We start from the raw sequence: 63,598 nt of genomic DNA, 5'->3' as shown, positions 1-63,598 counted from the left end.
TCTGAACCTGTTACAATCAGTCTATCTAAATGTCTTTGAGATACCACCTGAAGTGTTTTTCAGCAAAAGGAGGTAAAAACGAAACAAGCAGGTTTACAGAACCACAGCATGACTGAAGTGGGAAGGAACTCGTGCAGCTCATCTGGTTCAGCTGCCCCCGCTCAAGCAGATCATCCAGAGCTGGTTGCCCAGGACCGTGACCAGACAACTTTTTAATATCTCCAAGGAGGTAGACTCTCTGGGAAACCAGTGCTAGTACGCTCAGTCACCCTGAGAGTAAAACAAAAAAGCTTTTCCTGATGTTGAGAGGGAAGCTTCTGTGTTTCAGTTTGCGTGCACTGCTTCTTGTCCTGTCACTGGGCACCACTGACCGGAAGCTGGCTCCATCTTCTTTATACCCTCCCTTCAGATATTTGTTTAGCTGGTGAGACCAATACAAGACCACTGACCAAACACCTCAAATACAACAGAAGAAATATTGATGAATACTGCTGTCACCTCACCTCTCCATTTCCAATACTATCTTCCCAGTCCACTATACTCAAGACCAATACACTTCTATCTTCTGCAGACTACCAATAATTAAGATATCATGGCTGATACCTATTACTACATTTCCTACCTGATGCAAAGCATATTCATCCCAGCAAAGCAGACAACATTCTTTCTCCTCAATCAATGATGCATAACTTCCCAATGCCAGTCCACCAACAGTAATTACAGAATATAGTTGATTGCATTTAAATCCCCACAGGGTGCAGAAAAGTGTTTGCTACTAAAGTCATTTTTTCAGTCTCATTAGAGAAAGAATGCTAAACAAAAGTTTAAAAAATATGTTTCTAACTGAAGCAGTGGTACTAGTAAGTGCTCATTTCACGTTTTCACCTTTTTTTTTTTTTACCTCTGTTCTTATTTCTGTTTAAGAAAACCTCTAACAATATGCAATGTTTTTAAAGGCTGCAATTTTTTTAACTATCACACCAATATGGAAGAGTTATTTCAAGGTTTTACTTAACATAGTAATGAATGTATTTAAATTGTTAAAAAACCCCAACACTGCAAAAGCATGGTTGCAAGTTATCAGATTGATACACAGAAGATGAGTTTCTGTTGAAAGGCATTTAACAAGTATTTGCACAAGACGCTCCAAGTCACTTTCACAGGAATATACCTCATTTGCTGCAATTACAAGAAATTGTCCCATTGGTAAAGTCAAGTTAAGACCCCAGATTCATCTGTCCCAGCCTTAAGGCATGTAACTGTGGCACACAACCCAGGATTTCAGTATTCCTTGACAGTACAGACAGCAGGGGAAAGTCATTACACTTCAGAAAAGTACCTCATCCTTCACATCTGGCCTCCTAAAACAGGTTGCCAATAGGCTTGGATTGGATTGATTGTACATGATCATTACTAGGAAGATAATGAGTCACAATATTCTTATCTTGCAGCATGTACAGCAATACACATCACCTCCTCCACAGCAGAGACTCTTTAACATGTTCTGTGTTTCCTACCACTTCATATATCAGTCTGCAACTGAAGTTCAGGGCTACTATAACAAATCAAAGAACAGAAATTCCACAGACTATGTAAAAAACAATGCACACAGAAGAGCAACAAAACAGCAATCCTACTTCCATTACTTGTTATCATATTTAAAGCCACGCTGATTGGCTAGGCTTATGAAAACAGAACAAAACAAACCCCACACAGCACACCATCAGGCACTAGGATCACACTTGGTATGGTTGTTTTTTTTTATGCCAAGCATCCACTTGAAAAACTCTCCCATTATGCATTCACCTGATACAGTAAGTATGATTCATTGAAGACTCATTCCTCATTATGATCATCATTCATTCGCTATGATTCATTGACACAGTGGAGCAACTGCTTAAAGACTTCGTAACAGCCACTACTTTTTCTCAACTCCCAGTTCCCTTAAAAATACAGACAAATTTGTATTAATTTTAAAAAAAGGAGAAAAAGAAGATTCGCACCCTGAGCTTTCTCCAGACCAAAATAAGGAACAATAAAGCCAAGGTAGACAATTGTGCACACAGGTGTTTGCAAGCATGCAGGTAAGAAGCCTTGTAAATGTCCTAGAGAGACTGTGCTTAACTGTGTGCCTCAGGCTTTAGCCTCCTTTCTCACTTCATGCAAAACCAAGGCTAGTATTTCCAGAAGAAGCACTAATACCTATACAATAGAACCACAGTGGAAAAGTGCAATTGTCAGACCTGGGTATTACTTGTAACTTGCATAATCCATTTTAAAAGTCATTATATCCTGTAAGAGCACTTTCTTCCCTCCTCCTAAAGACAATGGAAATTAATAGGTTTCTAAGCATTACAGATGTTATAATCAAATTCTCATCCAGTTCTTCACTTTTGTGTTTTCACTGAAGATTACAGATTGATCTGCTGTGCGTTTAATCACATCAGAAACGCTTTATCTTCACTGTGCCGAGACTCTTAGGATACAAAGTGATTTCCTAAGTCATGCAAAGATCATGAGACAGGTTCTTCTGTATGATAGTTTCGGGGTTTGTTTTCTCTTTACCAGTCAGGTTTAAACCGGGTTCTCTGAAATACAGAGAACAGCTACCTGGATCAGGAGTACTGCACTACAACCACGTGCCCTTTCTATTGCACTTTCAGACCAGGCTGCACTGCATTAGAAGACAGAGACAAAACCAGAAATGAAGGAAAACTTGGAAACAAACTCAAAAGTGACAATCATTGTTTCAGGCAAATCTCAGCATGTGCGCATAGCAGACTATTATGACTTATTTTGTACATAAATGCTTAACTAGTGAATGCTTAACCAGTAAATTCCTGAACTAGGAATTTCTAGTTTAGCTCTACCAGACTAATTCTAACTTTTCAAGCTGCCTAGGCTATGTAACGCCTCATTATCTATTAAAAAAAAAGAAACCTTTCAACTGTAACAGATTACTCTTCTAATGAATCAAGTACTAATTATGAGGCTGGATAAAGCAGTTAAAACACAAAAGTGAGGAAGGTACAACAGGGATACATTGGACATAGGGGACAGCATACCCAAACAGAACAATGATCTTTAAGATCACAATTGCTGTCTTCACCCTTTATAATAAAGGAGAATATAAGCCACCAGCTTTACAACAGACTTTGAAAACTGAAGTTGGAAAAACATGCAAGCAGTTTCTGTCCTTTCCTTCTAAGGGTCTTTATGAGAGAATCAGCATTTTCTTCAGTAATCTTACTGATAACGTTTTAAAACTAACACTCTGTTTTGGTTTTCAGTGACAAAAGTCTTCTGCCCTCAAGTCCATTTTCCATACAAAGTACCTAAGAGTTATTCTATTAATCAACAGTGTTTGGACTCCAGCCAAACAAAACTACCAATTTATCTAACAGTGCATAACAAGCACTGAACTGTATTTAAAAGCTCTTAAAATTTTAAAGAGCAGCAACATCAGTTTGAAAAAGATAATACTGTGCTGTTTGGGCTTTTCCTTTTACTTTTGACCTATGAAAATTAAAAATTGGGCTGATTCAGTTTTTCAGTTGCATAAGCATAAGCTGCTGTCTTGCAAATCAAGCTCTTACAGACACATACCTGAGGAGAAACTACTTTGCATGGTAGTTAAGCACTGAAATGCAACCATGTTATATGAAAGACAGAAAGAAAACACTAAATCAGGATCAAACTGTTCTGAAGACCTTACACTTAATAAAAAGCTCTACTGCTGCTGTTAACAGACCCTAACATAGGTCACAGACACCTTATGCCCAAAACAACCTTGTGCCTTTCCAAGGAGGTGAAAAGATCATCACAGACTTCAATTCTAATATAGTGGTGGGATTAGTTTTACTTCCTGATTGAAGTCTCATCTTTAAACAGTAAACTAAATACATGTGCCAACTTACACCTTGCAAGTATACTGGGAAATACCTGGGACTCCATTCCAGTGCTCTCTACCTTTTTCCATCTATCTATTGTCTACATAAGACCAAGGCAAATATGTGCAGCAATAAACGAGGCTAATCATCAAATCAGACTTCTGGCATAACTTCACTGAGGTCAACAGTTACTGCAGCAGGGATCTATCTGTACAGATGAAGTCATCATATCAAATGGGTTTAAGTGTCTGCCTTCAAGCTCAGCAACCATAATGAAGCCATAGCCCTGTATCAGCCTCCTGTAAATAACTGGCCATTCACTTAGGTGTTTAAACAATGATTCAGAAATCTGGTTACAACATTACGTCACAGGAAAATCCCTGGGACAAACTCAGATTAAAAGAAGTATGTAGATAACCTCAGAGTACATGTAGTAAATCCATATAATTCCACTTCATGTCCTGTTACTCATCATCTCAACATGCAAAAGGACAATTTTGTTTTCCTACTTCTTTCCCAGACCAGCAAGAATCCAGGTCTCCTTAAAATTTGCACAAGGAAAAACCCACGTGGAACAGCTTAATTACCAATATCAAACACTTCCCTGAAGCACTCCAAAAACTTTTTAAAAACCCATATATTCATGGCAGGTTTATGTGCACTACATAAGGCTAGACAGATATACCACGGAAATAAGAAAAAGTAAATTAAATCATAATTACATCTCAGCAAGAGTGGGGGGAAACTAGATGAGCATACATTAACTATTTCCAATGAGGTGGAAAGCACGAAAGCTGCAGAGCCCCTCTACGTAACCTATAGTTTTATTTATTTACTTCCAATCACATTTTACCATTTAGCTCACAATAGAGGAAGCAATTAATATTATTGACCATCTCCTTTTTTTCCTAGCAGCAGCTTTTTGTTCTGCTTTTGTCTGTAGAGTAGCTGTTTCTTAAACCAGACTAATACTGAGAAAATTGGTGGAGGTGGGAAGGGAGAACATATAAGGGCATACATGTCTGGAAAGTTACAGGCACAAAGAGGCACTATGATCAATGCCACATCCCCAAATGTCATACTAAATGCTTAAATACAGCAGAGAACAATTGGAGTCATGTATTCTGCCCACTGCATGGGAAACTTAGCTGGCAGCTCCTGCTCACAGCCACAGTTCTCAGTACCTCTAAGGACAAGACCAAAAAAGTCCCATCAGTGGTTCTGTGGAGTCACTGTTATGTTCCTCTGGCTGACCAGCTTAGAAACACGAATTCTTTTTTTCCCCGGGTAGATCACAGCCTTGTGCAAACCCACAGCACCTCTGGCAAGCAGGGAGATGAAGCACAAGGAGGAAGGAATGGGTGCACAGGGTACTTAAACGACCGTGTTACACAACCAATCACTGCAGCAGTCAGCACAAAGCCACCAACTTGAAAGACAAATGCAAGAGAAAAAGAACAAGTCTATAGGTGGTTCACAGATGAAGGAGAGTGAAATACTCATGTTTGGTCATGACCTCTGCTGTGAACTCAGCAAGGCAAGTCACCTGCAGCAGGATTTCTTCAACAGTAGCTACTGCTGATACATAGCTGATCAGACAGACAGACTGTGGCTCAAGCCTGTGATCTGGTTTCCCCAAATTGAAACACAGGTGCTACAGCCACATGACTTTGGTCTAGTGTAACTCCATAATACAAGTTCCCATCTGTCAAAAACATTCTGGACGGTTAACTTTGGTACCAGACAGCTTCACGACAAATCAAGCATTCCCTGCCTGCAATCAGAACAGAAACATAAAGCTAGCATAAGCACTGTGTCATGTGCTTCAGCTGTTTTGATGGAAATGTGATGGTGTACCCCCACCTGATCTGAACAGATGCTATGCTGCAGGGTGACAACACAGAAATTCATAATGTCCATGACTGGACAGCAGATGCAGCACTTCTGAAAACTGGTTATCTTTGCGGTCCTCAGCAATGAGACAAGGAAAAGGCTTGCTCATGTCTCCACTTGTCATTATTACTGGTCTTTCCCCCTGAAGACTCAACATGGTCTAGTGGGTGCCCAGATCTATCAGAATTGGATCCCAATCTCCTTTGCAACCTCTGCAGAGTACACTAGTATCAGTACACTAGAAAAAATGTACTGCAATTTACTAACAGAGCCCTTGTTTGTTTGGTTTTTTTTAAAATATGGAATTTAGCTGCAGTAAAATTGTTATTTTAAAATTAAAATATAAATCTAATAGTGTATTTCTGTTCAAGGAGAAGTTATATGCTTACTTTTTTTTTTTCCAGTTCCACTTACGTTAAGACTCAGTTTCTGGTGTTTACTCCCTCCAACTTGAAGGTTCGTATCTGCATCCTGAAATACCTAGGTTACCAGTCTGCAAGGAATTCATACTTGGTAAGGCCTCTCCTTAAGGACAATGTGTCAAGACTACCAGGCCTACTACAAAGACACTTGGAAGTAGTGCATTAAAGCAAATTAAACAAATTAAAGTAGTGCATTAAAGAACATCCTTTCCTGGCTACAGGATTGGACTTCAACCTCACAATCACCACTGATCCACTGGATGACATTGGGCATATTTTTGCTTTCCCCTGTCCTTTACCTGTCCCATTCACTAAGTTCTGACTGAAGGGTTTCCTACAGAGTTGAGTCCAGTAGCCCCAAGGGTTAGTTGAATCCTGTCAATGTTGGAGTTAAAAAAAAAAAAAAAAAAAGTTACTTAGTCTTGTGCAGAATGACTGCTACCCACAGCCACCCCATTACTGCATTCCCATTCTTGGTTCAGCTTGGAAGGGTTGAGAAGGTGCATCACAGGGAGGCCCTGGTAACACTGAGACAAGAGAAATATGGTGATCTACTGACCCCACCTGGCATCAAAGTCATACATTTCAGTGGGAGGTAACAAAACTACTTTCTCAATGTTCACAAAGATAATGTGTCACCTGCAGGCTGCTCCTTTTAATGGAATTCACTCTCTCAGTAGCTGTGATGCTATAACCTTGGCAGAGGAGGAAAGGAATTAGCTGAGGAAGCTCACCAGCTATATGCAGAAAAGGCAACATGCAGAAGAGCTAGAGAAGCTGACTACAGACAGCTGGGCAATAGCAAGCTTGCCACCCACTGTCACAAAACAAGCCTGCAATTCTTCGAGCAGGCCTGCTGGTCTTAGAAAACTTCTGTGCCAGCAGCAATCACAGAACAGTTAGGCAAAAGCACGGCTGGGCAATGTTAACTCCCTTGACATGCCATTCCCCAAACTGATTTGAGTCAAGTTGGCCTTTGCCTTAATGATACACAAGGTAGAAAACAGAGCAAAACCTCACCAACAGATATTCTCCATTGTGCAGGTGAAGAAGGTCAAGAAGCAAGCTAAAACCCTCATAACCTTCTGGGAAGAGCCAACTGTACAAGCTGGTCCCATCAGACAGCTCTTGGAAAAGGTCTTTTTCCTATCTCAAAGCAAAATCTCATTTTCATGCCCTTCTACTGTCAAGGGATGTCAAGTATCATGCATGTGCCAGAAAAGGCAAAATGCCTTCCTTTTAATGAGTCATGCTGAGAGAAGTTTCCAAAGTCATCACCACATGCCTGAAAAAGCACGAAAGGAAGATAAAATACTTTGAACTCTTGTTTCTTACTCATTAGAATGGCAATGAAAAGAAAAATCAAACAGAAAACCAAACAATCAACCTCAACACATTCATAGTCATTGGCCAGTACAGTTTCTAACACAATGCTTATAAAAATGCTGTCTCCATAAAATGGAAAAGAATTACCTTGAAACAGCATGAAAACAAAAACATGAGCACCAGGAAATTAAAAGGGAAGACGTTCCAGGGAGCGTTTTTTTTCCTGTAACACTAACAGCAGCTTACAGCAGACTATTCCCCAGAAAATAAAACTGCTTTCCATGTTTTAAAACATGCAAAAAAGCACAAAGTATGGAGCAACTCCAGTTTTACTGTAACATCAAAGGCCTAATTCTCACAGAGAAAACGCCTCACTGCACCAAGAGTCATGAAATGAGTATAAAGATGTATCTGCAACAATCCTAAAGCCTTTTTTTTTTTTTTTTTTTTTGAGTAGCTTAATGTTCTCACTCTTGGTAACACAAGCATCCTGCCAGCTTCTGCTCTATAAAAAAGTGTGCTTATGCAGAGTAATTCGAGTGACAAATTTATTCCCGTATCTCTAGACAAGCAGATATCACTTCACATATGACAATGCTTTCTGCCTGTATAGTCCCTCTGGTTCATTAGTACTGTTACCAGGGCTCCTGGGCCAGGGTTTGCGTTAAGCCGACATTTTCATATCCAAGTTAAAGAAGCTTAAGCACTTGACCTATCTCGGTAATTAGGTCTAAGTTACCTTGACAAGACCATAAGATCTGAGCTGGAAGGCTCTCCTCAGCTTCCCTCAGTTCAGGTTGCCATCACACAGACATCAAAAGCAGGACTAGAACTTTGAAAGACAAAATCAAACTCAGGTAAAAACTGGAACTCAAAACACACACTGAACCTACTGTTCTGCTGCAACTAATTAATTCTTGATTCTCCACTCAGCTGGCACTGCTCAGCAAACGGGCTCTGGGGAGGAAAGAGGAGCAAATGAACTACAAAACTTACTGATTCTTTAAAAGGGAGCTCATGTTCCTGTCTTTTAGGGAAGGAAAAAGAATCCTAAAGAATTTAATTCCCTCTGAAGAGCATTTCCATAAGAGGTATTTGCCTAATATGTTTGTGACGTACTTTGGAGGCAGTCATCCAGCACACAAGATGTAATAAATACAAAAACGCATGAAAACAAGAAAACAAGAGCTAGGTGTTCTTGTTATCCTTTTCTTTCTTCGATACACAAAATTATTGGAAAATCTTGAGTGACAGCTGAGAACTCAAGGTGCAAGCAAAGCGGACTCTGTCAAGTCAATACATACACAATCAGCTACAGTGCCACCCAGAAAAGCCCACTGATATGGCACAAATTCACTGCCTTGGCTTAAAATTGATCCATACCTACAAATGATAAGCAATGTATGATGCCTGTGCAGCACCTGCTCATATTAATAACTGTTCTTTCCCATACATTTTTTACCACAACCTATCCAATTTACTTCAATTTTGCTCTCTTCTCCTGACCCCCAAGTTCTTTTTTTTCCTCTTTTGTTTTTCTCTTTTCCTTATGCTTTGGCAGTAGGGGAGAATATATTCCAATGTGTTCATTTTTATGCTTTTAGAGAGGTGGCTTTAGTTTTTCAAGGCAGGGAGAGACAACGAACAACTGCCTCCAAGCATGGCAATGTAAATTTTTTTTCTACAAAACAGTCTTGTTTCTTAGTAATAACCTTAAAATAAACCCAGCCAGCCAGCAAGAATGTGAATCTGAGGTACAGCAATGCGCTGCAACAACAAGCACATGCAGATTTCACATAATCTGTACAAGCCCCAAGTATAAAGACAAGTGAAAAAATGTACCTCAGTCCCTAATCAAAGCCCTTATAAAGATGCCTAAGCACTTAAGTACCCTTGAAGTCCTAACAAAGATCACTACTTAGATCATCAGCAGAGTCGCACAGCTCAGCCAGATTTCATGGTTAGCAACATGATGGGATGCAGAAGATAGCACAGTTATGCAGAGTGTCAGAATCAAAAGCTGTTCTCTACAGTTTTTTCTACTCTGCTGACGGTAGCAACTGTGCTAGGGACTCCTGCCCTTTATGCTCAACTGTCTAAGCTCTGATCCCAATGTCAAAGAGTTTATCTACATTTACACTAGAGAAAGCTATGAACTTGTATTGGGTTTATGTGCCAAGGTTTTCGTAGCTGAGGGTCTACTGGGGTGGCTTCTGTAAGAAGGGGCTGGAAGCTTCCTCAGTATCCAACAGAGCCAGCTCTAGCCCACTCCAAGGTGGACACAACGCTCCAAAATGCAATGTGCTAGGCAGAATATTCTCTTCAGCACTCTTCATTCTTATTCCTTCATTAAAGAACAACAAAAAAGGCAGACTTTGTTCAACTATCAGCTGGGACAGTTTCTACCTTTAGGCCCACTGACAGAGTGGGTGGGGACGGGAAAAAAAAAAAAAAAAAAGTAATTTCCCCTGCTTGATGTACTGGAGATGAACTGTTATACCATCAGCCAAGGTGTGCTGAACACAACAGTTGTAGGAACATAAGGCTGAAATGCACCTTCTATCAAGCATGCTCACATGGTACCACAATAGAAAATTTGTTTAACTTGCACAAGTTCTCTCATAAAAAGACACGAGGGACAGGATTGCCTCATCATTCTGATTGGAAGGCTCTTACAGCATGTTGTTACTCTGCCAATCCAGAACGTTTTCCTTATTTTCTGTCTTGATGCATTCCTGGCTGCTCTACAAACACTTGGTTTACAGTCAACATCAGTTTCAGTACCTTTTCTTTAGCACCCTGGCCACTCACCAACCTAATCCACAGCAATGAAATCAGGCTTTGATTTTGCTAGACAAAGCAAGCCATCTTCTTCCAATTTCCTCACAAAGGAGGACTCTTCCATGCCCTGTTCTACTGTGCCATCCCTTCCTGCACCCTTTCATGCTTTCTTTTAGGCCAGCAACTATCAGAGAATGGTCAAGCACCAGGCTAGAAAGGAGGACTATGCAGAGCTGAAAAAACAAAAGATGATGATGTCACAGTTCCCCATCTCCGATGCAGAAGCTGGAAGCTGAATGGAGAAGCTGCTCTGAAACTGTAGAAACCCTTGTAAGAGAACCTGATGTTTTTTTGGAAAGAACTCTGGATTGTTACAAGACTAAAAGAACTTACCTGAGGGACTGCTGGAAAACAATGCTTGACAGATGCAACTACTGTGGTAAGTATCTGACTGTACCTACTGTCAAGCCATATGCAAAAAATCAGCATCTGCAACTCAAGGAAAGCGACTGAAGATACTTTAGGAAAAAGAAGAAAATGCTCTGCTGGGAAGAGCACAGCAACAGTTTGCACCGACCATTATTAAAGATGCAGTAGATGCAATGCTGCCAATCCACATCCTGTTGGTCACACACTATCAAGCTCCCAAGTTTTAAGGGAACTAGCGTCTGCATGGCAAAGGCATCGAAGTCTTGACACCTGCCTACCGAGATTTTCATTAAAGACACAGTACAGATTTGAAAAAAAAAAAAAAAAGTTAAAAAGTTGTAGAATTCTAAAATCACTAAAACATGGGAAGAAACAAAGGTAGCAGTATTGAATCTCAGTGCCAGCACCACAGTGCTGCAAGGCACACGACCCACAGGTAAACAGCTATAAGGAGTTTCAGGACATTTGCTGCACCTATTGATTGTTCCCATTCTGGGCCGTTACAATATTCAAAGCTTCTCTTCAAATCTGTTAACTTTTAAATTTCACTAGTAATTTATGCTTACAAGCAGTAGTAAAACATGGAAAGCTGTTCACTTCCCAGATTTGCTCTTCCCTGGTGTTGGATGCAGTGGCTTCCAGGAACATTTCATACATCTAAGTAGGCCTCTGTCCAGAAGCAGAAATTGCCTTTTCTCTCAGCCATGGAGCCAATGCTGGCATGACAGCTTTAAGGCGTTCGCCTCAACCACAGCATGTTGCCCATGGAGAATGGAAGTAAATGCAAATGCATCTCTGACCAGGGAAAAGAATGCCAGTGGTTGCACTACCACTTCCAGTTGAAAACTCAAAAAACCATGAGTACTTCCCTAACCAATACCATCCAGTGTTACTTAATCTGGCCTGGCTGGAAATCAGAAAAGCACTGGCCCCACAAAGAAAGCTCATGCTTCCAGTGGCATTGGAGTTTGATGCACAATGCAAAGGGAGGGCAGGAAGAAGTGTCACAAATCTCCAGGCATAAATTCTGGCTGTAAGAAAAGCCCTTAGGAGCATCAGTTTTATTACATTGCACTAGAAATACTTCTAGATTTAGAAGAAGCTTAAACAAAGCCACAGTTAGCAGCACAAGTCTGCATAAACCCACTGCAGCAGTTCTTCACATCTACATCTATCTGCTGGTTGGACTGCACTGCATTGCCCTAATACATTATAATGTCTTACCGAGTCTGCTTCCTCCTGTGCCAACAGATTAGCATTAGCCACCTTAATAGGACTCTATTAACATTTCTTGATTGCATTAGACACTGGCATTGCCTGGCCTCACTGATTTGATTTACAGTGTAAACTGCTGTGTATTTTCATTTACTATTTTGTTTCAGAGAATGAAAGGACCAGCCCTACTTCAAAATACAGGCTAACTCTTTGGTAATGACACTTGATGCTTCTGTGTCAGCAAACTTTATTGTATTTGTTGACCGGTTCTTAGCCGGATTTCAGCATTTTTTTGCAAGCAGGGCAGTAACTTACATTTCATTTCAGTTATTCAGCATCACAATCTCTGAGGACAGAAAGGGAAACCAAGCAGAAATGCAATGCCTTTAACAGAAACCCACTACATCACTAATTTGCCAGTCACAATAGTTGAACTAGAAGCAAATGTAGTAGTTTCCATGGGCTGCTGAGGCAGCACGACAGACTGACAGTGGGATACAAGGGGAACAACTCCAAGTGGCAGGAGAGTTAACAGAAATGCATGGGTGCTTTTCTTCCAGAAGCAGAAGCAAGTTTTCCTACCTAAACTGTTCTCTTTTGTGTAGTACTGCAGGTTGCAACACTCACTTGTAACAGAGCAGGTGACTCAGGGCTTACCCTGAGCACACAGCCACAGCAACATCAAGGGGGAAGGCAAAAGCAGAGCCATCTTGCAGCACCATGCACAGAAGATGAATTCTCTAGTTAGGCTAGTACTAACTGTAATCAATTGTAATTAAGATCAATCATACAATCAGTGACTTTCTTCTGTAAAAAAGTCTTGCTTTTTTTGTTCAACAAAGAACAGCTAGAATTCCATTAGTACTTTGCTGCATCTGTGACCTGGTGACATGAGATGAGGTGATGTGATGCATGAGTAAAATGCAACATTGAAAAGCACTCTCTTGATTTTCCCTGCATTAAATCATTCCGCATTTCAATTTTCCTGTGGCTGATGCTATCACTTACCTGCATGAACACAAATCTCGCAAGACCTACAGAAAACCATTTTCCACATCATGGATATACTAGACCTGGGTTTGTGATTCACCATATTTCACAATACACATCAATGTCACAGTAGCTCTCACTATATAAATTGCTAATTAAAAGCAAAGTTACTTCTGAATGTTGTTGAAAAAGATTCAGTTGAAGAAAGATTTTTAGATGTATAATATGCTCATTAGCCAATTTACCCATGTAAGATATTAATTTCATTAGCACTAAGACATATAAATAAGAACGAAAAATGAAACTATATTCTGTACAGCAGTAGTTTCCATAAGGGTGAGAGAAGCAGATACCATCAGTTGCATCCTCTTGTGATATACAGTAAAATAGCTAACTGACCCCCCCTACTTAAATAAGTGCCTAAACTCATCCCTGAAGAACATTCAGCCACTCAGACCCCCATTTGCAAATTAAAAGGAAAAAAAAGAAAATCCTTTTCCCAAGAACATACAGGTTCTTGAATAAGAACAGCTACACAAATAGTTTCATGCCCTATTATGTGACACTATTACTTCTGTGTGAGGGCAAGTCAGACTGTACCTCTGCAGATGTCATCCAAATTTAGATGTGAGGCAAATTTCATCCTTGTTGTTTAGTGACTGTACATAGTTCCAGCAAACTGCAGAAGAAATGGTTCCCACTCTATCAGCAGCTTCTAATGCTATCCATTCAAAGAAGAAAAAAACTAGTATGATCATGCAGTCTCTGATATGATCCACATACAGACCAAAGATGCAGAACAGCCACGGGAAAGGCCAATTCCGCTTTCACCCACAAACACCAGTAAAGTGTATATAAGAGACAGACCGGGTCTAGTTTCTCCTGGTCAGGAGGCATAAACCCAAATTCTTTCCAAAGGTGCCTTTTTTTTTTTTTTTTTTTTTTTTTTAAGAAATGTGACAAACTGGCAGCGATATAACAATTAAGCAATGCATGGGTACACTTCATTCCATGTGACCTGAGGGGTGTTTCTAATGGGGGGAAGACAGAAAACACAAGACAAATTGAAGTGACCTTGCTGGTCTGTAGCCAACATTCTCAGAACTAAGGAAACGGAAGCAGAAAAGCAGACAAGTGAAGGAAGGCCTAAGAGGCTCTGAAAAGCACTTGAAAAAACAAAGGTCTTCCTCTGAAAATTGAATAGCTGATGCTGATTTCTGACTTAAATTTAACCACTTCCCTATACAATTTTAAAAAGGTCTGGCATCCAAAACCCACTCATCCTGTAAATCTCAAGCATCGCAAGACAGAAGAAGGGGTCACCACTGTCACTCAGTAATTCCGCATGCTCTGCTACCAGTACCAAAAACGCTATTTCAGTATTACTTATTATGCAAAGCTCCTATTTAAAATGCCCATCAAGTCAGGAGAAAGAAAAGGCATCTAACTGTTCCACTGCAGTAACTGGCGTTACCTCTACTTAGAATAAACCAACACCACACACAGTAGGCCCCCGATCTTCAGGTGCAATCCATGTGGAGATGAGATGTGTGCAGAGCACAGTAACACCTTCTGTAAAATAGAAGGAACTTTTTGCCTGCGGAAATTATGTCCTCTGGTGGACAGCACTTTTGCCAAGACACCATTGGATCTAATGAGTTGAAAAATAATTTTACAAATGCACCAACAAGAAAACCCAGCCCTGCTGTGAAACCACAGCCATGCTACCTTTCTTCACTGGTTCTGCCTTCTCCTCAGCTTGAATTAGCTTTTACAAACACTGACTGCAGCTGAAAAAGAAAACCACAACTCAAGTCATCACTGTTTACAGCGGAACTTCACCAGCAGGATCAGCGCAAATGCTCTGGGAATGAAACAGCAATTATTTTTATACCTGAAACATATTTGTGAGAGGGCAGAGTAGCAGAACGGTAGGCACAGAAGCATCAGTTTAAGAACCACTCCAGCATCTCATAAAGGCCCTCTTCTCCTTAACAATGCACAAATCAATGGTTACACACTCAGGCAAACAGGACAGACGGAAAGAATGCAGGTTGATCTGAACACCTGTCAACACCAGCCCCTTGTGCACTGGCAGTATCACTCATGCAACAGGCTAGTCCAACAGACCATCCAGACTATGCTTGTGCCCGACCCTCCAGGAAGATGCAGTCAAGCAGCCTGGGATAAGAACAGTGGTTTTCATTGGATGTGATTACAGCAGTGGGCTTTCCTGCAAAACTAATTCAGTAAGGTTCATGTCACTGTCATAGTATTAGAGATCTCAAGCTTTGCAGCAGGCCCAGCAGTTCACTACATCTTCTACTTGGTTAATAAACGTTCGCCAATCAAGCCTAGACACGAGCACATGCCACAGACAAGCAACCACATAAAAAGCACTCCTGAATACTACTACCACACCAACCTAGTTTGCAGAGACAAAATAGCACCCAGTGTCCTCACAGCTACTGAAAACCCAAGTCTTTTACACAGCAAAGTATCGAAGATTGAATTAATCTCAATTAAAAAAATAATAAAAAAATACTCTGTTGCACAGATTAGAACAATTCCACTTGTCAAAACTTGTTTTAGAACTGTGACCATTTTGAATTCAGGGGTGATTTTCCTAATAAAATTAAACAGCACAAGTCATTTTTCCATTTGGAAAGAGATGCTGCGTAGAAGGAATGACCTTTGCTGTTGCCATTGACTGCTGCTGCATAATACTACTTCGTTCTGTTCTGCTGGTTTCAGATGCTTCCTGCCTACCCATTAAGTGATTGAACTGAGCTACCCACACAGTGTTACCTAGTGACTCCACAGTTAAGACTTAGTGGAGGCCAAAATTACCCACCATTATTTTCCAGTTATGTTTTAGTTCTTCTTTGGCACATGTAAAACTGAAGATGTACTTTAAAAAGATGTTAATTTAACTACTGGAGGCACTCCTTCAGACTCAGGAGCTCAGGCAAGACAGAGACAGATGCTGATCCTCCACTCGGTTATTCCAGAGCAAAACCTGAAGTACATTCAAAGTACGCCCTCACCTGTGCACAGGCCACCAGAAAAAAACAACCATATATGCCATCATTGCCAGCAGGGCCACACAGAACCCATCCAAAGTCACACAATGAATTTGTAGAAGTGACTGGAACAGAAATCAGCTGAAATCAAAACAAAACCCGCTGCAACGGAGTGGAAGGCCTACACAAGTGTGAAACCAAAGGGGCAGAGAGAGAAAAAATAAAGAGGGAGGCAAGAGGGAAGTCACAGAGAGAGAGAGAGCGCACAAGGCCAAGGGGGATAGGGAAGAAAAGGGGAAAGGGTCAAGAGTTCTCTTTATTCTCATTGTGGCTGCATCAGCCACTAAAGAAATATCAAAAGGAGAGCAAAGACATAGTTAAATGCGGAAGAAAGTCCACACAAAATGCAGGTTCCCTTGTCAAGAAGCCAAGTAAAAAAAGCTAACCCAAGGAACAGTCCAGACACCACTCTGGTCAGAAGTACCCAATATTACCAACTCCTCTCTCCCATTCCTTACTCAGTCTTTCATCTCATAGCAATTCAGCAGTGACATGACCCTGGTTACCTACTTCATACATCCTTCAGCTGGCAGTTCTGCAGCAGATGTTAAGGAGAGGCATATATTTACTTAAAGTACAGGAAACAAATCAAGAAACTAAGCCATGCAGACATTTAAGCCCCTGTTTTAAGGTCCAGTGACATTTCCAGTCTTGCACTTTATGGGATTACCGGTGAGTTGGAGGAAGAGAGAGAGGAGATTCAACAAGGCTGTTCAGGCTCCAAATCCTAGATCAAGCTTTCCTGTAAATGTGGTGTATCTCTGAAGAGCTGTTTCTTGATGCCTCAGATGCCATTGTAATCAGATGCCAGCTTTCCCACACAGAAACTAACTTAACCCTCCCTCTTAGCAGTATCATCACCTCCTCCAAACTCACTCCCCAAAACCAGAGAAGATATGAATATTCTCTAACCTTTTCCCGCAACGACTGTAGGTGGACTGCCTGCATCACATCTGAAAGAGTCTACTTTCACAGCGCAGAAATCTTGGCTTTCTGAGGAGGATCTGGCATTTTTAAGTCACTGCTGTCTGTTAAAAAATGAAGTAGGAGATGAAGAACAGATCCCACACCACCGCCACAGGGACGTGTCGGGCAGTGATTTGCAGTTGCTGCTATGTGGGTTTGCAACCTACAATCCTGCAAACATCCAAGCATTTCTGTGCAGGGACTGTTCCAAGTGCTTAAGATCTGGACTCCACTAGGTGAGATCTGGCTCAAAGGAGTGGAGTCGACCACCTCTAAAGGCCCTTTGAAAGCACGTGCCATTGTATTTCCCTTTGTATTTGTGATAAGGCTACAGTGCTGACAGGGGCTGCAAGGCAGGGTACACACAAGCAAAAGAGCCACAACATTTCCATATTTGTGCCTATTCCAGCTCACACGGATAAACTCAGTAGGCTCAATTTACAAAAGCAGCACATTTCCCCGGCTCCTAACCCAGCTGTGTTCTGCCAGAGCTCCTTTGTGAACAGTCAATTCCTGCTTTTCTTTACAATAAAGAGTAGTGACAGCATCACAAAGCTCACATCAAGCCATATTTTGTCTACCAAAGTGAGTGGAATCACATCCAAGAGAAGCACCATCCTTCAAAATTCCTGTGCAAAGCTGTGTTTGAACCAGCAAGCTATACATGCAGGCTACATTACTCACATATTACTGAAAGTGAAAGAGACGCTCCCCTATTTTCCTATCAAAGTTAAAAGAACTGCACACCAACACCAATGAAAAATCAGTAAGACTTTTTGCCCATTTGATTATGTCTTCATCTTCCAAAGATGGAAAACAACCATTTAGTTCAGTGCTATATTTGCATCTACTGAAATTATTGATGCTCTGGCGTTCCTGAGTGCTACGCCTCTGGGCTGCCTATTTTGGGGGAATAATGAAAAAAATAAACACTGCTGGGCAAAATCTTTACGTTTAGCTTTAACATTACCATGCTGTTATAAAGCTGTGCCAAGAACTGGCACCAGACACCAGGCAAGTTTCATGTACAGACCAGCAGCCATCCAGCCACAGCAGAGTTAGGCCTTTCACCTTCAAAAGCAATAGGCTCTGCATGCAACCTAGAAGAAAACCACTTCTGCAACAGCAAGAGATTTCTCGTGTTCTGCCAGCTGGCACTGGCCATTTATGCACCAAGTACGTGCCACCTGGTGCAGGGCTGCTGCTGCCACCTGGCACCGGGGCACCAGGGCTTTGCTGCCGAGCTCCCCAAGCCCTCCAGCCCCAGTCCCAGCCCACCCCTCCAAATTGCTCCGACCTCAGAGGAAGCATGAGTGAAAACGCATGAGCCCTCAGGAGAGACCACGTATCTGCCTTTTCCTTTCAGCAAGTCCTTCCCCGCCCGCACATCCTTATGATTTCAGCGGAGCCCTGGGCCGCTGCGTCCCAGCCTGCTTCTTCCGAGCAGGCGGCAGCGAGCACCGGCTCCGCAAGGCGGCAGCCACAGAGACCCTTCCCGGCCCAGCACCGAGGAGCAGAGCAGGGAGGCGGACGCCCGCGATGCCCCTGCGGCCCCGCACGGCACTCCCGCCACCACCGGAGGCAGAGCAGACCCCGTTCAGAAAAGATGAGGAGGGCAAACGCACCTATGCCTCACTCGCAGAAGTTTGCCCTCGCTGCCCGGTGGGACGACGGCGGGCACCCAGCCGGCGCTCCCCTCACGGCCGCCCCGCGGCGCAGGCTCGGCTCTCACCTGGGCGCGGAGCTTTCGCCATGTCAGGGCTGCCCGCTCGCAGCCGAGCCGTCGCCAGCCGTGTCAGGTGCTCGTCCGCGGGGTCCTCCCGGCGCGACGGCACCCCGCACTCCGCCACCCCATCTGCTCCCGGCAGAGGCCCCGCACCGCCCACTCGCCTGCGGCGCGGAAAGACGCGGCCGGGAGACGACGCCGCCGCGCCGCTCGGTGCCGCCGCGCAGCCCGCCCGCCGCGGCGCAGCCGCCGTCGTTACAAGCGCAGCGAGCGGCTCCGCAGGCAGCGGGGGCCGGCCCGGGCCAACGCGGGGCCGTGGCTGCTCATAAACGACCTGGAGAGAGCGGCTGCCGGCGCTCGAGCGGCCCCCCCCCCCTTCTTTCACCGCTGCCGGCAGCGACCCGCGCCAGGCCGAGACCGCCCGCGCCCGCCCGCGCTGCCCCCGCCGGGGCGGTGCTCCTCAGAGCCGCGGGCGCGGGGTGCTCAGGGGGGACCAGGGAAGGGGGCTGCTGCCCCCTCCTGCCCTGCCCCGGGGCGCCAGGGGGCACCCGGTTCTGTCACTGCTGCAGCGCCACCCGCGCCAGCCGCTCCTGCAAGTGGCTGCTCTGGATTTCAACAGCAAAAATCCTTTGGCCCTTGCTACGTCCCGTGTCAATGCAGTGGTTGAACTGCTGCAATGCACTGCCTTTTAAGTCAGCCGTAGGCAAGCAGCTCACAGTCTGCTGAAAGCACTGAAGCAGGGAACTTTGAGGGGAAGACTTGGTTTCTCCCACCTCAAGAGCCTCGCTAGCAGCATTTCTCTAACACGATCAAGGAAAAATGTAGTCAGCTGGCCTGGATCTCCCAAGAATTGGGAGAAACTCACCTCAAGAAAGGCTTTAAGTGGCAGCCCACCTTGCGGGCTCAATGCGAGGAGGCAGAGAGCCTATGAGGGCATGTATTTTATTTACAGCATGTCAGAGCACCACCAAGCGCAGTAAACAAAAGGTTTGCCCAAAGCGGCATACAATTAAAGAGCCCGGCAAACACAATGCAACCAAGTCCTAAAGCAACTTACAGGCTCTGTGCCAACACCAACTTGGTACGTATAAAAATAAATACGCGATTTGCTCTGGGTGTTGCTAAGCAGTTCGTTCAAGGAGCCACAACAAACACCCCTGAGAAGAGAGTGAATTAAGTGGTTTTGTTTGAGGCTTAAGTGGAGTAGCCACAATTCCCAGCAATTCTCACCCCCAGAGCCAGCTGCAAGTGAACCAACTCCAGTTCACCATCCCCCGGCTACAGGTGACAGTGCTAGATGATGGAAGGTTTGGCCTTAAGCCACACTGCTTCTGCTGTTTCACTTGCAAGTTCCATATAAAAACTTCGACCACATGACTGTTTTCCCAAAGATGCCACAGTGTCACCAAGCCACCAAACAAAGTAATCCTAGAGAAAGGCTGTGGATATCGTCACAGGCTTGGTGGCACGGGAAAATATCTGAAAGGCAGAGATACATTCCGGCAAGAGCAGTGAGTTCCATACTCTGCTGCTTCCTACTATGAAAGCTGTAATACTTTCCAAACAGCTTCTGTCTTGGAGAGATGTGACCTGCCACCATCACTTCTGGGAAGGAGCAGGTCAGTATCTATGCAATAAACCCACCTATTTTCATTGGATGTTAACTCAATTGGAGTAGGAAACAGAACAAAAGGCAGAGCAGACTGAAACATACTTTTAAACAGGTAGTTGGAAATGCATGACTACCCACAGCTATCAAATGCACAATAAACCCATTTGCAGTTTATCATAAAGGCTATCATGACAACAGCATGCAAGGAAGTGATGGACAAACAGCAGTTGTCTTCTCCCTGCTATTCACCAAGGGCAAATGTGCATTACATGTTGCTTTCTGTTATGTGAGTGCAGTATCTCTGAAATCTACAAAGTTGGCATAAACAAAGGTGTAATTTAATCTATTTCCAAAGCTGATGCTATCACCTATGCAGAAGCCCAACATAAGACTTATGCCTCACAGCAGCATTACTGTAAGAAATCTACCTCTACTGAAGGCACATGCTAGCATGAGTCTGTCACTGATGTACATCCAAGAAAATAACCATTACAGACCAGACAATGATCTACTTGCACTGTAGCTTTTTGAAAAGTCTTTGTCCTTCCCATATTTGCATTCAGTCTGGGCATACAAAAGCGTAAGCAGCGAGAAGCTGTTCCTAGGCAGAATTCACCCAATCCTCACGACTGCTAAAGCAGTTTCATAAAGGCAACTGAGGTGAAACACAGTAACTTTTGAAAGTGTCAGGCTAACAGTCTCCATGTCAACTACCATGTAGAAGACACACCAAAAAGAGATTCTTATAATCATCTGAACAGAACTTTGAATGAGAACAGAAGTTGTTCTAGGCCTTGGAAGAACTTTGTTTCCAGGTAGGAAACAACCAGGGAGACTCCCATGAGACATTTACCTGTCTTATTATCTCTGTTCTTCATTAACTGCACTAAATTTCACAGCCAGACCAAGATTAAAATGAAAGTGATTTTTCCATGCTCCCCAAACCTTCATTGGGAGAGAAAGAGAGGAGAGAATTTGCCCATTTTGAGATGGGAAGCAGTTCACATGGACACAGAACAATGCAGCCATTTCCATAAAACATCTGCACAATGCCACAGGTGCAACATCCATTGTTCAACAATGTTTTGTGGAAATCATACCAGGAAATTGTACTTTTTCCATTTTCCCTGCCCCAGGTTCTATCATCTACGAGTCACTGCAGATGTGCTGCCTCCCCACCCACTATCCTCCCCCAAGGAGATAGAAAGAAATTAGACCTTTGCACAATAGCTCTGGATGTAAGAAAGCATAAGCTTTGTTGTTGTTCACATAAAACACTGCAATTACTCCAACACATATTCATCCTCAACAGCTCTTCCGCACTGCGCTAGATGCAGTGACTGAAAAAAACCCAAAAGGCTTTCCATTGGAGTGGCTGCCTGTGCAGGCAGTTAGCTGCAGCCTTTGAAGGCAGTAAGAACCACAATGCCTCCCTCGAGGGGAAAGGATTAATTTACATTGTCCTGAATACTGAAAGGAGACAACTGCCAGCCCCTGACAACATAAACCTCCAGAAATCTTTTCTTTCTCCTGAAGACTTGCAAAAGCTTCAGAGATTCCAACTAAATCCTTTTGGTACATAAAGGCACACAGTTTTTTTCATGTGTTACAGAGGACACATAGAACCTCTACAAGAGTCCTAGCCAAATAATAATGTAAGAAAAATATACTAAGCCAGGCAATGGCCTGAGCTGGAATGCCTTTAAAGGTACTGATACATTCAAGTGCCTGTTGAGAAAAGAATCTAATTCCAAATGCATTTACTCTTAATTACAAACACATTCTGTTTTACTGGTGACCCAAGTTCTTTTCCTTACAATACAGCAGAGAAGCTCCTCTCAAGACAAAGCCTCTGTCAGAGGATGCTGCCCACCATTACTAGGTTTTCCAGTGTTGCAAGGTGTCTAATTATAGAAATCAAACCTTGTACAAAACATGGTTTGCTGCTAATTCATGCAGAAAAAGACCAACACAATAAGCAGTGCCATGTGTTAGAGGCAATGCAGAGCCACTTGAGGATAGGAGCACAGAGAAGAATGCTACCAACTGATGCTATTGCCCCCTTGAAAATATCTGCCCACCCAACGACCCAAACGGCTCAAACTGGGCAGGGAAGGTTGCTCTAGCTGTACATGTAAGGATCTAGGCAGCAAAGCTGAAGGTTGATTGGTTGGTTAATATCTCCATTACTGAATTCAAGCCTGGCTTCTATAGAGTTGTGCCTGCTGACACTAGGTTCATCCTGACTTAAGCAGCCTTCAGAGACAAAAAACCAGACTGCTGAGCAAGTAAGGGAAATGTCCCCTAGAGCCCACACTGTTTGTCCAAGGAGGAGCAATGCTGAGTGCAGTTTCATCAGCAGTTGGGGGACTTCAGCGATACAGAAGTGTGGGACTCAAAGAAAGCAGCTGATGAGGAGGGTGCAATGAAGGTCAGGAGAAGCCTTTAAGCTCAGTTCCTGTATCCTCCTTGAAGTCATCATAGAATTTGAGAGGCAGCCCTAAGGAGCAGACACCACACTGAGTCAGAAAAAACAGCAGGCATTAGAGCAGCTCACAGCCAACTGTTGCATGTCAGCCACCCACTAGCAATGGGTTGCACTGCGTTGTTTTACTTGGAAGGACTACGAAATTCTCTGGCAGCCGATATACCTGCTTTGTGGCTGCTCATGCCAGTGAAACAGCCAAAGAAGCTGTCCAGGATCCAAGAACAAGCCTTGAGATGGCAACTCTTGGCCACATAACTTCAAATAGTTTGAGAAGCCTCTCTGCACTGTTTACATGTCACCCACAGCCAAAATAAAAAAGAGACAAGATACATCAGAGTCCAGCACTTTAGAGGAGAGCAGCATTCTGCTGAAAACCAAAGGGAACACAATCATAAACCAGAGAGGCATTACAGACGACTGCAATGGATGGGCAGCTGGTCCCAACAAAGATGTTATGGTACAAACAGGTACAGGGAATTGTCTAGCAGGAAGGTACATGGCTTGGTGAGAAAGCTGTGATGTTTCCAGGCTGCTAGCTGTAGCTATTCCCAGATACCAGAAAGGCCTCATGCAGCCCTTATTACTAAGGTTGCACTGACTGACACCAGGATTACTCAGCTTTGCAGCTGAAGCTGGATGCATGGCTGTAAGAAGTCCACAACAGACGTGAGGCAGACAGACAAGTACCTGGCCGTAGCAATGAGAATTTTCCCAACAATATCCCAGGTCTTGCTCTGCAGAGAAGCAGGGTCTAAATAATGGCCAAGACAGCTGTCAACAGCTGCAGAAGCAAGAGCTGAGGGGGGCTCAGTCCTGAACCAGTCTGCCCCCTCATCTGTTACTTCTGCATTGGCTCTGAACTGGAAGATGCTTTCTCCTGCCTCAAGCCTTGTCAACAGCCAGAGCCTATCCAATTAAAGGTCTACCAAGAGCAGGAGCATACTTGTACTAATCAATAATGTCAGGGCCGAGGCCTTCTTAAATGCAGGCAAGGAAAAATGGTACTTGCTGTTATGACTCCAGTAGTCTCCAGTATTGGTAGCTACATGAGGAAAAAAGCACAAGGGATAAAAACAGATGGAAAGGTGATAAGAGTTAAGATCACAAGATTTAAGCAAAATTTCACAAGTAATTTGTATCTAGTATTTGTTACCACACTGCAGGATCACTACTTTCACCAAGATTATCTACTTTCTCTGCACTGTTTACAATTCTTTAATAAAAAAGGGAGAGATTTGCCGAGCACAAGGCAAACAGCTTATAGTTCAGATGGGAGACAGAAACACCGCTCACAAAAACTCCTTGGGTACAAATGAAAGCACATGGAAGATGTGCTACAAGACCCTACAGGAAAGCTCCCACATTCAAATATGCCCATACAGTCATGACTTTTCATACCTGATAGTGCTGCAGAAAGAATTACTTAGAAGAAGCAATCCTCCCTGTCCACTCTAAATAGCATACCAAGGAAAGCCATCTTAGCAATTTTCAGAAGACCAGTTCCACAGATTAAAAAACCCCAAGTGTTCAGAAACTCATGAATCAAAACTTAAAGGAACAGTATGAAATTGCAGCAGCTGTAGATTTTTATGCTGTTACTTTAGGGCAATTTGGGTAGCTTTTTTGTCAGGTTTTGACATGGGGAGAGGAGGAAGCTGGAGAAGGGGGGCAATGTCTTAATTTTCAAAATGTTAGAATACAAGTTGCATTTGTCAGCCTTTCCACTCTCAAAAATCAGGACAGGGCAGTGACAGAACACCACATCAAGCAGGAAAGGAGGAAGAAGCAAGCAAACCTAAAAATACAATTTTTATCTAGATTGCTACAGACACATATAAAAAGCCTAAGTTAATCAATACCTACTAATTAAAAACAAAAGCTAAAGCCTGCCAAGCCTACACACTGGTTTGCTCACACTATAATCTTTCTGGTTAGATATTTCATTCTTTCAATATGGCATAGCTCAGATTTTGTCCTCTCTTGCCTCCCCAGTCTAACCAATCATTAAAGAATAAGGCAGACTCTCCAATCCCCAACATTACTAATATTTGTTCTGCTTCATTAAGCTCTTTCTGATTTTTCCATTTAAAAACAAAACAAAACAAAAAAAGGAACAGTGATAAAATTGGAGTATCTCCCCATTTCAGTGGGTAAGCACGGGGCATCTGTTCTTTCCATGTGGAAAAGTCTATCAGTTTCCCAATGCTGTTTTCCATAAAGGCAGCCTGGTTTTTGTAAAACATTGTTATAGTGGCTTAATGCGTTGCTAGGAAGCCTTCTTCCCAGAGCCTGACTGCTGGTCCATAGCAGAGCAAAATGTTAGGAAAGATCAGCAGGAGGAAGCACTATGATAAATGCAAGATGTTGATGAGTATCAGTTTGATCCTAAATCTGTATTTTTTTATAAATGAGGGACTGGGTATTTGAAATAAATCCTGGATACATTCAGGAGAACAAACATTAAATGCTAAAGGTGTAATCAGACAGCATAGCTCCCTGGGTGCTTTAGACAGTAGACTATTTTTAGTCATCTGTTTCCTAACTGAAATGCTGAGGGGAGAGACCGTGATGCCAGGATTTTTAGAAGCATCTGTGGAGCATTCCTATTCTGCAGTGCAGCAGCTGTTTGCACAGACATACCCAACCTCAATTTCCCCTGGCTTTCTCAGGCACAGACCAATCTCAGCTAAGGCAAGCCGTCCATTCTGCTTCTGGGAGTGACACTGCAAAGTGGCTGAACTCTGCCACAGGTCCACAGCTCATGGCACCCAGCCAGGCTTATGGATAGCTACATGAGATAATTATGTGACTGTCACAGCTGAGAAACTCACAGCTAGACTGGCATTAAATTGTCACTGTCAGATACCAATAGCCATACAGCGGTGGTATCAAACAGTTCATCTGAAGCTCCAAAGCATCTGCAGGAAGCAAGAGAGTTACTTGTATAATTAACCCCTCTGAGTTCTCCACTACTATAGGCATATTGCAGTCAATAACCAAGTAAAACTGTCAGCTATAAAAAAAAAATTCTAGCTTGACAATAGCATACATGTTTCTTTATATGATGTTTAGAGAGTTAACAGTTTGGAAAACCCCATCGTAGATGAACTGGAAATGCACAATGCTCCTAAAAAAAAGCATTCCCCTCCTGATTTGCACCTTGGCTTCTGCTGGTACACAAGTTATTCAGAACCAGCTCTCACAAACATTTGCAGGTGAAGACACGCAGATTTTTTTTATTATTTGCTGTGTATTCAGAAAGTGCAAATATTCCTAGTTCACTCAGGGCTGGTTCCTCCCCCAAATTCAGCTAATAATTTGGTAAAAAGATGTCGGGGGGGGGGGGGGGAGGGGGGCAGGGGGAAGCCCCCCATCTGGTATTTTTCTATTCATCAACCCCCCAAAGGCCCAGACTGAGTCAAGAGACTGACTCCACAGCCTGCTGTGCATATGCTTGGTGCGTCCATTGCACATCACTTTGTATCCCTGAGCCCCATTTCCTTCTGTCTGTAAAGAGAGGCAGGTGATGCATCTCCTTACCTGTAATACAATTCTAGTTCTATTAAGGTATCTAGTAATGGTTTCTCTTGAAGCAAGCAAGACTAACCTACCTTAACTCCTGAACTCTAGCCTCTTCTGTCTTTAGAAGGTATCCAATCTTCACATTACATTGTGAGGAAACAGCCTGCTAAGGTAGTCACACCTTCCCACCAACAGACAATTATCACTGGCCTGCTGATACACATAGAGCGAGACCGCATACTAGGAACTGGCTATTTCAAGACCCACTTTCTCTCTAGTAAAGAGGACTACAAAAAAAGAAGAAAAGTCTCTACCTGTAGGCAAAGTCACAGAATGCTGTGCAAAGGAGAAGGAAAAATCTCAACATTAATTAGATACTTCCCTAGAGGTTGCAGACTGGGGGGGGATTGGGCAAAGCTCCAGTGACAGAACTCTGGCTAAGGGTGCTCTAATTTGTAAAATAGATTGTCTCAAGGGTCTATTTAAACAAATTTATGCAATAATGCAGCTGAGATACACAATGACTCAACTTCCTCTGGAGATACTACTAGCAATAGCTCTACTAAGTAGCAGCAGTGATATGATTTAGCTTCTTCAACACTGTAAGGAGGTGTGGATTGAAGAAGTGATGTGCACCCTTCACTCCTGCTAAGATGGATCAGATCCAGTTAAGTTACTGTCTCAGCAAAAGCTACTATAGTGCTATTAAGAAGATTTAAAAAAACATTTTCCATTGTTAGAATGATTCCAAATAAAGCAAGAAGGCACGCACCTTGGGCATTCCAACCTATCCACTTTCCTAAATATCTGTCAAAATGGAAAAGTAAAAACATTTATTATCCAAATCAAAACACATGGACACAGTGCACTGGAAAGACAATGCTAGTTGGTGCTCTGGAGACCTGAAACTGATCAGTGGGCATCTGGCAGACTTCAGCAAGCTCTCCTCCGATGCACGTATGTGCAGCTCTGTTCAGCTCACACAATTTTTACTCAACAGATAAATCTTCCCCTGGCTCAGCTTTGCTAAGACACTGCCTAGAACCACAAATGCAGCTGATGCAGCTGGATTGCTCAGCTGCAAAATCAGGCCTCCATATAAGCCAAGGCAATGCCGTCAGTGAAATGCAAAAGAGCAAATTAGTAATCCACGAGTGAAGACACTCCGAAGAGGCCAGTGCATTCAAGAGTGAAATTCTGGACACACACACACACTGCTATTAATAGCCTCTCATTAGGGAAGTCTTTGTGCTGATGTTAAATGCCACTCTACACACCCTCTGCCTCAAACTAATGATTTACTTACAGAACATCTTTTCTTGATAGCACCCACAGTCCCCTCTTATTTACCAGTACCATGTAAGAGAAGGCTGTGGAACCACCTGTGTAATGCATAGGGAGAAATGTCAAGCATGTAGAATCTATGCTTCCAAGGCTGATACTTTCAAACTCCTTCACGATACTTCAAGCTCAGCTACTGCAGGCTACAGTCAGCCTTTCCCTTGCTCTGACAAAGGGGATTTTGCTAAATTTTTGATATTGAGTCTTCATCCTGGAGCCACAATACCTGGTGAAATACACAAGGTGAAATAAATCACCATTTTACATGGTGCTGACACTCACTGATCCAGAGCCCTGCCCTACCCTGGGACAGAGTGGCAGACTTCTCCTGGTCTTACACTGGTAATGATGCTGGACCACTTCTTCATAAGGCCCACAAGGCAGAACAGGCCACTTTCACCCCAGCCCCAGCAATTTCTGGCTGTACCTGCAGGTAAAATCCAAGCCTGCATATATTTCCAGGCTGTTCTTCAGTTTCTGGGAACGGACTGAAATCTGGATTAGGAGAGTAGTTTATTGGGTCTTAGATTCAGAGACAAAATTGCCATCAACTGCTTTGTCACAAAGCAGAAGGGCAAAGTTCCTGGACCTCAAGAGTATATAGCACCGCCCACCCCAAAATCCAAGGTTAATGAGGGCTGCTGTGGAAGCAAAGGGTGGTGTTTCAGAAAGGGAACAAATGTGTTAGTTGCTGACTTTTCTTTGATGGGCTGTATTATTCTCAGGCCAGCCTTCATCTTACAAAGTTGATTCTATTTTGGACAGATTTCAGGACACTAGAAAAGCCAGCTTAAGGAGCCGCCTGTATGAAATAGCCCAGCTCGATCTGCCTTGAGCATCTCAGTTTGGGTCCATCTGAACAATGCTATTTATGTTTCATTAATACTGTGGACTTTTTGTTCTGTGCCAGCTCAAAAAGGGACAGAAATTGCTACAGTGAGTTAAAGAAAGGAAGAGGAAGAAAAAATAAAAGAAGAGAGTCAGGATGTGCACTTTAAGAGGTTTATTAATAACTGACACCGATGGTGCCACCTCCTGCTGATATAATCATTGTTAAGCATGTGCTCCAAGGTGGTCAGAAATCCACACTGGAAGTCTTGACAACAGAAGAAACCACTCTTTCTTTCTTCCCCTTTTAAAGAAGTTTACTTGTTCTCTGTCTCCTTCCTGCTCACCCACTTCTGTTTGGCTGTTTTTTACTCAGCCTAAATATTCAGACTGCAGAAGCAGGAGAGAAGACAGAGGGATGGGGGCTAGGACTGGGAGGGAAGGCAGCAGCAGCAGCTTTACCTTTACTTTAATTGATGCTGCATATTTTCATATTCAGAGCAAGCTCCTTTTCCCAACTGAAAGACAACAGACAATTATAGAGCATAACCATTCGAGTATCAGCCACATTTACAAACCTCAGAGACTAATGAAAGCTCCAGTGAAAACACCTTGACAGTTTACTAGCTTTCATTCAGGTGCCTGCACTGGCATAGCCTGCAGAATTTACAATATGAAAAACAGGTTCTTTGCAGATTGCCCCAAACTGAAGGCCAAATCCTGACAATTGCTGAGCACTAAATTCCAACTGAAATTGCAGGAGCTTGTCCCTATCAAGAATTCACTGAAACAACAATTCAATGAACCATCTCCCCAGACATGAACCTTCATAACATTGCTATTCTCATGTTTGACTCTCACATGGAAAGGAATAGCCAAACATAAAAAACTAAATCAGTGCATTAAATAAATGAGACTCAGATTCCCAAGAGGTTAAAGCCTGCAGAAATTTGGGATTACTTAATTTCTGTCAGGCAGATGCAAGTAACATGTCTCAAGCTTTCGTTCTGCTCATTAGAAGGCTGAGCAAAACTTCCCTGAAGATAAAAAGGGGTGGCAGCAGAAAAAGAATTACAATTTAATTTCAAAAAAACCAGCATTTTCTGCCCATGACTTCATCAGCACTGATTGTTTTCTTGCTCTGCATTTGGTTTGATCAACATAATTTCACTGACTACCACTTGCTCAGAGACAAGTGCATTACAGAATAAGAATTAAGACTGCTATAACTAAGTGATAACTGATTAGCCCTGCTTTCATTTCACTGAGGGACTAAACTTCAAAGGCATCTTGAATAGCTTAAGGTAAATCTTTTCTACCAATATAAATCAAGATCTAATGAACAACAATATGAGAAAGAAATCAGTCTAACAGAGTTAGGACATGTTACCAGAAACAACTAGTTTTCCTTTCAGCCGTCAGCAGGCAGGACAGACTAATGAGACACTGGTTTTCCTTGTCAAGCTCACTACAATTTCCAACCCGCATCCTTTTTCATTGCCCTTCATCTATTTTAAAATAATTTGCCCACATAGAGAAGAAACATGACATGGTACATCTAGTATAGACAGCCAAGACAACATCTGCCCTGAGAGTGAACTGAGCAGAACACAAGACCGCAGTCCGTTCTAGGCACCCTTCACAGGGTTTACTGTACAAAGGGTAGCTGGTGCCAGACTGGCAGTGCCAAGTTGTTGATGGCCTCACAGCAGTTTTCATTTTGCTACGTTAGCCCACAGACCTGCTAAGTCCAGAGCTGTGGCTGCTGAGGCACAGAGGGCAGGGGACGCAGCAGGCAGCTTTACTCCCAGCCACCACACCTGGGAGCAAAACAGCAGTGCTCTGTTGCTGTGGCTTGATTTCCAGTTCAAACACAGCCTGCAGACAGACTCTGTAAAGTCACTAATCCACACAGGCCCCTGCTGAAGGACTTTTACAACTACAGGGATAATGATGGGCTGTTAGACTGGTAGAATCGGGAACCAAGAGCATATACTTTTAGAGCCAGCACCCCCCCACCCCAAAACCCAAAGCTAATGAGAACTGTTGGAGAAGAAAAGGGAACAAATGTGCTAGTTGCTGACTTTTCTGTGATGCGCTGTATTATACATGATGGGCTGTGTAACAAACAACCATTTCACTCATAAAATGATTTAAGTTATAATTTCCTTGCCTCCAAGCCTATTCAATCTTATTGTTTCCTAACCTTTGACACATGAACAAACAGGAAGCCAAAACCTCTAAAAAGAGGCAACAACAAAGGAATTCTAGGCAGTTAACACAGACCAGAGTAAGTCTTTCTACAGAGAATCTTCTTTATAGAACACCCACTCTTTCCCCCTCTTCCAGCTCATCTAAATCTTCCACAAGTAATAAGCCAAATTTACACTATACAATGACCAGGCTGAGCTAAACCAAAGGGCTTAGCAGGCTAGAGCATCCCTCAGCTTTCAGTCCTGCAGGTTTACTACTTTACGACAGGGTGCTGTTAGACACCAATCCAGCCTTTTTGGATCAGGACTGCATCCACTCCCAACCATCTAGGTTGGCTCAAGGTCAGGTTTAAGTAATGAGGTTACAAGAAAAAACACTGCATTGACACAGGTCATTAAGGGAACTAGATCAAGACACCAGTGACATTCAGTCTCTACTGATTTTAGTGGGAGTCCAAAGGACTAGCAAGCAGCTTCAAAAATCACCACAGTGAGCCAGGTTCTGGCTCCACAGAGCTTTCAGGTACCAGAGGATGAAGGATGGGTGCTTAATGCATAAGGAAAGGTTACAATTCTCAGTATATACAAAGTACCATTAAAAATAAACCTGTATTATCTAAGTCCTGAGACCTCCCTATATGAAACTGCTGAGCATGCCTGAGAGCTACTCAGAAATAATTCCTTCTTTGTTCCTCCCCCAGTCCTCACACTAATCTAACAGTCTGATGCACCATGTATTCCCCATAGCGAGCCTACCTACATTAACCTCCAGAGAGCTGGCCTGCTCCAGAAACCTGAGCTCAGAGCACAGACCAGTCTTGCCCCTCTAGCTGGGACTCAGGCAGCTGTCACAGCCCCAGAAGGAAACACAAAGTATTCCAGCGACGCCTTCTACAGAGCGAGGTGATAGCAGCAAGCACATAGTCCCACAGAGTCCAAATTACTTTCACCTGATTACCTTCTCATGCAGGCTAAGACCAGTAACACCAGAGCCATTTCGGCTGTGGCCAGTCTAACCCACCTGGCTCCTGTGCTCCTGCACAGAACCATGGGCTCTGGCCACCTTGTTGCCGCTACAAGATTTCCCTTGGCCCCTTGAGACAGTAGCCACAGCAACAGCACGCTCGCAGGTATCGCCAGTGGCATGTATCCCGGTTTGTCAGGGTGACCTCATCTTTTCTGTGTGCGTGCCTTTGCCACAGCTAGACTGAAAATACAAATCTCAGCTGAGGCAAAATGGGGCGAAAGGAAAGCACTGACTACAACATTGATGCTGTGGGACCATATTCTGTGTTTTGTTAAAGCTAGATGTGGTACAGCAGGAATCTGATTGAAGGAAAAAATGTAGCTCGTGCATTAGCTCTGATTTCAGCAATTTTTAAACCCATGCCTATATAATTGCTTTAAAAGTTATGCACGTCCAAAGCATCTTGGCAAATTAGAAGACTGCTTAAAAGAACATTTAAAACCAAGAAGTACATATGATAAAAATCAGTCCCTGAAAATAGACATCTTCCTACAGCAAAAAGCATACAGAAAACAACCCGTAAGGAAAGATGCTGTCTCCACAAAACAAGTGGAAGGAGTGAACTCTGAACACTGGGTTACATTTCCTTCTGTGCAGGGTAATACTTGCAATTTAAAATGAAATCCTGTTTTGCCTTTATCTGCGTAGTTCTCAATGAGGAATTTCAGAAGGCAGGTTCTGCCAGCCAGATCTCTGTTCCACTTTGATATTGTCATAGCGGTTAGGAGCTCCAGTGGTCTGGCACTTCCCACCATGTGCTGGGAGCTGCATGAACCAAGGCAGCCCTTTTACCGACACATTGCAGCCTCTGTTATACAAGGAACAACAGGCAGACACACACACACAGGTGAAGCACAAGAAAACAGGTATCTGACAAATGGCCAGTTGGGCCCACTGTCCTTTAAGCTTTCTTTTCCCTCAGACCAGACTACCATCCTAAAAGGAAAGTGCAACCTAGTACTTCAAGCACGCTGCAAGAGAGAATGTGGGGTCTTCTAAGGAAAAATACACCTGAAAACGATTATGTTCTTCCAGGACATACCTTGAGCAGATATACTGAAGCAGATCTTCTATTTGGCTGATAACTGACTGACATGTACATCATGATCAGAGCTCCTTTTCCTATTGCTGGTGAACCACTTGCCAAAAAAGACCCAAACAAAAAACACCCCACCTCTTTTTCCTGGAAGGAAAGTAGTCCACAGAGAAGAGCAGGATGTGAAGAAAGTCACCTCCAGGAGCAACTCAGAGAAAAGACAAGCCAAAGAGAAGAAAGGAGTTCATTTATGTTCTCACACTGACATTAATAGAAGTTGAATCAGGTCCAGCACTAGTAGAAAAAAAAAAAAGTACCTCTCTAAGGCGCTGGTAAAGCAAACACTGTTTCCCTAACTACCTCACTCCCAGAAGCATGCAGATTTAATTTCTGCAGCTAAATATTTACCGATTAGATTGCATGTTTTCAGGAGTTGCAGGAGCTGCTTGTAGAATGCAAATGTGCAGTCCTGTCATCAAGGTCCCCACAGAGGATTTCCAGACTCACCCCTTGCTTCATTGCTCCCTACACACCTAGTTATCTACCAGGAAGGAGGAGCACAGCTGCCCCAGGAGGGAGGGCAAGCCAGGAGCTGAGGGTACCCATGGCACAGGCTGGGAAGTGACTGCACCCCCAGAACACGGTCCCACAGCACCTAAGCAAGGCAGGATGGTGACAGTCACAGGTCCCACTGACAGCCCGGGCATCACCAGACCACACAAGGCAATGAGTCGGAGCCAAGGTCAAGTGAGTCTGGATGAGCAGGGGGCGGGGGGCACACGGCTGTACCTGTGGCACAGCTTTGGCGAGGACCAGGGGCTGGCCTCACTACAAGGGGGGCTCCTGGCCATGGGCACAGGTCCCAGGCAGGCTAGTCAGGGCAATTAATGCTTGTTGGTGCACGCAGGATACTGCACTGCCCTTGCACCAAACCACTCTGATATGCTTCTACCAGCCATCACCTAAATCACACTGAACCACTGTGTAAACTTTAATTCTACTTCATCTATACATGCCTTCAGCAACTGGTATTTGTTGGAGTCATCCACATGCCTACAGAACCACTGAATTCTTTCATCCTGTTTTTGCTTCAGCCCTCTCAGAGCTCTGACATTGATGAAACTTGCAGATAAAGAATCAAGAAAAAAACAGGCCTGCAAAGGTCTTACAATGAAGTCTAGTCCACATCCATGGAAGTGGATCCTCTACAACACCAAGCAGAATAGTACCGTTTGCATATCTAACATGTTCGCAAAGGCTTTCAGCCATGAGAAACAGTGCAGACTGCAAGAAAATACATTCTTTGCTATCTATAACATTAAAATGCTTTTTAAAACTGAAACTGCTTCTGGTACTCACCGATGACTTAGCTTTAAAGACGTATGTTCTCAGATGCATGACAGTGCTTTAAATAAGCACATGGCCAATTAACATGGCTCATTAGATGCATAGTTAGCAACTGCAGTGGTATTATGGTTGCACATCTCAGCCCCATATACAGCCTCTATCAACATCCTGTGACAAGAATTATGCACATGTATGTTTGTCCAGCTTGATGCCAATCTGTCCCTTAGGAACAATGACATGCAGAGTCACTTTAAGATAAAGGCCTACAATTATGAAATTTTTCAGGGTAAACCTTCAGCACTGTCTAGCTTGCACGAGTAAATAATGCATTACAAAATCTTTTCATTAAGTTCCTTAGGAAGGACTGAAGAGTGTGAAGTCAGGGATCCTACCTAAAGCCTTCACTCCCCACACATTTCTGCTCCAAGAAGGCATCCAAATGCCAGAAAATTATCATCCGGAATAGAAGTTCACTTTGGCATCATCAGTCATCAGAGGATACCACCCATGGCACCATGGGATTTAAGAGAGAAAGTATGTTTACCTTGACAGATGACCATGCTACTTCAAGGCACATGGTAGTCTGACTCTTGTAATGTTACCAGGTACTCCCTCCCTTGCATCTTGGGTGCTGACTATTCCAAATGGGTTCAGATGGAAGTTATCTTAAATTAAAACTATGTTCACTCCTAAGAAACAAGTGTTTTTAAAAAATGTCTTGAAAATACTTTCACAAGCATATATAAGCATACACAGACACTATGGATTTAATCTTTTGGACTTAAAACCAGGCTTATCTGTATAATCTTGGAAATTAAAAAGATAAGTGCTTTAAATAGTGTTTTAAATTACAGAAATCACACATCAGCAAAGTCACACATCAGCAATAACACTTACATCGTTACATTTGGTGTAAATTTCAAGACAAAACAGTAAACCATCCTTCAATAAAATAATTATTTTTAAAATGTATGTTCTAATAAGAGAAAATAAAAATAATCTTAGAAGGTTAAAAATTATTCTGTTATAGGACAAACACTATTGGGAAAAAGAAATAAGTTAAAGGAAACAGACTGTTACATGGGATTTTGGGTTACCTCAAGGGTTGGATTTGCATTTCCCTAGAATACTACCATAAATACTTCTTACTCATTGCTGGCTCCAGGCATAGCTGAAACTAGTACACTGATTACTTGAAACAAAGAAGTCAACATCGCAGAATTCCCAGTTGTTCATTTATTTTATTGTTCTTTATTTCAATGAGATTCTTAAGAGGAAGGAACGTGGGGTTGGACCACTAAATGCGGATAAAATCATAATATTTTAGAGCACTTTAAAAAGAAAGGAAATCTCCATGATGCGTTTATATTGAAAAGTCTCCTTTGTCCATGCATGATGTACTAGTGATATTCAGAATCGAACAGAAGAGGTGCTACATTCAGACTTGGGGATGTCGCTACCCAAAGGAAGGATTCTCATGGCACAGACATTGGCTGTACTCATAGGTCAACAGCCTGCTTGAACTGTTCGTGACAGTGCTCGAACCCAGTCCCCCTCCCAGTCTAGTAAGATGATCACACATAAAAATGGATGAAGTAATGCAGGTATACAAATGGATTGGTACTCCTATCAAAATACATAAACTTTACCTGTAACAGTTTATTTCATTCTATTGAAACACTGGCTAAAAAAAGTCTGGATGAATGCAGTATAATAAAGTCTGAAAAGGAAAACGTTATGATAATGGCTTTACAAAAATCTGAGATGAATCCTTGATGGACTTAATTCACTTGGTGGACAGAATCTCACAGACTTTAAAAAAAAAACGCATGGAAAATTATATAATCAGATAAGACAGTTAAGGCTGAGGCTGACATCGCATTTGCTAATGGGGCAGATTTGAAAGCATTTATTGCACAGGCTGCAAAAACTCGGACGTGAACACAGCTTCTGCATAATCCTCACAAACATCCTGCAGCTCTGCTGCCACATCACATAGGGCTTCTTCTGTTAGTTGCTCTGCAAGACTTGAGGGAGAGGGAGGGAAGGAAAAGGAAAAGGTTCTGAAAGTCAGATTTAAAATTCCAGTCATTTGTGCCATTGATATCAATGTTCTGATTTTAAAAGGTAAATGCTTGTATTTTTTCATTCTTTCTACTGCTTAGCCCAAGGAAAGATCTAGTATGTGTTGTGTAAGATACCAGAAATTATTTCCTCAGTCCGATTCATAGCAAAGGACATACTTCAGGCTTAAAAGTGTTGAGAGATCTCCGTTGCTTTCTTTTTTCAAACTCTTAGATACTAATCCTGCTTTAGGAATAAGAGTTAACAAATTATGGTGCTCACCCAAAAGCCACTGAAGCAAATGGGAAGCTTTTTACTGATTTTAGCTATCACTTAATCAGGACTTAGTGAGAAAAACAAAGTTTAAGGAAAAGCGAGATGAGAAATTTCAATTTTCAGTGATCTCTGGACCACAGCAGATGTTACAGAATGGAAAACTATTTTAATGTAAGAACACAATTGTCTACTAGCCTTTTGAAAACTTCCCTTCAGTTCTGTGTATATTCTAAAAATATCATAACGTTAGTCTTCCCAAGACCTTTTGAGCATGGCATAGGAGTGGTTCTTTTGAACACTGTGGGATACTGTTCTACGGAAAAAGATCTGTAATGCCCTCCGGTGGTATGACCACGCCAGTGACGCATGCTGGGCATCGGACTGCGGCTGTAGCTTGATTTCAGGTAACATCAGGCAAATGGCAGCAGTGGAACCCAGCTGTCAGGAGACATTCACTGCCATGTCATCCACCTGCCAACCCCAAGAAGGTGCCAGTCCTCGCACTACCCAGCCTCACGCTAGTTATAAAAAGGTCAGAAGGCAGAATGCCAGCACTGAGAACTGACAAAGGCATATTTCAGTGGTTTAGTTCAGTAGATTCAAACACAGCGGTCTAACTATAGTTATTAAAACATTTGCCTGCTTATTCAGTTGGGCAAACCATCAATGCACGTAATTAACTTCACATGTGCAAGTCATCTCAAATATTGCAGAACCTGGTCCCGGAAAGGAAACACTGATGCAGATGTCAAATGTTGTTCAAATGAGCTATACCACTTATTTCAATGCCACTACATTAAAAATGTGTGCAGAACTTTAAAAACTGTTGGCAATTAAGCCTGATGCCCAAACTGCCAGTACAGCAAATTATGGCAAATCATTTCATCTACAACCACTGACGTTAGATTTTTTAAAAATTCTTTCTTAATACTCCAGAATTTTCTGGTTTCATTTCTCTCCTCCCATTGTTAGAAGTCTTCTGATTTCCACTGTACAGTCGTGCCAGTATTTCTTCAGTTCTGAAAGAACAGGACTAGCAAGATTCAAGTTCAGCCTATATTTCCGTGCATTTTTTGGGCTGGGACTTTACAAGACCAATAGGTGATTTCAGAAATGTATCATACATACTGAAAACGATTTGTAGGCAGTTGTAGGCTATCACTCATATGATATCGTAACCAGTGATATAATGTAGCTGCTCTACCTGTTACTGAGCACTTATTGAAGCTTCAGTGCAAGGGTGGGTATTTCAGCTTACATTGTACCCTGCCTGCTTTAGCAGACATTCAGTGTAACAAGTTTTCCTTGCCAGGATGTGAACAGCAGAGAGACTGTTAACTGCTTCTTCACCTCTTCTATTTGTACTAAGGGTTAGTAAGCCACCTATGTCACACTTCCCACAGTGAACTCCATGAAACATGAAGACTTGTGGAAGAGAAAGCAGTGAAATCTGTGCTAAATCCAGTTGACTCCTTTTAAAGAATATCTACTGTTGTTCCATGAAACATCAACTTCAAAATCCCTCAGCACAAAGATTAAAATTTGCTCAGTTATTTACAGCACTTTATTTCTTTTCCACTCAGAAAAAAAAGTTAATGTTGTTTTCCTTTCCTTCAATTTACCTGTTGATGACAGCCTTCTGAAAATAACGTTACCCTAAATTTCACAGTTGTTTTTGTGGTAACACCATAGAAAACCGTGAAAAATAATCACTCCTCCAGGACATTCTGCTCACATATCTTGTTTTATCCAACTACCTTAAAAATGAACACCAAGTACCAGTAGAGAAACAGTGCAATAGCCTACTGCTTCTGGCTTTCAATTTGGAATTTAAAGGGTCCCCTCCCCAGTCCTTACCTGAATAGGGACAGAAAAACCTTTTCATCAGCCCATACATTCACTTCAAAAACACAAAAGATAGTTCACATACCTCTCAGCAATCTGCCATGGATTGAAACTGCCTACTGCCTCATGGGAAATAAGCTTTAAGTGATGCTTGTATCTGCTGTTATAATCCAAGACGCTCTGGAGCATATGCTTTGGCACAGAGAGAGATACATAGCACTCTTTCTGTAGAGAATTCCGAGTCAATTGCTGCAGAATGTAATTTCTAGTCTGCAGCTTCTCCTCTGCTTCTTTGTTTTCATCAATATCACTGGAAATACACAATAGCCATTAAGCCAGAACTGGATTTTCAAGTACCTTTTTGATGGATCAGAAAACCTCTTCAAATAGTGACCATAATTTTCTATTATGAAAACACTATAATTAAGACACACAGCTCATATGCATCATAGTTTAGTGTAGGGATGAACAGTTCACTTACTTGCCATCAAAACGTTTTTCAAATAAAAAGTCCATTTCCGGCTCTGCGTGTCCAATTAATTTGGTTATCTGAATTGGATGAGGAGATGTAGGTATTGTAGCTACTGATGCAATTTGTTGTTCTAGAAGGAAGAAAATAACATTTAAAATTGTTCTTTAGAAGAGAAAAATTACATTTACTGCAGGTAAATCTTCACAAAGATTTTTGCTTCTTTTAAGTGTAAGTCCTTCAGATAAGTAGAGTATTGATGGTGACAAGCCCCTAAAATCTAAATTCAATACAAGATTTCCAAGACCTCAGAGTGTGTTAAAAGCTGAGCATTTTAGAAATCCTACCTTTATGATAAATAGTTTGTTGTGTCAGCGGATACTTCTAGAGGAGAGATAGAAAACACTACTCTAAAACTAGTGTAGTCTATTAAGCTTGGTAGTAAATCCAAGATGGGAAAAAAATCCAACAAGATTTGGGATAAGTCTTCACAAGTCTTATTTTGAGATTTTCCAACTAGTGTAAAACAGTACATTAAAGTGATCAGATACTCAGCTTGGAAAAATCAATGCAGCTTCACTGTTGTACTCATTCAAATAGTAGGATAAAGAAGAGAGCAGGGGGATGGGAAAAACAAGACGCTTAAGTCACCCTTATTAGCATGCCACCATGGCAAGCAGCATTAAGGTATCTATGCTTATGTATGGGAAACATCAAACTATTGTTTGGAATGTTACCTTTCATTAATGAACAGTTTCATACAGGTATTATTTAGGTCCCTCAATTAAAAATTTAGTCTGATGTGAAAAGTTAGTTACATCTTTCATCTGAAGGACTTTACATGCTTTCTTTTATTTTCTATTCAATAAAAACAGGCAGGAAAAATGTGATTAAGATGAATGGAAGCAACCAAACTGTGTTTTTTTTTTCAAGGATTGAATACTTTTTGCTGAGGCACACTGGACAATGAATTCTGTACACAAAAATCCAGATTTTCTGAGGCTATAAAAATTAAACTTGAGTGTATGCTGCAAGATCTAAAAACAATTATCACCACCACTTGAAAGGAACAAAGTAAATTACTCAGAAGATTTTTCTCTTTCCATCATCTCCTGTGTACTGCCAGAAAAACCCTAAACTGCAATGGATTCACTGCTACAGCAGTACTTATGTAACATTTACTCTTAAACTCTAAGCCATATAAACTGAAAGTTTATTAAAATAAAGGAAAGAAAATGGGAGAAGCAAACTAGAAGATACCTATCTGTTTGCTCCTGCCTAAAGTAAATCAACAGCAGGAACAAACAAGGCTGTCTCACTGTACCTTACCTCAGCCTGTGCACTTTTAAGAATAGTTTTGAATTCATCAGCATGAAAATTATTACTGCTAGGTGTTTCAAAGCAATCCAAGTCAAATGAGAACACACTACTGTTTTCAAGATTTAAGATTTACAGAATTTACCCAGTTCTTTTCTCAAAACTGAAGACAGGCAAGTCATGAAGAGCTTAACATGAAAACGAGTGACATGGCTTTTGGATACCTCAGAAAGTAAACTAGCTGTCTTCTGCAGTAAATCCAAGTAGCTTACGTGTGAAGTGGAGTGTATGTACTTATGGAATATCATCTTCACTGCATAAAAATCATTACTCACATTTTGGCAGAAAATATTTAAGCTAAGGAATGACAAATGCCTAGAAAAGGGACAATATTCAAACTTAACATTTGATGATTGGAAGTATGTATTAATGATTCCTATCCTTCAGCTAAGTTGCACTAGCAGTGCTTTCCATCCAAATGCAGCACCCAACAAAGGCAAGTAAAAATGCCAGCCTGTTCTCAGAAGAAATCCTTCCACTTTAAAATACTGACTTTAAAACTCTATTTCAGAAACTGTCCTCTGGAAGAAGCACCTGTAGTATAAAGTGTGTCTGGTTAGTGCTATTTGATCACACCTATTCGAATGATTTTGATCTCAAACCATGTGGATTTAAAGATACAAATTACAGGAAAAAAACCAAGTTGCATTAAAAAGACACTTACCCAGTTTGTCTTCCTGGGTCCAGAACTCTGAATCACTGTATGCAATATGTGTGAATCTCCTGCGTACAGCCTCCTGGTATCTCTGGTTTTGAACACACAAAATTAATCAATCAACACATAGTTAGCAGTTCAGCTGTGATAGTTATCACCCAATAGGAAAGCAGGTGATGATCCTCCTTGGTCAAAGTAGGCTTATCTTGCCTATTTAACGTAACACAGAAAAGGGTTTGAAATCACAGATAATGGTCTTGTTCAAAAATGCCATACTTGGTGACTCAACTAGTTGCCAGTACCATGGCAGCTCCTCCCATTTCACATCAACAGCAGTAAGCCAAACGACTGAAGGGTCCTCAAGCTGTTCCTCTCTTACCAATAGAGAATTCAAATGTATGCTTAAGTGCCTCATATAGATAAGGACACTCCACAATGTATAAACTTCATGCTTCCCACTTATGAATGGATCTCTAGAAGTAAATGGTACTGAAGTCAGTAATTCTAAGTTATGATAAATTTCACTGAACAGAAAGGTTGAAATGTGATGTGAACCAAAAAATGGAAAAGCTGACCAAAGCAAATTTTTTAAGAAAGCCATATATGAGAAAATTCAAGGCAAGTAAATGATAACTTCGTGAATATTTACATAGAAAGATGTATACATAAGGGCATAAACAACCATATACATCTGATTTCCCCATGTCACCCTGTAAAATATTGTGGATTGACAGAGTGTATTTCCTTGAGATGCTCATGCTACTAAAATACTAGGATCCTATTATCACAAAAATATGGGGGGTGGGGGGGGGTGGGGTGTAAAAAAAAAAATCATAAATATTCAAATACTTGCCAATTTGTGAGACAATCAACATAATTGTCATACTGATTTTCCCATTCACATATGATGATCTAAGTCACAAAGTCTTCAGGTGGGAAGCAAACTCAGATCTACCAACTCTAAAGCTAGCGATAAAAACCATTAGAGCAAATATTAATCTATTCTTACACAACGTTTTGCTGGAAGCTCAAACTCCTTCCAAGTGTTTCATTTCATACACTGATCCAGTCAGACCTTCCTTCATTTAAGAATGTAGATACTGACAGATACTGCAACTTATGGACAGTAAACAAGAAACTGGCACCAATGAGACCAACCAAGAGAGAAAATCTTACTTCAATTTCTTCCATTCTTTGTAACATTGACTCCAGACTATGAGTGTCAGCCACAGGCAGAGCCTCAGTCTGGAGCCTGCCACGCTGCTCCATACCCCACAGCTCCTGAGCAGTATCTTCCAAAAGATCATCCAATAGCTTATCACTCAGAATATCTGCATTTTCTGCAACCTGCTATTTAAAAAAAAAAAAAAAAAAAAAGCAACACAAAAAAAATCACACAGCCAGTGCAAGAAATAAACAAAAAAACCCAAAACAACTGTAAGAAAGAATGCTTACAAATCAAACATTCCTTACAGCAGCTTATGGAAATAATACAGTTGCCATTTCAACTTTTCCCTTCAATGAAAATCCAAATAAATTCTTGCTTTCCTTCCACTCATACAGTAAGCCAAATATATAAAAACAGGTTAGCATGTTCCTACCAATAAAATCAATGGATATGGAACAAGGTTGCTACGCAACTATGTTCCCAAATGGGAAGACAATACTGTCACAGGTTCAGAGATCACCCAGGAATTCAAGAAAGTCAAGTGAAGGCCTTCATCTTCCAAAACACTACACACACATTTAGCTTACCATATAGGAACAGTCTCACAGCAGCTCCAGGTGGTAATGAGTAAATATATAGGATACAGGCCACAGCCATAGGTTTCAGTTTTAGCAATTAGCCAAGGTATGACATCGCTATTCGTTTACTTGTATTATTTTATATGAAAATATTTTTCCTCCCAAACAACTTTACGCATTCAAGGCTGCATCAAGCAAAACATGTACAAGAGATGATGTTAGAAAGAGCTTTCTCATTGTTTCATATTGGACATGGCTACAAACCAATACTTTATAAGGCACACATGCCCACACAATGACAGTTTTAAAGATGTGGCTTCCGTGAGTTGAAATTGCTAAGTTTGGGAAATCAGTACTATTTTTCCAGATGCATTCTGCTATACAGCAAAGTTAAAAATTCATCTCAAATGTCAAACGACTTTAATCTAAGACAGATAGAATATACCTTCTCAGTTGCATGAGTTGAAAGGTGGGTTAAAAATGAAGAATCCTTCACATGACAGTTCGTTTCCAAGGAAAGATTGACCTTCTAAATAAAACACAAATCCTCTCATGATAATCAAGCTTTTTGTATTATTAGTCATTAGTACTACTAGTACAAATTTATTTAAGTCATTAAATACAATATTTTAAGAATTATTAAAATAATCTTATCAAGTCTAGTCATGTTCAGCGTGGAACTGTTATGACCGTTCAAAAACAACTTAAAAATGCATCTACTTGACAAGAAGCTAACCAAAAAAGATTAATGCAGCTTTGCCGAACTTCATCACAATAATTCAAGACCCACATACTGAAATGGAGATATACTTGCCAAACGTCCAAAACTGTGTTACTACATAAATATGACTTGAACTAAGTTGAAAAGAAACTGTGTTGCCCCTCTGTAAATGTTTAGCAAGTATAAACATCCTTCAAACAGAGCCATGAGTTTGACTGTACTACCTGTGTCCTGTCTAACAGAGGTTCTGAACACTCCCATACTGCCTTCTCATCTTTGTCTGCGTACTGGGTTGGAGAAGTACTTTGTGACCTACACAAAAAAGAACAAATGACAATGCCATTCTGAAACTTGGTATGACAACAATAATTTAAACCCCCAAACACATAAATGTACTTTTTGGGGGACTGGTGGGAGTGGGGAGAAGACCATATCAGGTTTGACACCATTTAATAGCTCTTCAAAGTAACTCATTACCTTAATTTTTGTATTTCTTTAATTTCTCCTCTGCTAAGGTCAGCTAAAACCTTCACTCTTTTTGAAGTTTCTGCTTCAAGCCATGGAAGTCTTCAAAAATAAAACAGTAACATAGAGGGTTAAAAAATGCACATCCTAACATCTGAATTTCCGAAATAATGTGATTCTGAGTATTACTTCAGAAAACTTGCAAAAAACTTTAGAGGGAAAACGAATACTGACTTCAAGATCATATAGAGCCAGGAAATTTTCTTGAGAACCAGGGATCTTCAATTATGTTTCTGCTACTGGCAAACAGGCAACACCATGGCTATCTACAAATACTACACAGCGAGACAAGCTTCTTATCTTACCATGCATGCTGCCTAGTACAGATCTAGCAGCTGGATCTCCTGCTTCAACTGCCATAAGCAGCAGTCCCAAAGTAAACTAAATTTGGGGAGCCCTGGTCTACAGGATGCTCAGCATAGTTTAAAATAAATAAACCCATGCTCCATTAGTGGCTAGGACAAAGACATACATATTGTTCTTCTGGAACAGGGAGTTAATACTTACATTCTTAATGCAGTGCCGAATGGCCATTCTGCATACTGTGTGTTTTGTCAAAGCCATGCCTAGCATTTTTTGGCCTGTGAGTCACAGACAATACTTGGACCTGATCCAGGAAAAAGCATAAAGCAATGGCTCTTCCCAGGCTGTATGGATGAGGCCACTTCGTGCCAAGTAAAAGAATACAACTATCTGGAAGTAAGCTGTGCTGTGCCACTTGCCTTCGCAATCTGACAGCCAGGCCAAATCCACCCTATTTACTAGCACAAGTACAGCAGCATTTCCACAGGAAAGCAGGGCTAAAAGAGGTTCCACTAGATTGTGAACATACCGCCTAGGTGAAACATGTGGAGAGGTAGTGTTTGGAGGCACGCAGGGTATTCTGCTCTCCTTAACAGGTTGTTTGTTCTCCTTTAGCTGGAAAGCTATAGTTGTCTCTTGAAATCGGGCATGCTTTCCTTGAGGCTGTACCCGTCTTGATTTTAAAGATTTTGGCATTCCCTTAAAATGAACACAATCACATTTATAACATACATTCCAGTTGCTGAGTTTTTAAAGTATTTTGCATGCTGCTTCAGAATTTGTCTTGAAGACATGCCTACTGGCTTTGTTGCACAGTTAATGTACGTGGAGGTTTTACAACTGATTCAAAGGGAAGTACAACTGTGCCTGAACAGAACGTATGCATAATCCTGCAACTATTTTTTTTGTAAACAGTCCCAATTTTTCCAGTGATGTTCTTCATGGGGAAAAGATTCCTTTGAAATTACCAGAATCAGACTCTACATTAACTCTTAACAAATCCAAATAGAAGGTTTCCACGGTAACATTTTATTCAGCCCTGAGACTATACTATTGCCATATTTGTATTTTCTACAAGGACACTTAGACTAGTCCCCTCAGTATGAATTTCTGAAATGCTTAACTTTCCTGCTCACAGCCCTCACTTTTAAGATAGATAGGGGAAGCAATGAAAGTTACATCTATGTTACTGTATCAGATCTGCCTTTTCAAGCTTAAAGTGATACTCTGAGGAAGGGGGGGAAAAAAAGTGTTTTATAAGAACCCCCAACTATTTGCAAAATGTAGCACTTTGAAATATTCTTTAAAGAACTCATTTGTTTGCATTACAGAAGCCTTTTGATGGTTGCAAGGAGGACTCACCAGGAACCAGAATTTGTATTGTGAAGTTTTTATCATTTCTGTAACCAACAAAGTCAATCTGCCTAACTTATATCCTCCTACCAGCATTAGCACAACATTACTGCTGAGCGCATTTTTCATAACAGGATGACCAATAAGAGAAAAATATTTCAGCTTTAATTTCAAGTTGAAAAATAACCATGCTAATTTCAAACATGAAATGAGTTTCAGCAAAAGTTTTCCTTGCTAATTCTGTTATTAGTTCTAGTTGCACAGTGTGTTTCCAAGGAACAGCAACACTACTTTCAAAAAACATTTAATAAAATTGTCATAACCACTAAAAATAATGTGGGTAGATAACGTACTTTATGCCTCCTAGCTCAGAATAAAAAAATTGTGAGGAAGTGCAAAGTGTGACAGTGTCTTACAACATGGAACAAAACTCAGAGAACAACTAGAAGAAAGCATAAATTTTTTTATCACTTCCATACCTGTGATTTTGCAGGTAATAACATGCTTTTCTTCTTCAAAGGGCCACTTTCAAGGATGGGATCTTTTTTTACAGCTCTAGGTTGCACCAATGCATCTACGCTTTCTTGTAAAGTGGCATTTCTCTCTGGAGTAGGTGGGTCATTTTCTTCTCCGAATTTATTGTGCTGTGTATAAGTACAACTGTTTGCCTTCTGAACTGCTGAAACATTTGCAACATGTCAATGTTTATCTGTACCAAAAATAAAACTTTCAACTGTAAGTTGAAAGGGGCAAGAATCATCTTTATTTCTACACTTGATACTTCTGTTATGCTAGGTATACCTAATCATGAACTTTTAAGCTCTACCATAATTTTAAAAAAGTCAAATAAAAAACGAAAAAACCCAAACTCTTTTACTTCCATCAAGTATTAAATAAATTGTCTTTCTTACACTGTTTCAATGGACAGGAGATTTTGGGGTTTTGTGTGCATACACATATTTACACATATATAGGTATTTGAATACACATAAGTATGAAAACCATGGGAAAGCCATATGAAGTCTAGGCAATGGTAACAAAACATGCTTTTTTAAGCAGCAAGACACATGGAAATAATTAGATGCTTGTCAATATACTGTCTCTCTGGACTGCCAAAGATTAATACATCTCATGGAATTCTTCTCACCCTTACCTAGGCATAGAAAGGAATACTTACCTTATCTAGGGGTAAAAAGGAATACTTACCACTCTAGTAAAAAACAGTAGGAGATATGAGAAAGACACCCCCAAGAAGAAAAACAATTAATACAGATTATGTAATAATGTAATAAGCTATAATGGCTTTCATGAGGTGTCAAAATACTTCAGGTGGTAAACAGTAAATTACATCACATCAACCTGAGAAAGAATAAAGCCCATTTCTTCCATATATCAAGTAAAAGAATAATAAACTAAACCAACTCCCAATAGTTGCATGGCAAACCAGTAGTGAAAAAAACAAGCCTTCAAAAAAACCAGCTTAACTATCAGTTAATGTGTCTCTAAGTACTGCAACTCTGATTACTGTGCAGAAGACATTAACATTAACGAGCTGGCAAGAACAAAACATAGCCAGCCCCCTTAAAAGCTGAGAAATTGCATAAACCAAGGAAATTCTGAGCCAAGGCTTCAGTGTATCTTTTCACTGTAAACCGTTCATCAATAGCTTTGTTGGAAATTTGCAAAATGTCAGCAACTTTGCATTCCAAAATAGTACATTTATGCAGTATTATCTACATAGATACTTGGAAATATTCCGTATGCACCATTAATGTCAACTCATAAACTGCCATTTAGCTGTACACTGCAGAAAAACAATCCAAATATAGCCCACAGTACAAGAAATGGACAAAAATAGGAAGAACATGATCATAATAATATGAACAGGCATATAAACCTGCAGCAGGTCTATCATCTCAGGGAAACAGTTGAAAAAAATGCACGGCAAGGCTATGTGAATCTGACAACTACATATGGGCTGTTACACACTTCTGACCAACAATACGTAACATACTGCAAAACTGAACTGCAGATGATAAGTTAACTGTTAAAAATGTATTTAATAAATTAAAATACAAACCAGTCAGGAGACTCCTGGCAGCTGGAGGTTTTCTAGGTTCTTGCCCATGCTGTCCCTTTAAAATGAGAAGTTTGTTTTCTCCTTTTGGAGATATAATCTGTTTTCTGGCTGGAAACATCTTAGTGTTCCTTGGAGATTTGCTGTCAGATGCTGTAATACATTTCTTCACTTTTTGGGGTGTTCGTTTCTTTTCCAGCAGTGCATCCAGATCCTGCACCATATATTTACAATTTTAATTACTCTCTCAATAAACCTGATGTAGTAATAAGCAGCAAATTCAAGCTTCTAAGTAGCTGGAACTTTTTTGGTGTGGGTTTTTTTTTGTTTGTTTTGTTTTTTGTAGTAGTGATTATTCCTGATAGCTTATTCATGCAGAAGCTTCTTCATATTATCAACTTAAATCTTAAAGAGAAAAAACTTGCATTTTTGTATTTACAATTGAATCTAGCAAATTAATTGCTTACAGCATGTTCAAAAAGAAACAGACACAAAGGCCACAGACAAAAAAAAATAAAATGCTCACATGACTATGGTAAGACAGACAGGCACTTCTTCCAATGCTAAGCCCAAATTTAAACAACTCTACCTCTTTTCCAGTTCCCAGGCAATTAGCACTGTTACTGTTCTCATAAGTACTTCAGAAGAGTAAAAATAAAACCACAGCTCTTAAAACTAGAACAATATTTTAAGGAAAATAAAACACCTTACAGCTGTTTTATCAGTTGCTTTTATTCAAATTAATTAAATACTATTTTTGTAATAGTTCAGGTTTACACAGGTTCTTACTTAAAAAAATAATCTTGTAGGTAGGAAATGCAGCAGGAAACGTGAATCAGAACTTTTCTATTATACCAACAACACATTTTAAGATAACAGATATCACTAACAAAAGCCATTTGAAGGACACAGAGCTTAAGTAACTCTTGTAGCTACAACTTTATCTTCTGCCTGGACAATTCTGAACCCACCACCATGTGTGAGGCTCAGATGCTCACCACTAATCCTGATGACTAAAGCATGCATCGCAAAAGAATAAACACATGACTTACACCAATGTATAAAATCCAATTCTTTCAGTGCTGAAAATGGCAAATTAATCAGAGCAACCAGTGCTTTGTTGTCACTGTCACTACCAGTCCTTATTCTACCAGGAGAGCCAATAAAGACAGGGAACAGCATCAACAAGAACCGCAGCAGGTGGCTCCCATGTTTAGGACGCAACTCTATTTTACACCACCATTATTTAGGAACATAAGAAACACATTTATACATTAGAAATGTGGCCTTTAAAAAAAACAACAACAAACCCAAAACAAACAAAAAAAACCCAACAGGAAGATATTCTGGCATTTTGTGAACACACAATATAGTTTGCAGTCTCATATTTCACAACATCTTTTCTGCTTTGGCAAAAACAAAATTATTTTTCCTACCTCAACTTGCAATAAAACATCTATGATAATGTCAGAAATGGAAGAATCCACTTCTAGCTTGGCAGAACAGAGAGACAGTTGTCGAATGAGACTGCCCAGTTCCTTGTAGTGGGTAGGAATCTGCTGCTCTGTTTGATCTGTAAACTGATTGGCAAATGCCTGCAAGGCTCGTACAGCTCCTCTGTGTGCTGCTGCCAATCTGGATACAGCTCGAGACTGGAAGTATGGAAAATAAATGCTTTAATAGCTATAGTTTCTACAAATACTGATAGTATTCAAAGAATTGTTGTCAAGATTTCAGGGAGAAACACGCAGGCTTGGGATAATTCTGATGGGTATGAGGCCACTTGTGAGACACAACAAAACTGGCATTTAAGTAATCTACTAAAGGTGCTACGCAACAGTACTCATATCAAGTATCATGCTAGCCTCAGATAAAATAGCCTGGTTATAACATATTCTGATGTTTCTACTACCTATGCCAACAGAGTACTGTAGTCATGGGCTTGACCCTAACATACAAGAACTGCACAAACATAAAGCATTCTCCATCCTCCAGTTTTTGTTACAAAAGAAAATACTAGTGATGGAAAAGTACAAGAGAACACAAGGACAGTATCAGCCAAACAGTAGGCACAATCTCAGTACTGCCTTTCTGAAAGATGCTGGGCCAAGAAGAAAACCAGGAAGGGGGCTGGTAAGACTGAGTGGCATCAACAGGAAATCAAAAAAAGGAGTCAAATGTAGCACACAGTGTTAATCAGAAAAGGAAGTGGAATGAAGAAGGAATTAAAAGTCACATAAGAGCAGAAGACCAACAGCCTTCCTCTCCAATTTACTGCAGACAGGTAAGATCTGAGAAGAGGGAAGCAGCAAAGGCAGTATCAGACCAAGCAAGACATACTTCTTGTGAAAATGAGTTGAAAGGTCAAGATACAAAGAAAATCTCCCTTCTGGAGAGGGCTCAGGTGTACCCTATGCAGTCAAACTCAATTAGCTAGAAAACTTTATATCAATATAAGTTACTCACAGCCTGAAGGATAATTACATCTTACCTTTTTAGTATGTTTGATTTTATGAGGACTCAGTTTCTCTAAATCATCCTGAATTTCTTTTACCTGTTTATCAAGGAAGGAGGGGGAGGAGAGGTGAGTCAGTCAGAATTAGCTCCATGCCTATAAACAAATAATTAATGCCCGAGTGAAAGTCCAAATTTTCCAATGGTGACGCTCCCCTCTCCAATCACACCATTCAAATCTAAATCAAGTTCAGAGATAACCTGATTGAATTTCTCTCGTTTCAGTTCATTTCTGTCAAATTCATCACAGTCAACTAGCTACTATACACACCAATTTAAAACACTGGTTCCTACCTGTTGCTGGAGTGCATACAGCATCCGAGCTGACCGTGCAGCTTGCTTCTGTCTCCTAATACAAACTCGTTGCTCTTCATCAGGATCTAAAATTTTTCTCTCTTTCCCTAAAAAACATGAGGTTTAAAGTTTCATGTCTTAATTTAACCTGTGAAAATCCTGATTAAGCCACGATAAATAATTCAGCAGCAAGACTCTTTTGTGCAGAACTAATACACAATGCATCACGTATTTTGCAGGGATCCCTTGAGCAGTAATGCAAGCTAGTAATTTCAATTCTACATCATGTCTCTATGTAGAATTTGACTAAAAATGCTTATCAATACAGCTTATTAGTTATAGTTTACAAAATCACGTGACCCCTTAGTTTTATTATAAAGTTATAGGTAAAGCACTCAAAGTGAGGAATGGTTAAACTCTGGCTAATTATTACAAAAGAACCAACATAGTGTATACTGGGGTTGGCTGGGATGGAGTTAGTTGTCTTCAGAGTCACCAATATGGTGCTGTTTTGGATTTATGACTGCAACAGTGCTCATGACGCACCAGTATTTTGGCTATTGCTGAGCAGTGCTTTGCACAGCACTAAGGATTCTCATTTTTCAACTATGCCTTGCCAACACATAGGCTGACCCCAACTGATCAAATGGATACTCCATGCCATGCACAGCAATAAAAACTGGAAGGTTCTTTGGGGAAGGTTGCCATGGCCCACAGATTGGCTGGGCATTGGATCTGCTTGTGGGAGGTAGTGAGCGATTACCTTTGCATCACTTGTTTTGGGTTTTTCTTTCTTCTTCATCTTTCCTTCCCTCACTAAACTATCCTTATCTCAACCCCTAAGTTTTCTTGCTTTTAATCTTCCTATTCTCTCCCCCATCCCACTGAGGGGGATATAAGCACAAGCATGTGGTACTTCACTGCAGACCGGGATTAGCCCACAACACTGTGACAGAAAGCACATTAATCATGCTACTTACTGTACATCCATAAATTAGGTGAGTCAGACTTGTGAAATTAAATCTTACCAGCTGTTGCCCCCTTTCTTGTCACCGATAAGAATGTGGTTAATTATGATACTGTTTTTTCCAGCCTGAATATCTAGCCAATAGGTCTACAGACACCAGTATTTTTTCACCCACATTATTAAATAGCCTACCACTAATTTACTATCATTGCAGGTTGGACTGGAACTCACCATACTCAAGAGATATTAAACCCTACTATTGCTTAAACTGGTTAGCCATTCTAGTTTTCATCCCCATTTGAAAAAAGTTAATGGTTCTCAAAAATCCAGAACTAAATATGGGTTTTAATCCAAGCCAAAAAAAAAAAAGAAAGAAAAACAAATCAACAAACTACTGTATATTTATATAACATAATTATTGTTCAGTCTTACACCTTTTTTAGTCAGTTCTTCAATTTTCTGGACATAGTTCCTCAATTCTTTTTGCAGCCGCCGGACTTCCTGCATAGTTTTACCTTCTTTTTTGTTCACATTTGGCTTGGGGTCTGGTCCTGTGTCATGGGTGGGTGGAGAGTCCAAAACAGCTGGTATTACCTTTCCCTCATTTGCTGTGTAAAGAAAAACTTTAGCGCCAGAGGCGGTAGTTTCCAGTTTAGAAGGCTGACTGAGTTTCTGCTGATATTTCGAAAGAGTTTGAGACTTCAGTGCATTTTTATTTTCTGGACTTGTGAATACTTTAGTCATGTGCTGGTGTGACTTCTGGACCAGCAATGGTTTATTGACAGCATCTCCAAACACTTGCTCTTCAAGATGTCTTCGTTTTATGTCCCTTTTGGCTAGTTGAATAGCCAATTTTAGTCTCTCCTCAGATACCACTGAAAACATGCCAGAGCTTCTTATGCTGGGGTCCTCACTTACAGCTAGATTTCTCTTATCATTGCATGCCTTCAGTTTTTCTATTACAATTGGACGGGGATTAGATAATCTGAGAGCCAAGTTCTCTGGAAGTGCAGGAACATTTCTATTAAACTGGAGCTGTACCAAAGTGTAAAAAAAAGCTGATGTTACACAGAACACTTTACACAGGTAATGTACCTCTAGCATATAATAGTAAGGAAGATAGATCTTCTTTCGTATTAGAATGCATTCTGTCATGATGGTGCTTCTTCAGTGTATGCAAGGCATTTTGTCCACTCAAACAAATGCCAGTAATCAGAATTATTTTGAATTAAACATTTAGATAATCTTGTAAATAACATTAGGCACTTATCTGCAACTTCGGATGGGCACCTTAGGAAGGGTACACACACTGAAAAATCTGCACCAAAGTGACTAGGCAATGGACAATAAATGCCCTTATAAAGATTTTTTTAATAGTTCTTCCAATGAAATTAATGAGTTATAACAACAATTAACATTAGTAATATAAATGGGTATGATTATATCATAATGATTTAGTAAGGCATTACTAAATTTACAAGAGAGAAAAAGATGGAGATGCATGACGAAGGAGAAATGGAAAGCTGAAACATGGTAACAGAATAAAGTTTCCAGGTTCTTTTTTCCATGTAGTAAAGTAAGAGGTTAAAATAGTATATTGGTTTAGACTAGAATAGTGTTAAATTTCTTCATAGTATTTTGTACAGTGCTGTTTTGGATTTGTGATGAAAAGAGCATTGACAGCACACCAATGTTTTAGTTACTGCCGAGCGGTGCTTACAGAGTGTCAAGGCTTTTTCTGCTTCTCACACCACCCCACCAGCAAGTAGACGAGGGGTGGGCAAGAAGTTGGCAGAGGAGACAGTCAGGACAGCTGACCCCAACTGACCCAAGGGATATTCCATACCATATGACATCATGCTCAGCAATAAAAGCTGTGGGGAAGAAGGGGAGATCATTTACAGTTACAGTGCTTGTCTTCCCCAGTCACTATTACACGATGAAGCTGCAGAAATGGATGAACGCCTGCCTGCTGATGGGATGTAGTGAAAGAATTTCTTATTTTGCTTTGCTTACACGCACAGCTTTTGCTTTAACTATTAAATTGTCTTTATCTCAGCCCATGAGTTTTCATGCATTTACCCTTCCGATTCCCCTCCCCATCCAGCTGAGGGAGAGTGAGCAAACAGCTGTACGCTGAGCTGCCTACTGGGATTAAACCACAACAGACAGGTAAATATTTACAGATTTGGTTTCCGATCTATACCCGTACAAAAGAACCGTGTCAAGATTATGTATGACAGTATCATGAAAGCAAATATGCACGTTTAACAACGACTAGCAGGCTATCTGAGGAAGTGGGTCGTAATCTTCTTGATGATCACAAATGAAAACCAATTGAGCATCGCTGCAGAAATCAACTAATACCTGTGTTTGTAAAGCCTCTGTCTCATTCCTGTGTAGCTGGGCAGTGAATGCAAACGTAGCATCAGACATAGCTGTCTGGCTTGGCCCCATCACATCGGCTCAATGCTGAAAACCCCGTTATTTTTCCTTTGTTTACAATTACAACTGTGAACACAAAAAGAATCATAAGTTATTTCTGCCTCTCAAAAGCAATCCCTGGTGTCAATATGATGTCAATAACGGATAGTGAACCAACCTGGGGAGGCATGTAGAAACAGAAAGCGTAACGCGTGTGCTCATACAGGTGGTACACAAAACAAAGAGTACAATCCTGCCATTTAAGGTAAAATGTACAGTTTATAGCCTTCTTTTACATACCCCCATGGAGAGCTGAGGAGCACCACAACGGGGGGCGGCACACGCCACGAACCCTACGACGGCTGCAGAACTTTCATAGCTATGGCTCCCCCGGCAGGGGAAAGGCACCAGGTCGCAGGCAGAGCCCGGGGCAGCCGGGCCTGTGCAAAATCCGCCAGTGTCCACGGAGCACAGGCCGAGGGCACGCTCGTACCTGAACTGCTTCACAGAGAAGGATTTAAAACAGAAGCGAAGTGCCTCCTTCCTCTAGGAATTAAATAGCGCTGCTAAAACTCGATCGCGACTGAAGTACGGGCGTTGTCCCTACTCCTTAGCTCAGCCACAGGGACTCCCGTCCGGCCTGACATTGCCGGGGCGGCCCTGCCCGCCCGCTTCTGCGGGTCGCGACGCGAGGGGCGCCCCCGCAGCCCAGCCCTGTCGGCGACAGCCCGCGGCGGCCGCTTCTCCCCCGCATCGCCCTCAGGGCACGGCGGGCGAGACCGAGACCGGCCCCAGGGTGAAGGAGGGAGAGGTACGCCCCGCGCCCGCGCCGGGACCTACCGTTCAAACCCGACCATGGCAACCGCCGCCGCAGAGGCCACCGGGAAGTGGCACGGAGCTACGGGGCGCGACGGGGGCGCAGGCGGGGCGGGGCGGCCCCGCCCTTCCCGTCCCCGCTGCCGCCATGGGCTGGGAGGAGAAGCAGGTCCGCGGGTACCCCGAGTTCACGCAGACGGCGCAGCGCTATCACGGCCGGCCCATCTTCGCGCTCTTCTGCGGCGACAAGGATGCCGAGGGCAGGAGCTGGTGCCCGGACTGCGTGAGGGGTGAGGGGCGCGCCGGGGCGGCTCAGCGGGCACAGAGGCAGCGCGGCCGGCGGCGGGGAGCGCCTTGCGCCCTTGGCCCTCGCGGGGCCTCCCGGCAGCGGCTGCACCACCCGGGGTCCGCGCTGCCCACCTGCCGCTCGGGCCGGAGGCCGCGGGTGCCCTTCCCCTCCCACGGCTGGCGCAGGGCGGCCGCCCGCCGTGCCCCTCCCTACCCGGCCCCCATCGGCGGGGACCGCGGGCCGCGCGGCGCGGAACAGCGCGCATCGCACCGGCTTGTTAGCGGAGTCTGGCGCAAAGGCCCAGCCGACAGCCCGGCGCGGACCTTAGGATCGGTTAGTTCTCGCGCGGGTGGCGTGTCGAGAGGCAGAAGCGACCTAGCAGTCACTGCCTGGCCGGAAAAGGTGAAGGTAGCTCCTCAGAAAACACAGAACTTTCTGGATGATACCCGCCAGAGTGCATACGGCAGCCGCTTACTGCTGTTCCGATAGGCTTTCAGACAGGAGACTGGTTGTTTTTCTTGTTAAAGCAGAAATTGGCCTTTACTCAAAGACAAGTCCCTTCAGTGTTGAGCATGCAGTAAATTCTGCAAAGCTTGTGGCTGACCAGATGAAACAAAATACACATCTCTACCTGAAGCAGACAGAACGTTCATTAGCAGCCTTGCTGCTCAGAGTAGGTCTGTGGTGTGATTCTGTAGCGCTGTAAAAGTACTGACTACTAACAGATTTTAAAATTACTCTCTAGCTGAACCAGTTGTGAGGAAGGAACTTCATAACATGCCTGATGAGTCTGTATTCATCTACTGCCTAGTAGGAGACAGAGCCTAGTAAGTAACTGTTTTAATGCCAACAACTGATAGAACTTTGCTATTCCTGGACAGGACTTTAGTTACCATGTTGGAACAACTGACTGAACTGTCCTTTTCTGCAAGGAATGAAGCAGTTTGTTTATTTATTTGAGTTTTGAGGTATATACCATCCCCAATATGAACCATCTGCATGCTTGTTCCGACAAGTGGGTTGGGGAGGTGCTAGGCAAAGACCACTGAATCATCCTTTTGAAGGAATTTTAACAGGCTAACTTCAAGCTGCACCACTACAAGCTGTGCTTAACTGCTTCTTCCCAAACAGCTGGAAAGATCCCAACAATGAATTCAGGAAGAACTTGAAACTAACAGGAGTACCTACACTACTTAAATATGGAACAGTAAGTCATTTATTATATGTTCTAGATATACATTCAGGTGGGAAACAGGCAGGAGCTTATGGCTATGAATGAATGCAACCCATGTGTTCTGATACCCTCTCTTGTTTAAAAACAGCAGACAATTAGCAACAGCTCTTCTGCTCCTACCCATGTACTCTTCCTGCCATGAATGGCTCCTGAAGGGTGAACCACTCTGCTTCCTGTGTAATTTTATCTATAATATGTACACTCAGCATGGTGTGGTTGAGGAGTAGAGAAAATTCTTAGCAACATACTGTTAAGCTTCCTGAATTGCAGCTCCTCAAATGTAAAATAAAAATCCAAATGTTTAATTATGGGAGTGAAACAAGTTATATGCAGTGTATTCTTCAAATAGACTACAGCTCAAGCTTTAACTTGTGCATGTTATTTAAATTAGCAGTTACTTAGAAATGCTTCTTCCAAGGCCAGAAAATCCTCAGGCCTTTTTTAATGATTCTTACCCTTGCTTGCTCCGCACACTGCTCCTCCCCTTCCCAGAAAAAAAAATGCTGCAGTATGACTAATGTTAGTATGTTCAAACGGCTCTAGTCTAAAACACGTTTTTGAATTGCCCCTAAACCATCTTTTCTTTCAGCCTCAGAAGCTGGTTGAAGAAGAATGTTTTAAAGCAGAGCTTGTGCGTATGTTGTTTACTGAAGACTAAGTCCTCCAGTAGTTAATCATTTACGAAGATGTTAATCTCAAGTTATTTGCAGTATCCTTGCGAGGAATCTTTAACCTTTTTTAAAAACTTTCATGGTTAATTACTTCTGACTTGTCAAGATGAATGTAATTAAATTCTAGGTCCAAACCTTACACTAAAATCTTGCAACAAAAAAATGTATCTTTCACATTCAAATAAACTTGAGTTTGCAAAGTCTCTTTTCAAAGTAACTGAGCTCATGTTATAACCTGAGAAAGCAGCCTGCAATTACTGGAGACTTAACTGCAAAGTTATACCTTTAATAGTGGGGGGTGGGTGCATATAAGAGAAATGGGAAAAACCTCCTTAATCTTCCTAAATCTGACTTCACATAACTGCTGAAGCTGTTAAGATAAATCTTCGATGCCAAAGATGTTTAACGGCTTACCTGTTCAGTCTATGATAAGTTGAGGGCTGACAGTGTCAGCGATTACATGTTGAATGTGAACAGCTGTGGTACCTGCTCCTACCGGGATATGAAACACACCATGAATGCAGCATGAATACAATCTAAAATGTGAAAATTACATCCCTGACAGCTGCCAAGATCTGTGTTCTTAACATTAAAGCTATACAGGAATAAAGGGCAAATGCTTCTCCTATAATGCAAGCATTTACACCTTTTTTTTTTGTAACACAAATTGTTTTCAGTACATGTACTGCAGAGAAGCTTAAGAGCAGCCGCTATTTCACTGGCAGAAAACCAAGATTAAAGTAAGCTGACTTTAATGGACTAGATACTGCTACAGCCTGTTTCCTTCTGTTGAGTATTTGCAAAGGTTATTATTATTTGTCACCTGCAGTCCTTGTCTCATCACTTTGATTTCTTTCTGTAAAACACGCTGTAAGGAAAACTCTGTAAGACTCCCAGCAACGACTACCACGTAAACAGAAATGACAAGTAATAGCTCAGCTTGGTTTCAAGGCAAAAATCCACAATTTAGATTTTGTACGGTATCACCACTTCAACTTTGCTCATCCTGCAGCTGTAAAAAGGAGTACATGAGGGAGTTCTTGGCCGTACTTTGAAACACATCATTATTCTCCAGGGAAAATGCCTCCTGAGAACAGACTTCTGAGCTACGCTTTCTGTTAAAGACTTAAATGTCACTAAGTAACATGTTTTCAAAATCAAGAGGCATCAATAACTGCTGTAAGTAATGCTCTTACAAAATTGTCCATGCCACAAAATAAATTGCAGATGTAGTTATCAGTCTTGTATCTCTAAAAAAGTTGATGAAAGAAAAAAAACCCACCAAACAGTCCCGTCACTTGATAAATCAAAAATTAAAGCATACACACACCCAGAGCCAAACCTACAAAAGGGTTTGTTCCTCTCTTGTAAATACTTCAGCTGACACAAAGTACACCTTATGATCACTCTTCCATGTGTTTTTCATTTTACAGAGGTGTTGTTTTGTTGCTGCTGCTCTGCCAGTGCTTGCTGGAGACGCATTCTTTTCCGTGAATAGTGCTGCCAGTGAAGAATCTGTTGCTCATCAATAAATTTAGCACACTGAGCATTTACCAGTTCTTTGCGGAAATGTTCATATTGGAGCAGCTCTAACATATGCAAACACTGAGGATACCTGGATTAAAAATAAACATTGCTTTAATAGAAGTTTTTATAAGGTACACTAAAACTTGAGCATCCAATAATTCTGCAGTTCGCTTTTTTGTTTTTATCATGTATGTGCTTTACTCAAGCATCAAACCGCTTAAGACTGTACATATTCCACCACGCTGTAACTTAGTAACTTCAGTATTAGGCTAGGAAACAAGGAGTCCAGTAACAGTTTATAAAGGCATAGGCATGCTTGCTTGGAGTAGCTTTTCTAATGGCTAGATTTTACTAACGCAAATACCTAACAACTACAATATCTGTTTCCAGAGCTCTTGTAAAGAACATAACAAAGAACTGTTTTCCCAAAATTTGAAGTAGTTTGTGCTCTCACAAAAATGCAAAGTCATCCTTTGTTTCGTGTAACCATCAACAATGCAAAATTACACTTAAAATCTACTTACTGGGCCTAACTGAAGTAGTTCTGTACCATAATCTTCAGTAGTTTTATTTTAAACAAAAAGTAGAGTGCAGATAAAGGCTGCAAAAGGAAGATTCCATGTACAACTCATGAAAGACCAGTTTTATAATTTTGTCTATTGCTACATCTGGACTGTTGGAAACAGGAAAATAAAGCTGCATATAAATACAGTGGGGAGGACAAAGGTAAGATTACAGGCAGAAATCAAACAGTGACATGCTGCTGTACAGTAAATAACAGAAAATAAAACATCAAATCATTAAAATGCAGAAGCCTAAGTGATTTTAACACTTACTTTAGGTATTTTGCATATTCAGGTTCTTTCCAATAAAGTAAATATTTAAGATAATTTACGAAAGCTTTGTCTTTGAAGTAGCCTCTTTGTGCAAGAACTGAAATAAAATGACCAACAAGGAATTGTCAGTTACAGATGTGTGAAAAAAATCTGCCAAAGGAAGAAAACTATACAAAATACATACATATCTATTTTTTATAAAACTATACAAAAAAGGGGCACTTTAGTCAAAACTTTGCCATTACAATCAAGTTTAGATAATTCAAAATTAAAAAACCACAAGGAAAAAAATATATTTTTATGTCAACGTACTAGACATAATAAATTAGCCCCACCTCCCTTACAGTGTGTACGTATCCTTCATACAACAGCAAGGAAGAGAACAGCTTTTTGAAAGCGGAAACTTTGACTGTAGTATTAAAATTGACAGGGAATTAAGTACACTACTTGAAACTATTATTAACATTAGTAAAATTCTGTTTTCAGATAAAGGAGTGGTGTTAACTTGACATTACTTTTTAACTACAGACTTGAACTTCTCTGCTAGACATGCTTTTTTTTTTTTTCATTTGAAACAATAAAACACGAGCAATTAGAAATCTAGACAAATTATTTACAGACTACCTTCATTCTGTGAAAGACCCATTGCCTTTTCTTTGTTTGGCCCTCTCCCTGTAACATGACCAGTAATAATAAACACCATTAAACTGTATTAATTTCTCAGGATCCTGATATTTCCTTTCAAGTACTCACAGTTGAGGTAATTTGGATTTGCCAGGCATTGAACAAACTCTAACTCCAGCTGGAACCGAAGTCGATTTCCTGTATCATCTGATACACGAGAAAAACAGTAAGAATCAGACTGACACAATAGATTTGAAAGTAATTTTCTTAGTTTGAGCCATACATATAGAGGTAATGTGTTTAAAACAGAAGGAAAAGCAGTAACTACCCATAATACACATGGACTGATTTAGCAAAGCCTTCATTATGTGAATCACTGTTGGGCCTGCATTAATAAACATGCTGGGGTTTGGGTTTTTTTTTTTTTTTGTTTGGTTGGTTTGTGTTTGGGTTTTTTACTGTCAAGCAAGTGCAAAGAATGGAGGAAAGCCCACTGACACTTTGTTTAGAGTAAAGGAAAAGGGAAGAGCAAGAAGCCTGGAATATTTGCACAGGGAAAATTAAGGTGGTAAGAATATGGGAATTGTGAACAGCCCACTGAAATAGTTGTGCCTATCTTTAAAAGTAGTACAAGGTAGCACAGTTATTTTCTTCAGAAACTTATTCTTCATATAGTACACCAGTAGGAATACTGCAGTGTTCCCACAGTACAATGTCCACTAATCACTAATGGTGTGCCACTGGGGCTGATACGGGATACAGTGCTGTTTGACATCTGTATGACCTAGATGATGTGACTGCCTGCACACACAGCAAGTCCATAGCTCACATGTAACTGTGAGGAGTGGCTAAAGCACAGGAAGGCTGTGCAGCCAATTCAGAGGGACCTCAAAAGGCTGGAGGAGTGGGCCAACAGGAATCTCATTCAGTTCAACAAATTGAAATGTCAAGTCCAACACCTGGGGTGGCGTAACCTTATCAATGTCTATAAATATGTGCTGTGAAGGAATGAAGACAGAATCAAACTCTTCTCAGTGGTGCCCAGAGAAAAGACAAAAGGCAATGGGCACAAACTGAAATCCAGGAAATTCCTTTTAGACATGTTTGGGGGTTTATCGGGCATGGGGGCGGTGGTTTGGTTTGGTTGGCTTTTTTTTTTTTACTGTGAAGGTGATCATAGGAACATGTTGCCCGGAGAGGCTGTGGAATCCCCATCCTTGGAAGATAACGATGGCCTTACTAGACAAGGTCCTGAGTAATCCGATCCAGTCTGAGCAGGGCATTGGGCTAGATGACCTCCAAAGATTCCTTTGAGTATGAGCTATTCTGAAATTCTGCCCAACAGTCCCATCTTGAACACTGAAATGCAGAACAGCCTACTTCCTAGAACCTAATACCAAATCAGAGCTGGGTACTGACAGTTTTTGCCTGATTAGCAGTGGTCATGAGAAATTCATTTCTGCATTTATGCCTGTGATTATACAAGCTGGGGGCTACTGTACCAAAAGCAAGGAATAAAGAATCAACTGACTTTCTAATTTTTAGAATCATACCATCAAGGTATCTTCATTTTAATTTTTTTTTTCTTTTTCATAACCATAATGAGCACATAGCAAACCCTTACTGACAGGAGCCAGGGTTGCAGGTCTCAGAGGCCTGTCGCTGCCACTGGGGACCACTAAGCCACAGGACTGCCCGGCCAACCTTCGGTTCCCAGCTGGGGCCCCAGCGCTAGGAGACACCTGCTTCAGAGAGGGCTCCATCTAAACACACCTTCCTTTTCCTACAAAGCAACTACGTGGAGAACCGAGAAAACCAATGCTTTCCACAGGAATAAAGATGAAGGACAGACCGGGACTGACTGGAAGCCCTTGCGCCCCCGAATTTGCAACTCCGATTCCTGAATCACAGCAAGTATTAAACATGAGATCGGGGCATCACCCGTGGCCAAAGCTCCCTAACAGTTCTGGGAAAGCAGGATTTAGCGGTAGAGCACCATGCGCCCTCCGATGCCCTCCCGCCACCTCCCACGGCCCGCGGGAGGCTGAGGGTCGTGGGCACCGGCAACGGAGCAAACGCGGTGCCAGAGCGGGCCCGAGCAGCCGAGGAGGAGGAGGCGGGCTCGGAGTTCGCCGAGCACCGGCCGGCCCCGGCTCCCGTGCGGCCTTTCCCCGGGCCGCAGGCACTCGGCCTGCCCGCCCCTCGCCGCGCGGTCCCGCCGGACTCCGAGTGCCCGGGAGCCAGCGGCAACCGGCACCCCTCACCTGACTCCATAGCGACCCGCCGCGCTGCGCGACTCGCCCAAGCACAAGATGGCGCCGCGGACGGGCGCTGCCGGCGGGCGGAAGCCCGGCGGACCCCAGCACTGAAGCACTCTGGGAAGGCGGCGCCGGGTGCCTGGCAGCGGGCCGGGCCGCGCCTCCTCGCTCGGCGCCACCACCCGCGGGGCGGGGTGCGCGCGCGGGGCGGGGCGGGGCGGGGCGGGGCGGGGCGGGGCGGGGCGGGCGGCCCGCCCGGGGTTCTCCCGCGGCGGAGGGTTTCGGTGGGGGTTGCGTTCCGCCGCTGGCAGCAGGGCGCGGGCAGGCTGCCTAGTTCTGCGGCCGCTGTTCGGTGCTGGTGTGACATGCCCGGCGCTGGTCGTGCCACATGTTCAGTTTCCTAAACGGTGGTCCCACCGGGTCCAGGAGGGGAGCAGCCACCGCTGCCGGGGGGGCACGTTCCCCATTACGGCACCGCACAGAGACCTGCGGGGAAGATACATGGGGATCCACGTTGCTGCGTGTAACGGGCACCATCCATTTGCTGCTGGAGACGCGGGAACGGCTCCTGATGGTTTGAAAGTGGCAGGGCATGTAATAGCAGTAGTTGGAAAGAACATCCGGAGATTTCACTATCCAAATAAAAACTCCAACTGAACATTGTATGGGAAAAATTCCTCCCTTTTCAAGGCGCTCTGCTGTCCTGTGGGCTGCTGCAGCTCGCTTCAAACTTTATAAGCAGCAGGAACCAAATTCAAAGTGCTCAAAAACCAAAGTACAAACTCTGGTGTATTTTTAATCGACCAAAGTTCAGTGTTACATCCAGCACTTCACTATGAAAACTTCGCAAGCAAAACAAACGAACCTCTGGAAATGTTCCTTGGCACCTCTGCATAGCAGGCTCCAAAAGTGCCAGCTGCTGCCACCGGGGCAAGGCGGCCTGCGCCATGCGGTCCCGCCGGGCAGCTGCCCGTGGCCTGTGCCACGCGGTCCTGCCGAGCAGTCCGTCAGGCAGCCTGTGCCACGCGGTCCCACCAGGCCGGCGCGGCAGGCAGGGCACTGCACCACCCTCGCAGCTGCGTTTGAGAGGCCTGTTTCCTAACCAGGAAAAGAACACTCCTCCTGACGGTAACATGGCCAGAAAGGTTAGAGTTTGGTCAGTGTTATCCAGGTATTATTAACGAGCCATGTGATCAATCCTCTGGCAGATGAGTAAGGAGGACATTTTAAGGATGCATTTGTCAAGAGTTCTGTACTGCCCTGAAGCGTCAGCAATGGAATTTCTGGAGGAGACTGGTAGATTAACATGATGGACTTATAAAATGGGTGCAGAAGTCTCTTCCAAAGGTGGAATCGGTTTGGCCTGAGACACTGCAAACTCGCTTGGAGGAAAAGCCTTAAGAACTACTTATTTCAGTAAGCAATTTGGTGATTATGATATAAAACAAATCAAGCAGAAATGATTATTTGACATTTCTTTACTGCTTTTCCAACTCTACAAACCAGTTTAAGTTAGAATTCTATGTAAGTGGTTTTTAAAATCACTTTATTAGAGCTAGGATGCACCAACAGAACTGAGAATAAGCCACGTAAATCCA

General features: G+C 42.0%; 4 protein-coding genes across 13 annotated transcripts in view; 1 reads left to right on the top strand and 3 right to left on the bottom strand.

Annotated features, from left to right (window-relative positions):
- The window catches only part of PITPNM3 (PITPNM family member 3), a 116,542-nt gene extending 97,454 nt beyond the window's left edge, over nucleotides 1-19,088 (bottom strand). Inside the window, exon 1 of the mRNA XM_055721695.1 lies at nucleotides 18,728-19,088. Coding sequence (XP_055577670.1) covers nucleotides 18,728-18,749 — 22 coding nt within the window. The 5' untranslated portion in view covers nucleotides 18,750-19,088. The remainder of the gene's footprint in view (nucleotides 1-18,727) is intronic.
- Nucleotides 19,089-34,886: 15,798 nt separating this feature from the next.
- On the bottom strand, nucleotides 34,887-54,694 carry KIAA0753 (KIAA0753 ortholog). Of its 10 annotated transcripts, none has more exons than XM_055721603.1 (17): nucleotides 54,586-54,694; nucleotides 53,689-53,832; nucleotides 51,756-52,356; nucleotides 50,355-50,461; nucleotides 50,038-50,100; nucleotides 48,983-49,198; nucleotides 47,550-47,760; nucleotides 45,949-46,148; nucleotides 44,646-44,815; nucleotides 43,766-43,855; nucleotides 43,513-43,600; nucleotides 43,013-43,096; nucleotides 41,998-42,171; nucleotides 40,831-40,912; nucleotides 38,802-38,922; nucleotides 38,406-38,630; nucleotides 34,887-36,162 (listed from the first exon to the last, which is right to left on the bottom strand). In XM_055721603.1, exons 2-17 carry the CDS (start codon nucleotides 53,776-53,778, stop codon nucleotides 36,045-36,047), a joined length of 2,640 nt encoding a protein of 879 aa, XP_055577578.1. In that variant the 5' UTR covers nucleotides 53,779-53,832; nucleotides 54,586-54,694; the 3' UTR covers nucleotides 34,887-36,044. The 10 variants fall into 10 exon arrangements, with proteins under 10 accessions (XP_055577578.1, XP_055577601.1, XP_055577592.1 ...); XM_055721626.1 differs by having other exon boundaries at nucleotides 41,998-42,168; XM_055721617.1 differs by having other exon boundaries at nucleotides 45,949-46,145.
- TXNDC17 (thioredoxin domain containing 17) lies at nucleotides 54,673-56,958 on the top strand. The gene is made up of 4 exons (XM_055721689.1): nucleotides 54,673-54,851; nucleotides 55,596-55,677; nucleotides 55,982-56,057; nucleotides 56,674-56,958. Exons 1-4 carry the CDS (start codon nucleotides 54,710-54,712, stop codon nucleotides 56,740-56,742), a joined length of 369 nt encoding a protein of 122 aa, XP_055577664.1. The 5' UTR covers nucleotides 54,673-54,709; the 3' UTR covers nucleotides 56,743-56,958.
- Nucleotides 56,959-57,490: 532 nt separating this feature from the next.
- Nucleotides 57,491-62,949, bottom strand: MED31 (mediator complex subunit 31). The gene is made up of 5 exons (XM_055704721.1): nucleotides 62,784-62,949; nucleotides 62,007-62,168; nucleotides 59,872-59,949; nucleotides 59,119-59,215; nucleotides 57,491-58,370 (listed from the first exon to the last, which is right to left on the bottom strand). The coding sequence occupies exons 1-5, from the start codon at nucleotides 62,947-62,949 to the stop codon at nucleotides 58,178-58,180; spliced, it is 696 nt and encodes a 231-aa protein (XP_055560696.1). The 3' UTR covers nucleotides 57,491-58,177.
- Nucleotides 62,950-63,598: the final 649 nt, after the last annotated feature.

Source organism: Falco cherrug, chromosome 1 (assembly GCF_023634085.1).
Source record: "Falco cherrug isolate bFalChe1 chromosome 1, bFalChe1.pri, whole genome shotgun sequence".
NCBI lineage: Eukaryota > Metazoa > Chordata > Aves > Falconiformes > Falconidae > Falco > Falco cherrug.
This window is presented reverse-complemented; position numbering and strand designations above follow the sequence as displayed.

Bases quoted from the DNA above. Each gene is read 5' to 3' on its own strand.
- KIAA0753 (XM_055721603.1), bottom strand. From the start codon at position 53,778: ATGGGGCCAAGCCAGACAGCTATGTCTGATGCTACGTTTGCATTCACT. The intron at 47,761-48,982 runs GTAGGAAAAATA...TATATGGTGCAG, and splicing joins ATGTTTTATTGCAAGTTGAG to GATCTGGATGCACTGCTGGA. The intron at 43,601-43,765 runs GTAATGAGTTAC...TTTTTTGTGTAG, and splicing joins AAAGAAATACAAAAATTAAG to GTCACAAAGTACTTCTCCAA.
- MED31 (XM_055704721.1), bottom strand. From the start codon at position 62,949: ATGGCGCAGGCCGCCTTGCCCCGGTGGCAGCAGCTGGCACTTTTGGAG. The intron at 62,169-62,783 runs GTTTGTACTTTG...GGTGGCGCCGAG, and splicing joins TCGATTAAAAATACACCAGA to CGAGGAGGCGCGGCCCGGCC. The intron at 59,216-59,871 runs GTGAGTACTTGA...ATTTTATTTCAG, and splicing joins AAATCCAAATTACCTCAACT to TTCTTGCACAAAGAGGCTAC.
- TXNDC17 (XM_055721689.1), top strand. From the start codon at position 54,710: ATGGGCTGGGAGGAGAAGCAGGTCCGCGGGTACCCCGAGTTCACGCAG. The intron at 54,852-55,595 runs GTGAGGGGCGCG...ATTACTCTCTAG, and splicing joins GTGCCCGGACTGCGTGAGGG to CTGAACCAGTTGTGAGGAAG. The intron at 56,058-56,673 runs GTAAGTCATTTA...CTTTTCTTTCAG, and splicing joins CACTACTTAAATATGGAACA to CCTCAGAAGCTGGTTGAAGA.